Source organism: Lactuca serriola, chromosome 6 (assembly GCF_051521515.1).
Source record: "Lactuca serriola cultivar US96UC23 chromosome 6, Lser_US96UC23_V15, whole genome shotgun sequence".
Lineage (NCBI taxonomy): Eukaryota > Viridiplantae > Streptophyta > Magnoliopsida > Asterales > Asteraceae > Lactuca > Lactuca serriola.
In genome coordinates, this window is record NC_136413.1 from 165,982,988 (window position 1) to 166,055,076 (window position 72,089).

The 72,089-nt window shown below is 36.0% G+C and overlaps 3 protein-coding genes and 1 long non-coding RNA gene across 8 annotated transcripts; 2 read left to right on the top strand and 2 right to left on the bottom strand.

Annotated features, from left to right (window-relative positions):
• Positions 1–5,259: 5,259 nt before the first annotated feature.
• LOC145060380 (uncharacterized) lies at positions 5,260–7,834 on the top strand. The gene is made up of 4 exons (XM_079008061.1): positions 5,260–5,469; positions 5,526–5,688; positions 5,794–6,054; positions 6,156–7,834. Exons 1-4 carry the CDS (start codon positions 5,260–5,262, stop codon positions 7,832–7,834), a joined length of 2,313 nt encoding a protein of 770 aa, XP_078864187.1.
• A 909-nt stretch (positions 7,835–8,743) lies between these two features.
• Positions 8,744–14,713, bottom strand: LOC145057316 (PH, RCC1 and FYVE domains-containing protein 1-like). The gene is made up of 9 exons (XM_079005121.1): positions 14,168–14,713; positions 13,505–13,591; positions 12,996–13,085; positions 12,789–12,875; positions 12,592–12,708; positions 10,431–12,509; positions 10,219–10,365; positions 9,627–10,150; positions 8,744–9,130 (listed from the first exon to the last, which is right to left on the bottom strand). Exons 1-9 carry the CDS (start codon positions 14,213–14,215, stop codon positions 8,965–8,967), a joined length of 3,345 nt encoding a protein of 1,114 aa, XP_078861247.1. The 5' UTR covers positions 14,216–14,713; the 3' UTR covers positions 8,744–8,964.
• A 7,595-nt stretch (positions 14,714–22,308) lies between these two features.
• Positions 22,309–25,598, top strand: LOC145057317 (nuclear speckle RNA-binding protein A-like). Of its 5 annotated transcripts, none has more exons than XM_079005124.1 (7): positions 22,309–22,521; positions 22,623–22,754; positions 23,396–23,541; positions 23,732–24,059; positions 24,809–24,870; positions 25,044–25,128; positions 25,262–25,598. In XM_079005124.1, the coding sequence occupies exons 2-7, from the start codon at positions 22,640–22,642 to the stop codon at positions 25,366–25,368; spliced, it is 843 nt and encodes a 280-aa protein (XP_078861250.1). In that variant the 5' UTR covers positions 22,309–22,521; positions 22,623–22,639; the 3' UTR covers positions 25,369–25,598. The 5 variants fall into 5 exon arrangements, with proteins under 5 accessions (XP_078861250.1, XP_078861249.1, XP_078861248.1 ...); XM_079005123.1 differs by having other exon boundaries at positions 22,635–22,754; XM_079005122.1 differs by having other exon boundaries at positions 22,638–22,754.
• A 6,236-nt stretch (positions 25,599–31,834) lies between these two features.
• On the bottom strand, positions 31,835–33,320 carry LOC145059019 (uncharacterized). Its single transcript, XR_013686598.1, has 3 exons — positions 33,283–33,320; positions 32,539–32,608; positions 31,835–32,062 (listed from the first exon to the last, which is right to left on the bottom strand). It is a non-coding gene; the product is annotated as an uncharacterized LOC145059019 (long non-coding RNA).
• Positions 33,321–72,089: the final 38,769 nt, after the last annotated feature.

The window sequence follows — 72,089 nt, forward strand, 5'->3', positions numbered from 1 at the left end:
CTATACACATGGATACATAACCAAATGTAGTAGGCCGACATTGGTGCCTTCAACCTACGGGTACATTGAGGAAAACTCATTTGAATCGAAGAATCTAGAAACACTGTGATGTTATTCCCTTTCTGTACTGCTTTCTCCTTTAATCCATCTAGCACCAAAATATGGAAGAATCTTAATCAACAGCCCAAATCCTTCAAGTTTGACTCAAATTCAAACTTGTCAAAAAGTCAATGGTCAACAAGTCAATTGTCGCTCACGACGTGACAATCTATTGGTCACATCGTGACCCACTAAAAGACAAATTAGTCACGGTCCTTCGATCCTCACGATGTGACAGGCATAGTCTCGCATCGTGAGAATTGTCTGAATGTCATCTTGATGAATTAAACCCCTTAATCCTCTAAGCCACTAATCCATATCCTCCGGAAGACTTCCTAACATCCCAAAAACCATAAAATCGATGCTTTAAGTTCTTGCATGTCCAATGTAAGATTTAGCTCAAATCAGGTCATTTATGAATAAAATGAGGTCAAAACCTCAAGCATGAGCTCAAACATCACCTAAACTTCAGATTTACCACATATAGTCACCAAGGGACTCTAAGGACCCTTAAACTTATGAACTTTATGGAGTCCCAACACTTTAACACATCTAATCATGAACCATAATGCATAAAACTCTAGATCTAGCAACAAGGTTCCATAAAGCATGAAGCTTGAATACTCACAAGGGTCTAGAGAGGTTACTAGAAGATACCAATGAAGCTTGCAAGCTGGATCTATCCCCCAAAGATGATCCATTCTTATTCAACTCACCAAAACACCCTAAAAAACTCAATAACTCATGGAGGGGGCTAGGGTTTCGTTTGAATGGAGTGGAGGCTGAAGAAGATACCCTAGGTGATGAGATAAGTTCCTTAAATATGGAGAGAACCCTAAAATTCCGTGGGCTTTGGCTACAACTACTCCCACGTTGTGACACCCTATGTGTCACGTCGTGAGCTCAACTGGATCCATTTTTCATTTATTCACTTGTCACAGCGTGACCTCCCTATGGTTATGTCGTGACAGCCGATTTTACCTAACCTTTAACTTCTTGGTGCTCTAAACTGATCCGTTCTGGAAATTGGGTGTTATAATGGAGAATTATAGACACATGCCTAAGGGTCGGTATGGAGCATACTCAGTGGGATAATTTCATGGAGTTGATGCAAGATCTTTAGCTGGAGACTAGGCCAGATAGATTGGGGTGGCTCTATGATGTTATGATACCTTTACTATTTCTTCAGCTTGGTCTTTTCTTGATAATGGTCTGTTGTTCTTAGTGGGAGGCATGGACACTAGAAGAAATAATTGGGCTCCCATTAAACTCAATATTTTCATTTGGAGGTTGGATTTGTAGAGTTTACCCACCAGAGAGCGACTTTCGTATAGAGGTATTGAAGTAGAGTCGATTATGTGTCGTAATTGTCACATTTTCGTAAAGACCATTAATAATATTTTTGTGGGTTGCATCGAGATGCTCGACCTTTGGAGTCGTATTGCTATTTGGTAGGATGTGCCTCTTCCAAATAACATTTCCGTTCACTCCTTACTTTCTTGTGCAAACACAGTTTCGTTGAGGGGAGGTTAAAGAAAGGCTTTTGATGTTGTGGTTTTCACATCTTTTTGGTGTCTTTGGAATTTTCGATATTCCACTCTTTTTGGAACAATTTTATCTAGTAAATCTCTTCTTCTTGATGATGTCAAAGATTGGGCGTATTTATAGATTTCTAGTAGGTGTAGTAAAGCCAAGATTCCTTAGACTACATGGCTTCATAACCCTGTTCTTGCTTCTATACTGTTGTAATGGGTTGGTTCTAGCTTTTGGTTAGTTTTTATAATATATTTTTCATTCCAAAAAAAAATATGTAATGACATAGACATTCACAATAAAATGCTCTAGGTACCATATATCCAAATCATAACTAGAATAAAAGGTCAAATAAATGATATATAACATACATATAATTATTATTATTGTAATTTCAGATATTTGATAATCCTAATATATGAAAATTCGAAAATCCTACCTGAATTCATATCCGAAAAATTGGATATCCGAATATCCAAATTTTAGGATATTTAGTTCGGATTTGGATTCGGGTAATTTTTTTTAACATCCAGTATAATACATGAAAGTAACAAAAGTTTTGGGCATTTGCAAATATGACCAACAATTCCCAAATGTCCCATTTCACACTAAAACAAAATCAAAGCATGTGTTTTCTACAAAGGACCTAAAGTGTTCCATGCTTTAACACTTCACACCATATTTTTAACGATTACATTTAGGATTTACTTTATCTAACATAGATTTGACTTAAACTGCTTGTTATTGAGTTTTTTTAAGGAAAAAAATGAGAGCTAGAGAAAATGGGAGGGAAAAGAAATAAAAGTTTCTTTTCCTTCATTTCCCTTCTTTTCTTTTGCCTCTCATTCATCCCAAAAGTGGGTGGAAAGATTTGATAAAAAATAAATCTTTTCTTTCCCTCTTAGTCCTTCAACTTCATTTTCTCTTCCTCCTTAAATGAAACTCAAGAACACATTTATGTTCCTTTCCTTTCCTTCCCCTTCTTAAAAAAACTCAAGAAGACTCATTTCCTTTCCTTCCCCTCCTTATAATAAACTCAATAAAACACATTTCCTTCCATTTCATTCCATTTCCGTCCTTAACACCCTGTTCCTGAGTTCAACTTGACGAAAGAAAAGAAAGGAAATCGACGAAAGTGAGAAGAAAGTAAAAAATATGAGTGTTCCCGAGTTTCATTAAAGGAAAGAAGTGGAGGGAAATAGAAGGATTACTTTCCCTCCTTTAAAAAAAAAAAGACACATTTCCTCCCATTTCATTCCATTTCTATCCTTAATGTTCCCGAGTTCAAGTTAACTAGAGAAAAGAAAGGAAATAGACGAAAGTGAGAAGAAAATAAAAAATATGAGTGTTCCCGAGTTTCATTAAAGGAAGGAAGTGGAGAGAAATATAATGATTGTTTTGCCTCCTAACTTTCCTTCAGATTTGGAAGAATTTGGAAAGAAAGAATAAAATGTTTAATTTTTCTTTCACTTCTCTCCAACTCGGGAACACAAAAGAAAATTTTACTTTCCTTTCATTTCTCTTCTTTTTCTCTCCTTATTTTATTTTCTTTTCTTTTCACTTCTTTGCTAAGGAGAATTATTTAGTAGACATGTTTATAACGCTTTCCATTGAAAGAAACCTACCCAATCATTCTCCTAGCCAATTGAGTAGGTAAAATAGACTCGCGAGAACCGTGACCTTAATTTTTAATCTCCTACTTAATAAAAGAGTAGAAAATTTGCCACGTATCAATCAATTAGATCTTGAAATTAATTATTTACCACTTGTCGATCTTTGGTTTTTTCTCATTAATTACATTTTCACTAATTCACTTTTCCCTTTTACACAGATGAAACACGTCAGCAAATAATTAATTTATAATATATGTTGCCTAATTTATTACAATAACTCTTACCCAATAAATATAATTTTAAACAATCACGTCACCTTTATGCAATCCCTTCAAATATACTAAACCCCTGCATAACATCTATTCATTTTTATAATGTAATTTTCAAATTTTCAAATAAATCAATGTAAACAACTTTACAATATACTATATATATATATATATATATATATATATATATATATATATATATATATATATATATATATTCACCTCATCTGCAGTGAATATTCACGAATTTATTGTTATTTTTCTTCATTACTTCACAAATAAATATTGTCTGATATATATATATATATATATATATATATATATATATATATATATATATATATATATATATATATCTTCAAAATATATTTCACATTTTCATTTAAAACAACGATTATAATTTTATATAAATACCAAAATATATATCTTAATTAATAATTTATTTACAATAATTGATTAGTAATTATAAGTTTTTTTTTTATAAATATTTAATTTATTTTATAACTGTGTGGTTCTCACGGGTTATAACCTAGTGGTTAAATAAATGTTTGACAATATTGGGTCATTATACATTGGTGATTGTATGCTTCCATAGCATTCATTGTAATATAACTAGTTTATAACCCATGAGAACCGTGATTATAAAATTAATTTAATTTTTATATTAAAAAAATCAAAATTATTAATCAATTATTTTAAATAAATTATTACTTAAGATATATTTTTTTAGTTATTTAAAATTATAATTGTTGATTTAAATGAATATGTGAAGTTATATCACCTTATAATGTGTATTAATTTTATTTTATTTTTTAATCTAATGTTATTAATTTAATATAATTAGAGTAAGAAAATTAAAATTTTGAAATTTAAAATGGAGAATCAATTATTAATTTAATGTAATTAGAGTGGAAAATTTAAATTTTAAAATTTTAAATGAATAATTAATTGGTTGACAAGTGGCCTGATACGTGACATATAATATTAATAAGTAGTTCTAATACTATGACACTTGTTAATAGGAAAATAAACCTATTCTTTTATTAGAATATGAAGATTATCTTTAATATCATCGATTCCATTTACGCATGGTCGATAGCAGAGTGCCGACTTTGACCATGTGCAACATGGGCATTCGAAAAGGGCCCAAAATCTTAAGGGGCCCAATTTTTTTTTGGTAGTATAAGCAATGGGCAACCCATTAATCTAAATTAATTAATAGAACAAGGCAAGGGAGTAGTCACGAACAGAAGCCGCGATTTGCAGCACTTCATGATCATCAATTATTCGTTCGCTCAAAAAAAAGCAATCGGCAAAGACAGCAACTTAGCGGCTCAGCGCCATTCACTCATTCAGCAAGGGTAGACGATCTTTTATGAGAAATTGAGGATTATCAAGGGTCAATTATCTGATTTTATCTCTTGCTAATCAACCAATCAGGTAAGATTTATGAGAATTGACGATTATCAAGTTTATAGTTGTCAATTGCATACTTGAATGATTCACACTTTCATAGATTATGAGTTTAATAGAATATTGAATCATTGAATGAATTTAATATTATTGAATGAATTTAATATTTGATTATCAGTTTATCTACTATAAAAATCAGTTTAATAGTCAATAGAATAGTGAATGAATGAATTAGTTTCTAAGATTCATTGAAACCAGTTTAGTAGTTTAAATTATGAGTTTATGTTTATTGTAAAATTGTTTATCAAATTATGTTTATTGTAATTGCTTGAATGTTGAAAGTTGAAACTTATGAACTTGTAGTGATGAAGTCTAAACAACCATCCGATTATCAAAAATGTAAAAAGAGAAAACTAGATGAAGAAAAGAGAAAGGTTGATGTCGGTGCTCTAGATAAATTTATCCACAGACAACCTGTTGAAAAGCACATTGAAGAACATGTTGAAGAGCATGTTGAAGAGCACATTGAAGAGCAAGAGCATGTAGAAGTAGAAGAGACAGAAGAGCATGAGCCTATTAAAGACCTTGTTGATATATATATGATCCAAGAAGGTGGGAAAAACTTAATTCGGATGAGATTAAAATTTTGGTTGAGAAAGGTCCTAAAAGAGATAGTAGTATTATGTATGGTCCCTACGATAAACTTGGTAGACGATTTTCTGCAGCTTTGTATACAAGAACTTTATCAAATTTGGAGAAGCGTGATAGAGAATGGCTAGAATATTCGAAAGAGCTAGACAGAGTATTTTGTTTCTGTTGTAAAGTGTTTAGAAAAGGGATTTCAAAAGGTAAATTGGATGGTGAAGGTTATGCAGATTGGCACCATGTTACCACTAGGGTTAAAGAACACGAAATTTCATTGGATCATCTTACAAATAGGAATAAGTGGTTTGACATGCGTAAAAGATTGAACTTGAACGAAACAATTGATAAAGTTCAACATGAGCAATTCAAGAAAGAAAGAGATTACTGGAAACAAGTGCTTTTAAGAATTATTGCAGCAGTGAAGTTTCTTGCTAAACATAATTTAGCATTTCGTGGATCCAATGAAAAGTTGTATAAAAAAGGTAACTATAAATTGTATTGTTTGTTCCAGTTCCACCAATTTTTTTTATTTGTTAATTATGATGACTGATTCCACTTCTTATTTGTTTATTGTATTTAACAGGTAATGGAAATTTTTTGGGTGTCATTGAAATGTTGGAAGAGTTTGACCCGGTTATCAAAGAGAATGTGCGACGGATCACAAGTGAAGGGCTTCATGTGCATTATCTTGGCCACCTAATCCAAAACGAACTAATATCTTTGATAGCTGAAGAAATTAAAAAAGAACTTATCAAGAAGATAAAGGAAGCAAAGTACTACTCAATCATACTTGATTGTACTCCCGATTCAAGTCACCAAGAACAAATGACTATAATAGTGAGGTATTTAAAGTTATCATATAATTCTGTTACCATCGAGGAGTCATTTTTAGGTTTTTTGAATGTTGATGATACCTCCGGAAAAGGATTATTTGATATTACACTTGAGGAGTTAAAGTCTCTTGGTCTTCAAATTGATGATATGTGTGGTCAAGGCTATGATAATGGGGCAAACATGAAAGGAAAACACCAAGGAATTCAAAAGAGATTTTTAGATATAAATCCTAGAGCGTTTTACACTCCTTGTGGTTGCCATTCTCTTAATCTAACATTATGTGATATGGCTAACAAGTGTATTAAAGGAAAGAACTTTTTTGGATTCATCCAACGTATTTATACTATCTTTGCAAATTCTACTAAGAGGTGGGAAATTTTGAAAGATAATGTTAAAGCTTGGAGTCTTAAGTCATTGTGTCAAACTTGTTGTGAAAGCCGGGCTGAGAGTGTAAAGGCGATTAAACTTCAACTTGTGGATGTACGGGAATCTTTACTTCAAGTTGGAGAAAAAGATAATGATGTTATAATTGCAAGTGAAGCAACTTCACTACCAGAAAAAGAACTTGGTGACTTTGAATTTTTGGTATCAACTGTTGTTTGGTATGAAGTACTAAACCATGTGAATATTGTGAGTAAGAAGTTACAATCAAAGGATATGCATCTTGATAATGCTATTACAGAAATAAACAAATTGATTGGGTACTTCAAGGATTATAGAGAAACTGGTTTTTCAAAAGCGGTTGTTGAAGCTAAGGAGATTGCTATTGAAATGGGTATTGATCCAATATTTCCACAAAAGCGTTTGATTGAAAGGAAAAAAAGGTTTGATGAGAGTTCAAGTAGCGAAGAAGTTTCATTTACACCTGAAGAGAATTTCAGAGTCAATTATTTCTTATACATTGTTGATCAAACTATTTCTTCTCTTGAGACAAGATTTGAACAATTCAAAGAGTATGATAAAATATTTGGTTTTTTATTTACACAAAATTCGAGGGGAATTGAAGATAAAGATCTTAAGTTATATTGTCATCGTCTTGAAAGAGCACTCAAGTTTGAAGAAAGATCGGATATTGATGCTGAGGAACTTTATACGGAGTTGAAATTATTTGAGACATTGGAAACCAATGAATTTATCAACCCTATAGATGTTTTGAAGTTTTTGAAAGAACTTGATTATTTCCCAAATGCAAGCATTGCATATAGAATATTGTTGACTATTCCAGTAACGGTCGCATCTGCAGAAAGGAGTTTTTCCAAATTGAAATTTGTGAAATCTTACCTACGCTCCACAATGAGCCAAGAAAGACTTAGCGGTTTGACGATGATATCTATCGAGAACGAAATTTTAGAGAGTATAGACTACAAAGAGTTGATCAACCAATTTGCAATCAAGAATGCTAGGAGAGCTTTAAGGATCGTCGATTAGCTGTTAGGATATTTTATTAGTCATTAAAATACTTTGATTTTGTTATGTTTATTGCTATAAGGTTTATCGTCATTTTAATAAAAAATTAGTTTATGTAATTTAATTCGTTAACATGTTACACATTAAGGCCTAAGAGCCTTTTTTTCTCCGTTTCGTCATGGGCATTTGATTCCTAGAACCGGCCATGGTCGATAGATTAATGAAATGTAAAGATAATGATGATCATCAAGGTTTTTACATAATACGATGGAATGTTGATATTCTCAACACAAAGATGGTGGAGATAAATATACAAACATCAACATATAACTATTTTAGCATTGTATGATAAGAATCATAATATCTATTGCATCATGAATTTATGATGAAATCAAGTTTTACTTGTGCTTTGAAGGAGGATATTCAAATGTGTACCTTATAAGGTATACCCTGTCGAGAGTAAAATCTTTAAAGTACATGATTACATGAAATGAAGAATGATGAGAATCTACAATTCTACATGATATTACTCGTATATTTAATAAATGGCAATGCTCTGGTATACCTTGTGCTCATTTGTAATAAATGACAATGCTCTGTACCTTGTGCTCATTGTAATAAATGACAATGCTCTGGTATACCTTGTGCTGATGTGATAGCAAAATCACTAGTGTTTACGTACTTTCACCATTTCGTGAATGTTGTAAAGTTAACCTATGAAATTTTTTTAAAAGTAAACGTTAATTAATTTATTTGTTCTTGTTTTAGGTTGGAATCTTCGGTTACAAATAAAACATAGATATATATAAATTAGTAAGAAAGTCACTTTGTTGCATTGATTTGGTAAAAAAAATATAGATATAAATTCATTGAAATTCTTGAGAGAGAGAGAGAGAGAGAGAGAGAGAGAGAGAGAGAGAACATGGTAGGTTGGTTGTTAAATAGATATAATCATAAAAATAACTACCGAGTTATGTACACTACACCACAATACAAAGGTAACAACCAACTACCCTTGAATTTAATTTAAACCCTCTAAATAAATAAATCACAATAAAAAAGGTAAATCAAAAATTAATATCTGAGTAAAAAAAAAAAGAAAAAAAATTAGGAGCCATGGAAAGGAATCATCTCTGTTGGTAAAGAGCATTTTAGTACTGGCTGGGTGTACCTAGAGATTCCCCTGACCTTCGGGCAGTCTGGGCAGCAGATACTGATGACTTATCTGACCCACCTCGCACATTATATCTCTCATAAACTTTTTCACGGTTTTCCGACCACCATGTCTCCGCTTGGTGCTCCCCAAATCTCCTACGACTGCACATTCATACAACCAATTTTAAGTATGTCACCTTATACTCTGTTTGACATGCATTGGTCTGTGAGACTGATGTCAATACGATAAAAAAAAATGCAAATTTTTGTCACGCCCAAAAAGACTGGACACGAACTTACTGTCGATCTCTCGTCACGCAAAAGACGTAAATGCTCTTCTCGTCTTCATCATGAAAAACAACATTTGAAAAGTTTGTTAGGTCCATCCTGTCCAATCCAATCATGTCCCGTGTAACGGGACATGATGGGAGTAGACTGGGCGGGACAGACCTGACAAACTTTTCAAGAGTTGTTTTTCATGATGAAGGCGAGGAGGGCATTTATGTCTTTTGCGCGACGAGAGATCGAAAGTAAGTTCGTGTCCCACCTTTTTGGGTGGGACAAAATTTTGCATTTTTTTGTCCTATAGACATCAGTCTCCGTCTCAGTCCAATGCATGAGAAACACAGTACAACCTGTTTTATGTAACGGGAAGTACCTGAAGCGGACTCTTTTGAGATCACGGGTCCCATCACGTAGAGCTACAAGTGTTATGTACACTCCAGGCTCATATTGCTCGATCCATTCGGCCTCAACTTGATCAGTGGCATTATAGGTATTATTATTATTGTTGTTGTTGTGGTGGTTGTTATTGTTACTATTGGAAGCTGGATTTCTAGATTTGAAGCCGTTATTTTCTGCTTCTTGAGAAGGAGGTGCATGATCCGGCAAATATTTGTTCCCCATTTCCACAACTGCCCCTGTGGTGCCATTAAGAGATCTGGCATCTGAATCGCCATCATTCCCGTTAGATGTCCGTACAGATTCAGTGAATCCAGCGAATGATTCAGTGGATCCCGATGTTTCATTTATAGAAGATGTCGTGTCCATTGGAGTTATTATTTGATTTTCTTCACTTGTATCAGGATTGTGAAGCATGGAATTCGAGTCCAGACCATTTGGTAACTTAATGCTGTCAAGGTCATAGGATCCAGGTGGCAATCTCTCTGCCATATCTTTAAGCTGCAATATATAATAACAAATTTAATCATAAAAACTATTTTTTTTGTTAATTAACTGTAAGAAAATACCTGTGATGTAAGAGACTTTATCACGTCTTTAGCAGCATTACATTTAGCAGATTCCTCAGCAGCCAATACCATTGCTTCCTGAGATTGTTTTCTTGACTTTTGAAGTTCTGCCTCTTGAATTTCACATTGATGTCTGAGGCTATCAACCTAAACAAGATTCATAAAAATTAAAAAACAAAACATTGTAATTTAACAAAACTTTAAGAATCTACCTGCCCACGTAATTTAAGAACTTCTTGATTCAACAAATCATTAGTCCTCTTCAAACTATCCGCCACATTTTTCGAGAAAGAAAGTCCCGATGTTGTAGGAACCGGTGTCGCCGATCTCGGAGGACTCGATTTCCTCGAGAACGGTGAAACCGCCCTCGAATTAACACCCGACTGAGTCACAATCGGCCTCGGAACCGCGTACCGGAAATCCCCACCACCACCACCACCACCCGCCTGAGAAGACCGCCCTACCGGAAACGCATCCGCCTTTCTCCCTTGGCGGGCCGCTTTATTATCCAACAACTTAATCAAATCATGATTCGAAGGCAACCCCGACTTTGCTAATCTCATATCCGATTTATCCAATCTATCTTTGTTATCCCCCGACAACCGTGGCATCACATTTCGTCTACTCCCTACGCCCGCTTCCGCCATTTTACTCAATTTAACAAAACACGAATCGCACACGCGATGCGGTTTACTCGGGTTCGGCGCTAAAGCGGCACGTAATGCTTTTCTTGAGCTACACGAATGGCAATGAACAAGCCCGCAGTTATAGCAATTATGTCGCTTTCTAGTAAACCCAAACGCTTGTCTACACGATGAACACTGCGACTGCTCGGTCCCCGAAACCCATTTGTGTAGACAAATGGAAGCAGTGTAATTCGACCCGCAAGATATAAACTTCACATGTCGGTCTTTTAACGATTCGACTAAAGTCGGGGTTTTTCGGTCTTCGATGTCTCCGTGCCCTAACCGTCCGTTCGCCCCTTTTCCCCATGTGTAGACTTCATTTCGGGAAGTTAAAACCGCAACATGGTAGGCCCCACATGCGATTTCGTCAACGGGCTCACCGGATAGTTTGTCTTCTACCAAACACGGGAGCTTTCCGTCACATTGAGGGTTCCCGAGTTGCCCGTAGACTGTGCTCCCCATTGTGAAAACGTGTCGGGAGGTGGTCAACCCTACAGTCAAACTATGTCCACACGCGACTTTGTGGAAATTGTAATCGATTAACGACGGGACACATGTCGGTTTGAGACGCGGCTCTCGGTCGCCATGACCTAACCGGTTTTTATCCCCGTCACCCCATGTGAAGAGTTTCCCGGAGGAAACTCCGGTGCTCGACCGTGTCACGATTACTTCGACTACCGCGGCGGTGTGCCATACGCCACACGCAACCGCGATAGTTCGTAACCCTAATAATGATTCGACCTCTCTCGGGCAGGGGACGTGTTCTCGGTCACCGTGACCGAGAACACCGAATGTCCCATCACCGAAGGTGAACAGCTGCCCGGTGGAGGTAATCAAAGCGGTATGCCACGGCCCGCAGGTGACCGACGCGATTTTAAGCCCTTCGAGAGGGTGACCGATTCGTTTCGGGATCCAATGGCTCACGTTTGTCCCGTGCCCAAGTAGCCCGGCGTTGTGGGTCCCGTCTCCCCATGTGTAAAGCTCGCCCGACATTGTAACCGCGCACGTGTGGAACTCGCCGCACGCGACAAAATCGATGTTGGAAACGGATAATGATTCGAGTAAACGCGGTTGTGTCACGTCTTTTTGGAACCCGTGCCCGAGCCGCCCGCCCGATTCTTCGCCCCATGTGAAAACTTCACCTTGGCGGGTGACCAGGGCAGCGTGGCGGACCCCACACGATATATGGTTTACATCTAGGACTAGGTTGGATTCTAAGGGTCGAGGTAAGAGGACATCTGCTCGAGTGGTTGAAGAATTAGGGTTTTTATCGGGGCCTAATTTGATGATGTTATTATTATCGCATATTACTTCACCCCAAATGTACACGTCACCTAAAGCATCATAGTCATCTTGGGCTGACCCGTGACTGGATGTGCTTGGAGCACTTGAGACACTGACCCGAAAAGCATCTGACCCGAATCCTTTGACTTGGATGTTTGTTTGGTCAAACATTGTAGTTGACTTTTCAAAAGTAGAAGAATTTTGATAATTCATGGGAGAAGTGTTGGAATTTGAGCCGAATGATGCGTCTGGGGAGCTTAAATCTGGTGGAGCACTGATGGAATTGTCACTTGCACTGTTTGATGTTGAATCTTTATTTTCCTGTTTGTTTAAGATTAAGTTAGTATAAAATAGAAAAAAAAAATAATAATAATCACAATTAATAATTAAAAAGAAAAATTACTTCAATGTTGAGACCTCCTTCACTCCATCCATCAATTTTGGAACGACCTCCTTGTCCAGAAATCAATGCTTTGAGGCCAGCTATCCACACTTCAGCTTCAACTTTATCCTTACAAATCTAAAAAAACAAATAATTTTTTTAAAGAATGATGAAAATGTAATTGTATTAAAAGTTTAGATTTTAGAATTATTACTTACCAAATCAAGAGATCGTTTTCCGTTGTTGTATATGAGAGAGAATGAAAGATAGTCTTTTTCGGGGCGTAGGTAACGTCTGAAAACAGCCTAGTGGCATATTTGTAAAAAGAAGCATTATGTGAAATATTTTAGATAATGAGATAAATATTTGCAAGACATATAGAGGGGCATATATGTAAATAATGATACATGATTATAGATACTTACAGTTCGTTGTCCAGGGACAATTCTTGAGACTAAAGATAATTTCAGATTCCTTTCACCACTTGTGGAAATCCAAATTAAAGATGATTCATCCTGTGTGTATTTTTAGATATAAAGACATCAGCAATCATATATTCTCAAAAAGAACTAAGGGCTTGTTTTGTCTTTTTCAAATTTAGTGTTTGTTTGTATGGATTAAGTGTTGAACAGGAAAATGATGTTTGTCTGGAGTGTATGGAGTAAGTGTTGTATACACAAAGTCTGTTTCTTTTGAATAAATGGCCATTTTATCCTTCCGTTTGGAAAATACACACATATGAGTGAAATGACAATACTACCCTGATACAAATGCATCCACAGAAACAGATTTTGAACCATCACAAACTTTCTTTACATTGTTATGTCATGCAATTTTTGTTCATATGATGTAATGTTGCAAGAAGTAAAACAAAAACAGTAATCAGGAAGTTTTCAAGACAGATTCAATGTAAGGATCAAGTTTGATAACTCACATGAGAAAGTCTAAAAGGACAAAATTTGGGCTTCCCTTTACGACCATATTTAAGTAACTGAGCGCCCTTCTTCAGAGCAATTAATGTCTGCAAAAGGGAAGAGAGCATTTAAGAACAACGGAAATACTAGTTGCAATATCATGTAAACATATAAACCATCGATCAAGCTACATCATTAGTTAAATTGTTCACATAATTCGTGATGATCTATTTATATATATGGTATGTTTTGTAACTAAGACATATGCATAAGTTATATGGTAGCTTATTAATACGATATATAATTTCATGGCCATTACTGGTATATCAATTAGAGCCCAACATGATATACATATGACAGTTTCATGAGTGAGAACCCTAGTTTTTTCCTTCCATTGTCCTAAGGCTAACAGATAGCTATGATCCAATGCCATTGAGTGATCTCCCTAAAATTCAATTATTCTACCAGGAAATGTACAAAACCAAACACCCTAAGAGAAGACATCCAATTCCTCAACTGTAGCAATTGATAAGGAAAACGCATATTTTGCTTAAATTACTCTTCATATATATAGACAGATTCATGGAGAAGAGTGATAATATATTTGGTCATGTCAAACCTAACAAGATCTCATATTTTCCGATGGTAGGGCAGGCTATATATCATAGGGGAATCAAAAATACCTGCTCGGTGTCACGGTCTGCGTTACCGTAGCTAACAAGATCTGCCATTCCATGTGACAGATTCACCGGCCCACCACCAGACGTCACTGTAATCTCCGGTCATCATCAATGGCGAGCAGGCTTGGTCTTTCGTACACTACCATCAACCTTTCACTTCACATCTAAGTTCAAACCCTCAAAGCATACGAATTTCCCTTCACGTCGCTGTCAGAGAAACGAAAATCGTCCTTTCAAACCCTAGAAATCACCAACTCCGCCCACCAGATCTACAAACCGCGCCAATAATCCGTTTGAGCTGAACACCTTTGAGTTGTCTTGGAAGATTTCAACAGCCGTTTGACCTTGAACTATAAATGGGGGAAAGGATGATGCTTGACGCTTATCTGTTTTCAACCGGTGAAGAAAGGTATGATACTGACGCTGATTAGTGGCGGTTCCCGGCCGTCAAATTGGTAGATTGACGACGGAAGGCGACGAAATCGGAATGTGGTCCCGTCGGAGTAAGCGGAGTCAAAGAGAGAATTTCTGGCTGTTTGGCGGAGTAAATGTAAGAACGCAATTCTGTTTTCCAATTTATACTACATGCTAATTATTCTGTCACTGTTATAATTTCCGATATATTAGTATAATTTAAAGCCAATCTTATTAAATAGTAACATAACTTCATAACTATTTTATTTTCTTTAAGTAATCAAGAATTAATTTTGTTTTGATATTGTACAAGTTTTGATAATTGCTCCATCTAAACTATTTAAATTACATTTTTACTTAACTTGTAGTATTGTCAAGTGTCATTTTCTTTTTAAGAAGAATTGATATAATCAGTTTGTAAATAAGTTGAGAAGATTATTTGACCATGCTTAGTTTTGAAAATAGTTCAAACAAAAAGCTTTCTTTAGTTAGATATTTTGACTAAATTACATAAATTGTCTTTATAATCCGGTTAGAATTTGTTAGAATAGTAAGGTGTTGTTTGTTTTTTCTAAAAACATTTTCTAACCACTTATTATTGTGTCGCGCAGCTCGGCCGTAATATTTGACCCTTCACAACTGTTTGTTTTTCAAAAGATTCTAACTTAAAAATTGTTGCGCATGTGCTGCGTGGTGCAACATTTTGACCATCTACTTCAAACATCTTTACATTTTACTTTAACTTATTGCAGCAATCTGCAGATGTTAAAAAGACAAATTTTTTATTACATGTTGCAGCCGTTTAATCTATCTCTTCTGCTACAGAGGGTTGCAGAGGTGATCCGCAGACAAAACAAACGACACCTAAGTTTCGTCTAATTTTTGAAAAGTTGATATATTGTATTTATATATTTTCACAAAATTCAAAGTTGGTTCCTCTTAGCTAACACCGTCCATGACCAACCATTAAATCGGTGAAAAATGACCAAATTTTTTCTGTGTTTATGTTTTATTACAAATATAAAAGACACCCATCCCACCCTACCACCACCATTTTGAAAATCAATTGGATAAATTGAAAAATGTGTCCATTAATGTAAACATTTTTTTCTTCCATACCTCCTTTAATTACACTTCAAAGACGCCTTACAAAACCCTACCAATCCATATCAAGAGTATGGGTTCAAAAGCTCCATTTAAATACACTTCAAAGACACCATATAAAACCCTACTAAACCATATCAAGAATATGGGTTCAAAAGCTCCAATCACATACATGACAAAATGTGCAACCAAACCTCCAAAATACATATTTTAAACACCATTTACACTTAAACATGATGAGACAATCTTAATCTACACACGAAAAATGAAAATTATAGTGTCAAATCAAATTTATTTCTTTAAAAATTTGCTTGAAGATTGTAACCAAATTAAAATTTATAACTATGATGTTTTTTTTTTATTATTTTTAATTTTGCATTTTGAAGTTTTTAAACATGATGAAGGAGATGAGAGAAAAAAGGGGTTTCAAAGGAGGAACTTGAAAGAGATTATACGATAAGAAGGGACATGAATCGACTATGATAGGAAGAGAATGAGAAAAAGACGGTGAGGAGAATGGGAGGGAGATGGTGAGGATAATGAGAATGACAAGGTAATGATGGGTCTAAGATGGTGGTTCCGGGGATGTGGTGGTGGTTGATGATGGATGCAGATGGTGGTGGTGGTGGCTACTCTTGACATGGAGAGGGGATGTCATGTTTCAGAGTTTTAAGGTAGATATGCGAATAATGTACAAATTTGGGCTAAATTTACGATTTTGACGAAATTATATGGACCATTTTTGTGATTTGCGTTAGATTTTATTTTTTTTTCAAAATTGTATGTGATATCTTAAGTTTCACTAGACATATTGAATTATTTAAAAGTAACTATGAAACTATCTCAAATAATTAAGTATAGTAAAAGAAGTTATTAACATCATTCACATCAAAATATTATGAAAAATATATAAATGCTCCAATTTTATTTATGTACTTAAAATATAAACAGAAATTTATTCAATCAAATTCAAACTCAAATTATTTCATAAAACAGTTTTATAACATATTAAACAGGAAGATTTTAAGAGGCTATAATTAAAGCATGATTTTTTTTTAAATGTTAATTATATATACTCACTAACGTTCATACTCGAATTATTTGCTAATAATATATTATCAAAACATATTCAACGTGAAGTTTTTTTGAAAGCCTAATGCTATATAATCAAATAAAACAAGTTTATATTATTGAAAAATTATTATGTTTATTATTTGGTCACACTACTATCAATCGTTTAGATTGTACTAAATGATATTTGAAGTTTTGGGTGTAAAACCCCTTCATTTAATAACTCTTTAATCATATTTAATTCTAAAATATTTATCATTTTCTGATCATTCAATTTGTTTTATTTTTATTTTAATTTTAATTTTAATATTAAATATTGAACTTATAATAATTATAGAGTATTTATATTTATATTTTTTAACTATGCATGCAATAATTTATTACTTTTTATATTTTCAAACAAATAACCAGGTATTTATTTTTCTAACTTTCTGTATTGTACTATATTTGTTTCATTAAATATTACTATCAAGTATTATTCCTTTTTTAAAACATATTAGACAATTTAAAAAATAATAATAGAAACAACCAGTGATTGGAAAATGTTTTTGATAACATGTTAACAAAATAGTTAATGAAAACTGATATACCAACACAAAGAAATAATAGTGGTTACGCATTCCCTAATTACTATAATATTATTGTCTTAGAATTAGAAAAGATTTTATTTACAATAAAAAAAAAGGTATTATAATATCATATTTGAATCATTAAAACTTTGATTAACTAAGTAATAATCAATGAAGGGTAACGAGGATTATTAAGTACGGCGATCTTTCCTCGAAGCATGCGTGACAAAAAGAAAAGTGAAAAAAAGCGTTCTCGTCATCGGTAATCGGCTCAGAATTTTGGGATGACGAGCTACGAAGATTGTGTAGGTGAGCGACCAAGGTATTGGTATGAATGATGCATATGCGGGGCCCTTTTGTAATAAAATAAACTAAGTGGGGTGTATGTGTAAACTTGGAAGGGGAAGCTCACCAAACACTGTTCAATTTCAATCACTCTCAATGCTTTTTCTTTTTTAATTATACTTGTTAAATTAAAATTAAAAATTAACATTAGGGCTCGGTTCAATGTTAGCATAAAAGTGAAACCAAGCCATAATGCATTGGTCGGAGTTTTACAAAACTGTGTTTTGAGTTTTGGTTGTTTTAGATCTGTTAGTTTAGTTATTTTTCTGCTTGTGTATGCTTTTAGTAAAATAAACATGTATTTTGTTAAATATTAATTGAAAATTATTAAGCAGTATAACTAGACAGCATAGTTTAATGTATATTTGTGTTTGTTTAAAATCCGACTGAATATTTTGATTTCTTTTTAAACAAATTTAGAATACTGATTTTCAAAATTGTTTTACCTTTTAGTTATTTTCGATTTAGGACTGGTTTTTTGGTGCTATGCACATTCCTTAGTTTTTTTTTTAAATAAGACAATCATGGTTGGTCATAAGGAATCAAATATCATCAAATGCCTAGGACGAGTCAGAAAAAATGAGTAATTATCATTATTATAAGGTTTTTATTTTTAAATAAAAATATATAATAAAAAAATCGGGTCTTATGATGCTGCCCATTTTGCTCCCCTCAACACCCCTACGAAGACAAAGACAAGGGTTGAAAACTGAAGCATCAAGGATTGATCTAATGGATTTAGTGATCACCCAGCTATTACTAAGTGCCACATGAAACAAAAACCTAAAAGTTTCTAATAGTTGGACGAAATTAAAATACTCAAGCTATTCAACTTGGTATCTCCTTCTTTTCCAATTCCATGACCAATGAATGGACAAGTCTTCCTTGATCAATACCCTGTGAGAAACAATGCACTTTTTCTCGGCTTCAATAAGGTATAAACGACCAAATCTGTCTTTAAGAGGTGTATTTTCAGCCTACTTATCCTTCCAAAACCTTAGTCCATATCCATTTCTTACATTCATTTTGAATAAATAGGCAAAGGCCAATCACGATGTATGAAATGGTCCTCGTTAATTTAGCAATAACAAGTCACGTCTCGAGAATATATCATTTAACTAAAGGCTCACCCTTTTGACAAAAATACTTGTTTATATTACGAATTACAAGAGCCCAAAGAGAATTTTCATAAGTTTTGATGTGTCACTGCCATTGCGCTAGCAACACAAGGTTAGATGTGCAAACACTCCCACAAGTCGGCTAAGAATTTATGACATTACCATATTCGAGATAAAATTGTGTATAATAGTAACATACTACAAATATGGATAATATATTTTTAGTTTTTACTTATAATAACAATGCATTTAGTTTATTTTACGCATAAAATTGTGTAGAATAATAGTGTACTTTGCACTTGCAACCAATATGGACAATGTACTTTAGTTTTAACCGTAATGCATTTTATTTTTATCCATGATAACTTTGTAATTGAACTTTATTTATAACACCAACATACTTATATTTTGAATGTGTTTTATTTTTTACAAATTGCCATTATTAGTAAATAAATATAAGTTTGTTATGTCCAAGGAGTTGTAAACATGTTGCTATTATTATGTAAACAGTGTAAGTTTTCAAAGTTTCAACAAAACAAGATCAAAAAATGTGAAAAAAAAAAAAATACATTACTATTGCACAAAGAAGTTTAGTTTAACGGTTGTGTTTTCGCCTTGTACTTGATCCATAAAAATATAGATACATTAATATTGTGAATATTGTAACACGAGTTCATTAACGCTTGATAAAATACATTGCATTCTTATTTTGTCTGGATTTTTAACAAAACTTTTAACCTTTCAATCTGTGGAATAGACTGTTTGATTTTATTATGGAAGCAACTTGGGTTAAAACAAGAATTATTATTGTTAAATAATTAAATCTTCCCATGCCTTTGTTTGGAATGATTATTAGGTTTCTCTTGCACTCATGGCAGGTGTGATTAGTGGGACTCCATTATACATATATAATTATTTCTAAATGTGCTTTGCGGCGTTGTTAGTATAATTAATTTAGATTCATAAACAAAACCATTCTTTTATATGTATTGGATGCATTTTAAGCCTTGTCAACAATAAGCATGATCTGAAAAAGTTAATAGCACTTACGACATATGAATAGATCCTCCTATTTTAAATACACTTGCCCTAGTATACAATTATGCATATTTTAACATGTTTTCCTTGTCCTTTTGCATTGCATTTCACACATTCACATGATGCATTTCATTGCTTTATGGGACTTTTGTGTACTTGTGTGGAGTTGGTTTATTGTCGTGGGACATGGTTTGGAACATTTGAGGATCCGTTGGGACTATTTTCAGGTGCCAAAAGCCAGAAACGAAAAAATAGAAATCACAAGATGGTGATCCAACAACATATAGACACAAACATATAGACATAAACATATAGATACATGCCTTAAAATCCACACAATCGTGTGAAAGGAAGGGCACAAAGGACATTTACACAACCATGTAGACCCAAGGAAAAAAAAGCACACAATCATATTGGATGATTTCATTACGGTAATTTTTGTGTTTGTTTACGAGAGAAAAGAAGCATTTTTCCAATTAAAGACACAGAGATGAAGAAGCAAGAAGTATCAAAGGAGATTTCATGATTAACATTTGAAGGAAGTGTAATTACCGGATTAATTATTGGTTTAACTCCTACTTTGTTTGTAATAAGCTTTTAACCAACATGATTGTATATAAAAAAAACCCTTTAACTATTCAACTTTATATATTAAATTACTATTGATTTTCACATCCAAAGGAATATATCATATTAGAATCTTCTATGGTAGACACGTAGAAGCCTATGGATGCCTATGCATAGAGATCACCTTCTCCAAGCAATCAACCGTAGCCGAAAGTTGTCAATTTCACCATCTTGATGGGACTTTCGATACGTTTTGTTTAATCAATGTCTTCTTGTCTTAAGAAACACCACTTAGGGTTAATCTATATACCAGTTAACTCTCTGACGGGAATATAATATTTATTCCGAACGAAACATTCATAAGTTTCATTGAATCCACACAATCGTGTGAAAGGAAGGGCAGAAAGGACATTTACACAACCATATAGACATAAACATATAGATACATGCCTTAAAATCCACACAATCGTGTGAAAGGAAGCGCACAAAGGACATTTATACAACCATGTAGACCCAAGGAAAAAAAACACACAATCATATTGGATGATTTCATTGCGACTACGGTAATTTTTGTGTTTGTTTACAAGAGAAAAGAAGCATTTTTCCAATTAAAGACACAGAGATGAAGAAGCAAGAAGTATCAAAGGAGATTTCATGATTAACATTTAAAGGAAGTGTAATTACCGGATTAATTAGTGGTTTAACTCCTACTTTGTTTGTAATAAGTTTTTAACCAACATGATTGTATATATAAAAAAAACCCTTTAACTATTCGACTTTATATATTAAATTACTATTGATTTTCACATCCAAAGGAATATATCATATTAGAATCTTCTATGGTAGAACCGTAGAAGCCTATGGATGCCTACGTACAGAGATCACCTTCTCCAAGTAATCAACCGTAACCGAAAGTTGTCAGTTTCACCATCCCGATGGGACTTTCGATACGTTTGTTTAATCAATGTCTTCTTGTCTTAAGAAACACCACTTAGGGTTGATCTATATATCAATTAACCGTCTGACAGGAATATAATATTTATTCGGAACGAAACATTCATAAGTTTCATTGATCTCTTATGCAATTACAAACACTGAAAGTGCGATCTCTTTTTTAGAAACGGATGCCAACTAGTTTCCCGACTTAGGAAAAAACACGAGCCCATCTCGTTAGAGGATACACAATCATTGATCAAAAGGAGACAAAAAGCAAGTCAATCGACCGTATTTAGGGAGATGCATTAATAAATCATTTATTTCTTGTGAGATTTGTTTGTTTCCTAAATTTGTATTAGATTTTAGATAATTTCCAATCCTTAACACTAGCTTTTATACTAAACTTATAATTATAATTATAGTATAAAAAAATAATACAACAACTAAATTCTTTCTTAAATTATACTTAACACCGAACAAATTATTGTAGGTATATTATATTTTATCCAACTTTTATAGTGTAAAAAGATAGTGTTGATGAATAATATAACATTATATTCAATGTTACAATATGCACCAACACTATATATAATAATATATTTAGTGTATAGTTTGATATTTTAACATAAAAACGATCTTAGTATAAATTATATAGAGGTTTGAGATACAATGTCTATTTCATATTATTTTAAAACCATGTCAAATTGCATCGAGTGAACTGGCCGTTATATTTTATATAGAATTATCGTTTTTTTTTTTTTTTTGTACTATTTTATTGTGTTTCTCAATGAATTCATATTCATAATTTCTTTTTTATAAACCTATTCTTAAGTAATTTTACAAACATAATATATTACAAATATAATAAATAATAGTTTTATAATAAATTTTCAAAAAAAAAAAAATAATCAATTAATGATATTTATTGATTATCCCCTAATTTTTTTGTAACGAAAAGAACCTACCACCAACACGTTTGGAGTCACCACAATTATGCAACCCTAGGGGCCAATAGCGTAACAAATCCACGTCTACGGAGTGGACGTGCGTCGTTGCCACTTGACTTCTCTTGAGTCGCTTCAAACTGCATCCGCAATCCAAATTCCTAACGAGAGAAGCCTTCAATTTTGATTCTGTTTGCCCTTTAACGACAGGGCACATCACGCAAACCCTAGGGTTCTATACCCTGTGCCAGGTACTTAACTCGGATTCTCGCTAATTACCCTTCAATTATCGCATTTCTTCACGGATTTTCAGTTTCGTCTTTCGTTTGATTCGATACTTTACTTGCACAAGCTGAATTTACAGCAGAAATGGCAGATGGCTATTGGAGTAGACAACGAGAGCAGCAGCAGCAACAACAACAGCACGAACAACAGCAACTATATTCTTCAGCCTCACTGCTTAAACGACCTCGTTCTGATTATGGTAGATACCAATTGATCTCTATTAGCTTTTTTGTTTGATTATTGGTAGTGCTTTGTTATATAGGTATGCAAGATTGATGCTTTGAATCACACATGTAAAATCGCATAGCTAATTAACTTTGATGTAATCATGGTGCAATACACATGTCTATTTCCTGGAATCTGGATCCGTTCCAGTAGTCTAGGGTGACTTCGAAATATCCTGAATCAATTGTCTAAAAGTACTTGAATCCACCCAAGATCTTTGTGATCCATATCCCACTACTTTCAATCTCAATGCTTCTTCTATGTAACAACATTCAACCAGGCCTGATCTTGATTTTCTAGAATTTAACATTCTAAATTTTTAGTTGACAAAATATCAGTTCTTTAACATTTGAGCATAAAGAAGGGTTTATGTCAAGATTTAGCAACAAACGATTCCGTATGTGCTCATTTAATGATTTAGGTATTTAGCAACCAATTATATTGTATATGTGCTCATTTAGTCATTATTCTCATTTTAATGTCTAGAAGGTAACCAATTATAATCAATTAATGGTTGTTTAAAATATACCATTATAACCTGTTATAGCAAGTGGCATATAACTGTAATAATACTTAATAAGTGGCTAATTTATAACCTGTTATGGATAAATGCAGACCTCCCACCTGCTGGATTACCATTCTCTTATGAAATGCCTAATAATTATTTGCCACAAAATGATGATCTTGGAGGGGCCCACAGTCATGCTATAAAGGACACAAAGACAATTGGATCTGCATATGATCACTACCTCCAAACTGCAGTAATCCCTTTTCTTTTCTTTTTTTTTTTTTTTTCTTTTTAAGTCCACCTTGTATGAAGTGTTGTCTGGATAAATAATCTTAAAAAATCTTATTTTCTTGACTTTTTTTATTAAGTCAAAAAGAAAGAGCACATGAATGTTGTGTTATTTGATTAGTTTGCTTACATGTTCTTGTTTATGACTAATTTAGAAGCTTTCATCGGGGGAAGGTAGTGGCTATGGTGTTGTGTCAGGGGTAGGAAGGGAAATTGGTGGTGGAATGCATTCTTTTCCTTTATCGGATCCGATTTCAATGACCCGTGTTGGGCCCATGGGCCTTGATCATGGACCTAATGGTCGAGCCCTTCAAATGGATCATCATAATCATAATCATAATCATCATCATCATCATCATTCACCTGTTGATATGAATATGATGGGTAGAGGTGTACGTGAAACTTTGCCTCTTCCTGCTGATGCATCAAGTACCCTTTACATTGAGGGACTCCCACCAAATTGCACAAAGAGAGAAGTGGCTCGTATCCTTTGTTATGTAGGACAGGGGCAAAATGGTCATTTTTTTACTTGTGTTGGACTAGGACTGAGACTGATGGTAATGGGACAAAAGTTGAAAGTTTTTGTCACGTTCAAAAAGTTTTAACGAGGAGAGAGGTGGCTTGCATCCTTTTGAGTCCCACGGGACAGGGACAAAATGGTCATTTTACGTGCATTGGACTAGGACTTAGACTGATGCTGATAGCAAAAAATTGAAATTTTTTGTCCCATTGAAAAAGGTGGGACAGAGACGGACGGGTTACTGAACCCTTGACCTCTCATATGTGCAAAAGACATGACTGCCCTCCTAATCTTCATCATCATAAATATCCTTTGGGACCCGTTTGCTATGCAGGACTTGGGCAAAATGGTCATTATACATGCATTGGACTAGGACTGAACTGATGGTGGGACATAGACTCTCTCTTGACTTCTTGATCTCTCGCCTGTGCAAAAAGACGTGAATGCCCTCCTCCTTCATCATTTGAAATATCCTTTTTGCCTGTTTGTTATGCGGGAGAGGGGCAATATGGTCATTTTACATGCATTGGACTAAGACTGAGGCTGATATTAATGTGACAAAAATTGCAAGTTTTTGTCCCATTCAAAAAGGCGGGACAAAGACTTGCTCTTGATCTCTCAACCTCTCCTGTGTGCAAAAGACGTAAATGCCCCTCGTGTCTTTTGTACAATATTAAATGAAATACTCACATTCTTTTACTTTGGTACCAAGATATATTTCGTCCTTTTGTTGGGTATAAAGAAGTGCGACTTGTAAGCAAGGAATCAAAACATGTAAGCCAAAATTCACAACACCAAATTTGATTTTATTTGTTTTCTACTTTGCTACTTATATTTTTATATTGGTTAAATGCAAGAAATAGCATCATACTTCCATTAATATGTTTATATAAATATCCTACTTTTATTTAATACAAATTAAATTTGTATTATTTTTCTCTTTGTAGCAGCGAAATGGAGATCCTGTTATCATTAGCTTTGTGGATTTTAGTACTCCCGCTTGTGCAGCAACTGCAATGAGTGCTTTACAAGGTAATGATTTTTAAGGCTAAATGCAAGAGATAGCAATTTACTTCATTTTATTTGTGTATTATAGAATCTTACTTTCATTTCTTTCTATTACATCATTTTATTTATTTATTTATTTGATTATTTTGGTGAATAGGTTATAAGATGGATGAACATGATCCTGATTCTGCATATCTGAGGCTACAGTTCTCCAAGTATCCGGGTCCACGGTCGGGACCCACGCGCCGGGGTGGTAGGCGATGAGCTGGCATGCAGAGGAAGATTTTTTTTTTTTTTTTTTTTTTTTTTTTTAATTATTATTATTTTTAATTTAGTCTTGTAATGGTCTGGTGTTTTATTATTTTGTATTGTTAAAGTCTTTCTAATGATTATTCATTCGCCCTCCATACAACAACTAAATATAGTAACTAGAAAATACAACACTTTAGATTATTTAAAGAAAATTTGGGTTTTAGATTGTTTACTCTTTGAAATTCTTTTGGAGTTTGTATTTGTATTTTTTGAATTTAATAAAATCAATTAAGATAATTAGTCAATGTAGTACGAGTTGACGTGATACAAGGTTAATTATTAGAAGCCAATAACCATTTTTACTTGGTTTTTTTTGCAAATGGCAACGGGATTTGAAAATTTATAATTTTTGAACTATTTTTTCTGACAAAACATGAATTTAAAAAACTTTTTTTTTTTTCAGGAGGTTCGAAAATTCATATAGTATGCAAAAATTCTCAAATCCTATGCATGATTTTCAAAATTCTTCTTTGTGTTTTTGGGTTAAGTTCTGAACGTGTTTATGGTTAATTCGTAAGTTTCAAACTAGCTATTCGTGTTAAATATATACATTAAAATTATATAATAGAGATGATGGAAAGGGACAAAAACCAATCTTTGTTAAAAAATGAAGATTTTGTAATAAAGATGATGGAGAAAAAGATGTGATCGAAAAAAAAAGTAATTTGAAAATAAAAAAATAGTTTAAACCTCCAAAGTCTTAGGTTATGTTTGGTGTATTAACCAAAAAGCTAACTATTAGTTTATAAGCTAGTTGATAAAAAATAAGGTTTAATAAAAAAAAACTAGGTGATATGCTAGCTAAAATATATAAAATGATATAAAATATAATTTAGAAAAATAATGTTTATAATTAATTAAGAGTGTATTTAGAAAATTAAAATAAAAAAAAATTCTGAAAAACTAGTCCAAGTAATTTTTTAAAAAGTTAGCTTATAAAAACATGAAAATTTAAAAAAACTGAAAAAATAAGTTAGTTTTAGAGTGCCAAACATAATTAATAGTGTTGCTTTGCAAAATTTTCTACAAGAATATGTTATTGAACCATTAAAATTTTGATTTTTTTTATAAAACTAGTATTTTGCCAGAAAAATAGTTTTCCGGTTGCTTTTTGCAATTCATTACCGAAAAAAACTCACCAAGCCAAAACAAATATTTCAAAAAAAAAAAAAAAAAATCAAAGTAGATTGGTTTTTATGGAATTTGACAATTGAAATGAAAATGATAAAATTGATAGAATTATGTGTGAGTACAAGTATATAACCGTGGATCTTTATTTAGTGTATGTTAATGAAAAAGGTTTAGTATATGGTCATCATAATTCTTTCTTTACAATTAAAATTAAAGATATAAAAATCAAAATACCTTGTTTTCAAATGTATCAATAAGAAAATATCACCTCCCTTCTTAGAACTTATTTATGGATTTTCACTTATTCTTTATTATTTAGACAAGTCTGCATGTGCAAAAGAAAAAAGAAATTAAGACTTTTCTAACGAACAACTAATGCTTCCATATTCTATTTTTTCTAGAAAGCAAAATATTTAATAATAAACTCGCCATCTTACTATTCATTAATTTTGTTTTGGTAGTGTGTATAATACAAATCGGGTACATAATTAATGTAATTTTAAATGTTGATTATATATTTCGATATTTTATGTTAGAGAAATCAAATATCCTACTATCTTTTTCTTTCTATATATCTTACTATCAATATGAAATGATGACAAATATTATATTTTGATAAAAATTAATTATATTTTTGGATACTTCTCATCATTTTAAATTGATAACAAGATAATTAGAAAAAAAATATATTTAATTTCTCTTTATGTTAAATTCATATTTAAATTATTAACTTCACTAGATTTTAAGAAACAACCTCCTCCCTTAATGATCTTTCTTCCTTCCCATTTGTGTTTTGTTGTCGATAGGTCTCAAAATGTTTAGATGTGATCTCTGTTTGTAGTTTTAGAAGTATTGTTTTTAGTTTGATAATATATATATATATATATATATATATATATATATATATATATATATATGTTTAAATGTGTATTGACATCTATTGTGTGAATGTGTGGACAGTGCTATTCTGTGAGAATATCAAAGAAAATATATTGTTTGATAAAGTGAATACGTTCATTCTTACATAACTATTGTCATTATCATCAATCTCACTAATTAGATCATCTATAAAGTTATTATAGACTTTTTTTTTATTATTATTCGACAAAATTGCAAAAATAGTCTCTGTGGTATGCAAATTTTTAGGGTTTTAGTTCAAACCACGAGTTTTTTGGTTGATCAAAAATCAAAAAGGGGGAGGCGCCTTCGTTTTCATCAGATTGAGAAAAGAATAGACGAAGCAGCAAGAGAGGTTGTCTGGTGATGGATCAAAAATTGCGAGGAGGGAGAAGGGTGTCCGACTGAAAAAGCAAAAGAGAAAAGGGCCAAGGCGGATTAGCGACTTAAGAGAGGGTGTTTGGCTTTAAAGTCAATCGGTAAGGTGGAGGGTGAGATTGAAACTGATCTCCAACGATCCGACCTTCAATTGGGGTGTAGAGATTGAGAAGGATAGTAACGGTCGCATGGGGATTGATCTTTCTTTTCTAATCCAACAATTATGCGAGGAAGGAGGTGTTCGGGGTTGTGTTTTCTAGACAATCACACCTATTTTCTATTGTCGAGCTGATTTCATATCCACCTCCAGTAATAATCAATTTAAACTTCTGATTCTGGTTTATATATGTGGTTAATAATCGGTTTAGGCTTCTGATGTCTAGTTGTGGTTAGATAGCTTTTGATTTCATCTGTTCTTTTTCTTTATTGGTTAGTCATGGTTTCTTGCATGATGTTGATGTGGGAAGATGAGTTTTGCAGAGGTTACAGGAGATTTGTGATGGAGTTGGTGTCGTCTCCTCCGGCTCCAAAGAATGCTCCAGTGAGTAGTGAGTAGAGATTGAAGGTGGGTTTCAAGTTCAAGACATTGTGGTGGATTTGGGATAGGAGGATTGTCGTGGATTTGTGTATTTGTCAAGGTTGTAAAAATCGCTTGACGGTAGCTCGACGGTCGACTGGTGTTAAGAGATTAATCGGTCTTGGCGAGGATTAATCGATGATTAATCGGAGACCATAGATTATTAATAAAAAATTAAATTTAATTAAATATTAATATATCTTAAGAAAAACAAGTACTTCAAAATTAGAAAATAAGAAAAATTGTAATTTGGAAATTTGGAAATTGGAAACTATGAACATTTTGGTATAATATCTGAAATTTTGAAAATTTGAAAATTTTGGAGTAAAAAAAGAAAGTTGGTTTTTTGAATTTTTTTTTTTAAATTTTGACCTTTTTTTGACTTTTTTCGACTTTTTCTGACTTTTGTTGACCGATTAATCCCGCCAAACCCGATTAATCCTAAATTTGCCAAACGATTAATCGTCGATTAATCCTAATTTCTGCAACCATGGTATTTGTGTTAACACAGTAAACACACTCAAATGAGAGAGAGAGAGAGAGAGAGAGAGAGAGAGAAATAAATAAATATTTTTTTTTAAAAGAGGGATATATATTTTTTAGTGCAAAAATGGTCCTTTAGAAGTGAAAAGACAAATATACCCTCATGTGAGAGACACATGAGGGAGTTAACAACAACAAGTTAACGGAAGTTAAGTCCGGGGACCAATTCCACATACAAACCATTATAAAAAGACCATAAATCCAAAAAACTTGGGGCTTGGACTAAAACCTCAAAAATTTGCTTACCATAGGGACCATTTTTGCAATTTTGTCTTATTATTCTCATCCTGTCAGAATGTTTATTGAGTCATATTTTATAAAAATAAAAATGAGTGAAAAACGATGTGTGAGAACAAAAATAAATAAGAATTAATGAGAATGCTTGAAAATGACAATAGTTGTATGAGGTTGAACGTAATCACATTACTAAACAACCTATTATCTTAATAATTCTTATAGAATAACACTGTCCACACGTCCACACAATAATTGTCCATCTACATTATAACCTATATATATATATATATATATATATATATATATATACACACACACACACACACTAGCCGTTTACCCGCGCCATGCGACGGGTGTGTATAGTTTTTTCATAAATCCGTATTGAAAGAGAAATTTACAGAAAAGTCTCAAACTTTTAGGAAAAGTTTCAATAAAGTCCAATTTTTTTTTGAACGGAATAGTCTCATTATTTTTAGAAAAACATATAATTTGTTATTTGTTGTACAAATATAAAAAAAGAACTTTTTCGTTAATTTGGACAAAATGTTAAAAAATCGGGACTTTTCTGTTAAAAAAAACTTTTAGGACTTTATTGAAACTTTTCCCAAAAATTTGGGACTTTTCTGTAGATTTCCCTCTAAAGGTGATTAGTTCTTTTGCGCAAATACTTTACAACATCCAAAAAATTATGAATAAGAGTCTTGCTTACAAATACGAATCAGTAAGAATAAACAATGAAGAGTTAGGATTGTTTAAAAATATGAACGAACAGATGATTGGTTGTACATTATTAATCATGCAACACTTCTTTATACACGACATTTGATGTGTATACCTCACTGCATTTGAATTGTTCGTTAGGTTTCACTAATACTTTTGTAGTAACACCCAATCGTTTCCTTTTGATGAAGAGTTTTTTTGGGCGTTTATTTCTTTTTGGCGATTAATTTCCGTTCGGAAACATGTCATATTATAAAGAACATGTAATGGTTTGAGAAATATTATTACTATAAAACGACACACACATTGTTATATAAGTGGAGGAGGATAATTTTGTTTCATAAACATGTTATATTCCAAATTGATAATGTACAATACAAATTTGATCACAAATGACAGAGTTTTATGGTTGCAAAGTTTTGATAAACATGTTATATTCCGGTAGGTTTTTCGGCTTAAAAATACAAGTATTTTGTTAGATTTAAAATATAATAAGTGGGTTATCCCTTATATAATTCCTTTTAATTAATAATGGTATGTTTATTTCTAATTGATTTTAGCAAAACAATAATGGTTTATTTCAAATTAATATATGATTTTATGATATTATCATAGAATAATAGTTTGTTAATTTATAATAATCTTATATTATGAAAAATATATAATTATATTTTTCTTACAATATAAATCACTAATTCTAGCTTTTTGATTTGACAATTTTATTAAGTCAATGCATTAGTTTGAAAATTGATGCTAAAAATATTAAATATATTCTTGTTTTTTTTTTTTTAATTTTTTCTAATATCGAGTATGCTTTTGTTGCTTTTGTGAGAATCATGAGTCCTCAAGATCAAGTTGTTTTTTATACAATACCTATATTTGATGACATGCAACTATCCTTACACGTTGAGTTCAGAAAGCAAATCAAAAAGGAAAAAAAACATAAAATAAAAAAATAGAGACTTTCTTAAAAGAGGATTATGTTACTATTGCCTTGTTTATAAACAAAGCTTTATAAATCAATATGTTCAAAGACAAAGCTTCATGTATCAAAAACTGGAAGAACGTAAATTGAAATAAATTTATATATGGATCAACATACACACCCATGAAATCTACACACTGTATAATAGATTGATTATTTCAGTCTACCATCAATAATTGTTTATTGAATGTAAGTGTCACCTGTGGATTTGATTCCATATTTAAACCCCCCACTAAATTGATTCCATCCATATGAATTAAAAAAAATAGTCATCCAACAATCTAAAAAGAGTCAACCAATAGCAAAGAGATTTGAGCAACATCAAAGCAATAAGGGCAAAACCATCCAAAATTTGATCAAATATAAAAAGAAAGAGCTAAGCAACAAAATGAGATATGAACCACTCTAAGCCAGCAAAGGGCATAACTGTCCACGTTTGACAAAATGTTAAATAGGCCAACATTTAGACTTTTTTTTCCCTTTTAGCTTATAAATGACACCAAATCATGCCAACACCACCATGCAAGGACCATCAAGAACAGCTTCCATAAGGGCTAAAACAACACCTTTATGCAAGAGCTAGTTAAGGTAGGTCCATTTGCCTTTATTATCAACTCGGAATCCTCAAGGAGTCGCTTTAGTTCAGATTTTGCTGCACATTTATGGTCACATATACACAGTCAAATACACATAGTCACATACATTCACACACATCCATTTAGCAATAAAAATTATATTTACATTAGAAAGACTTACCATTTTATCAACTTCACATACCTTTCTTTTAATGTGCTATTTATAAATAATAAGACAACCGATAAATAAACCAACTTACCCACCCCGAAATAAGAACTACCCCTTGATCAACATCAACTACCCACACCAAAAATAATCTGACAAGGTACTGAAATCAAATTCAAAAGATACTAATACTATATAATATTTTCAGGTCTGTAATGTAGTGGATTCCAAAAGACAATGTAGAAATCAAATTAATCTACCCACCCAAGAAAAAAATCATAGTAAACAAAGTACAATATGGTAATAAGAAAAAAAGTATAATGCTATAATAACGAAAAATAAGGAAGTACATTGTTGTTTCTTAAAGGCGAACAAAAAACTTCACTGTATTTTACCCATCCACATCTTTTTGAAGAACCTCATAGCCATCCTGATCACTGAAAACCAACATTAAAGTAAGATAAATGTCTTATAAATATAAAATATGATAGATACTATGCATAAATGAACAAAATCAAGAAAAAAAAGTTATTGATGCAAGTTCATACCAAATATTGATTTTACATATAATGATGCTTAAATGATTATGTATATAAAGCTTTGGAAGCAAACATGGTTTTCTACATGTCCAAGTTAAAAACATTGATTTTTATCGGTTAGAACAAAAAGTATTCGCTAAAAACTTTTGTTCAAAAGCGCTGCATGATAAATATTTTTAGAAGATTTGCTTCTTCAAGATCTGTATCTGGACCTAATTGCACAATTCATTAATCTAAGCAACAACATCAGGCATATTCCATAACTAAGTAGCAACAAAACCATTCACCCAAGGTACAAGTGCAGTAGCAACAAAACAAACTTCATAACCGTGGAAAAAATAAATTAAAAAAATAAGGATGATAGAATGATAGACCTGATGCTCTTAATAGAAAACTAATCATTCATTTTTCTTGACATTTGTAGGGTTGGGGAAGAAGCAACACCTGCAAATAACCCATATCATCTCCAAATTATAAGATCTGCCACTATGAACTTTTGAATAAGGCCTTTTTTTTTTTTTAAATCGCATTCAATTGTTCTTGAAGTCCATTAAATTGAGTGTATGTAGGGACCAACCTCTCATACCTGCCTAACCATCGATTATTTTTATGTTGCATAATTGAACTCTAATTATTTGATTGATTGACGGGAATAAAAACAAATACATAGAGGCGAAGCGTAAATCCAAATCTTAAATGGAAATAGAAAAAACACCATCAATTGATGAAGATTTAAACAGGGGGTTCAAGCCTTTACCTGAATCGATGAAGCAAGAGAGAGAAAAGAAGCAATTGAACAAAATCAGATGAAAGAATAAGAGAGGGAGAGATACGAAAAGACTAAGGTACAGGTGTAATATAGGTGAAGGTGGATGTTCGGTGGTGGTTACTAATATGTCGAAGACAGCGTGTGACGGCGGTAAAGGTCATTGTGGGCGGTGAACCTGATGGCGATGGTCGATGGAAAGGGGAGCGGTTATAATTGTCGGTGGTCGTTGGAGTGCTAGTGACGTGGTTTGCAATGATTCACCTAGTGAAGAAAAGGGTGGTGGTATAGCAATGAAATACCTTACAACAAAGCAATAAAGAAAATAAAATTTCCAATGGAAGAAGACTACCTTGAAACAGGAGGCAGTCGAAGGAGCGGACGAATTTCTAGTGCCTATACAATGGTGAATAGGAGATGCTATATAGAGTTTATATAGTAGAGCGATTCAATTTGCTGAATATGAGGAAATACTAAGTCAACATTGACCAAATTAGTTTCATAATTTTTTGTAATATTATTAATGCATAAATTAGTTGTAAATATTGCAATACTGTTTGTACGACTTAAAATTCAGCATTTAACCAAAGATGCTTTATAAGGTAATATATATATATATATATATATATATATATATATATATATATATATATATATATATATATATATATATATATATATGTTCCTCTTAATGATAAATTCTATGATTGTTTCGAAATTGGCTAATGATTTATTTATGCGATTAAGCTATTTTTTCCTCATTTTACACAACAAAGTGAAGATGTTACTAGTTGGGTTGTGGTTACTCATGTTTAAATCCTAACATCATTCAATTCTTGTGGTGTTGGAGGTTCTCTCATAGTGGGCATTAGTTTGTGTACCAATAAACTAGCTTGAAAATACTTGTTAGAGAAATTTCTTTTTAAAAAAAAAAAGAACAAATGGATATACCGTTGAATATTACGAAACTACTTTGTTGAATATTTTTTATGACAAAATGTAATCTTGCTCAATAAAAAACATTAGTCTTTTCTAAAAAATAAAGAATGACTATAAAACTATAAAAGTCATGATGTTGATCTTGCTTTTTCCAAAATTAAACGTATATAAAATATATTTAATGAAAGCTTATTTTAGAAGTTAATACAATTTGAAATAACCGACAAAAAGATTATTAACATTAAAACATATATGATATAACTTTATTTTTTTTCTAACTATCCCTATAGATGAGCTTGGCCAATATATGTCGTTGGTGGAGTATCGTACCATCTTCAGATATCGACTTATGATTCCAATATTCCCGGCCGATGGGATATGTCCGGTGTGCCACAAGGCATGTTTGGACTCTTTCGGCGAGCATGCAGTTCATTGCAAAGAACTCCAGGGGTTCAAATACAGACACAATATGGTTAAGGATGTTTTGGTCGACATATGTAAGTGTGCCGGGGTTTCCGTCAAGAAAGAGGCTCCTGTGAATTTCCTGACAGACCCGATAGAAGGAAGGACAACCCTTAGACCGGCTGACATTTTGATTTTTGGATGGGTTGGAGGGAAACACGCATATGTGGACCTTACAGGGGTATCCCCTCTCGTAAGTTTTAGGGTCGGGGGTTTCACAGCGGGACAAACTGCATTAAAAGCTGCTACATGCAAGGTCACCAAACATGAGAAACCGTACATGGAAAATCAACACGCGTTCATACCATTTGCATTTGATACGTTTGGTTTCCATGCGCCGGATGTGGTGGAGCTTCTTAGTAGACTACAACGGATCATGCATAGTCATGTTATATCCCCTAGATCTATGGATGTGGTCTTCAAAACAATTGGTTTACCATACAAAAGGGCTTAGCGGAGCAACTTGTTGCCCGTTTGCCTTCTCATTCGTTGTATGATGATAACTAAAACCTATGTGATTATAGTTTTAAATGAAGATATTTATGCCATATATATATATATATATATATATATATATATATATATATATATAGATAGATAGATAGAGAGAGAGAGAGAAAGAGAGTTAGGTTCAAATGTTTCTGCTATCTATTGTGTGCAGATAAGATTGATTTTGGATCAATCATTTTAGTTATTTTAAGAAAGTAATTAATACATATTAAATGTTGAAGATTTAATTAATACTCATTATATCTTCAACATATAATATTCATTAATTACTTTCTTAAAATAACTAAAATGATTGGTCTACAATCAATCCACATGCACATAATGGATAGTTAGAATACAATAACCTAACCCTATATATATATATATATATATATATATATATATATATATATAAAGAAAGAGAGAGAGAGAGAAAGAAAGAAAGAGAGATAGAGAGAGCGATGATCATTTGAGAACTTATAGATTCATGAGAACTCGAGAACCAAACGAGAGCCGTTAGATCAAAGATATAGATGGTTAAAATGTTTTGTGGTATTTTTGTAAATATTTGAAAAGATTAAACGTGGGGGTATGTTACATAAATTAATCGAAGGGCATTTTTGTACTAAAATCGGATCATCACCCCCAAATCAATCGATGCCTTCTTTCTCTTCCAAATCCCTCGCTCATCTCAACATCCCTCTCATTCTCGATCGTTCTCCAATCCAGAACCAACGTCCAAAATCCCTAGTCTCCTCCGTCAATTGTCTCCCGTATTCATTGAATCGAGGAAGGTGAATGTCAAAGATCTGTCTCCCCCCCTCTCTCTCTCCAAAACCAACATCGCACCTCCATATTATCAAATATCTCTTCTTTTTCTCCCTCTATAATGCCTTCTAATCACGACGAAATTTCGGCAGTGTCGGGGAACAAGATGATGCTTCCGAGACAGTCATGTGTTCAGAGATCTATAATTTAAGGACAACAATGGTCCAATCTGTTGCATGTATTCCTAGTCCTAGTTTTTATAGTTGAGATCAGTTTTCATCAACTCGATTTGATTAAGAATTCGGATATCCTGAATTCTTCAATGGAATCATTCTACTGGTTTACGGAATCACGTCGTCATAAAAAATGGTCAAATATGTTGCCTGCGTGGTTCTTTGATTTACAAGGGAGGAGTCGATGGTTGAAGCTCGTGAAGCTGGAATGTGGTTTGAGACCGTTGAAAGCTATCCGCTTTTGCGTAAGTTGTTGAAATATGTATACATTTGTTTTATGATTTTGCTCCGTTTTTTGTGCCTCATTGTTAGTAGTAGTTATAGGTTTTAGGTGATTTTTACACCGATATATCATAATCATTCATGGAAATGTTCAATGGTTTTTTATAAGTATCATTTGCTGAAGATTCTCATTGTTTATGATATTGATCGTTTTGTTACACCGGTAAATAGGGAAAATAGTGTCGCACCTAATCTGAGTTGAATTTATTGAAATTTTTTGCAGTTAAATGTATTCGCTCTCTGATGTTTGACTTTTGAGGTTACTCATAGATTATTTAGGTCCAAAATTGATTAATTTAGAGGAAAATATCGGTGGTTACATGTAACTTTATGATATTCCTACTCTTGGAAACTAGTTTTAGGTTAAATTTGGTAGATCATTCAGGTTAATTTCAAATGTGAAAGTGTAAGGTTTGACCTAAAAAGTATATATTCATTCTTCTGCAATGACATTTGAAAAGTAATTTAAGAGGGATACACCTTCTGGTTTTGTAATCTGATCTTGGAAATTTGTGTAGTGTTTGCTAGTTTGGTGTAGACTAAACCGTTGTCTCATGCATTGGTCAAGCTGAAGAATTTAGCTAGTAATGCATTTTTCTATTAGTATTTTTCTATTTCTTTGATTGTTCTATAACCCTAAACCCTAAGGTAGTGTTTGGAATGAGCATTCCTTGAGATGAAGGATTGGAATGCTTTGCTATATTTATAAATTACAGTTTTCATAGTCTCCAATAACATCGATGTTTATAAAAAAAATTAGAACTTTAATTTTTTATTCACCAAGAATAACTAAAAATATACTTTTATTATATTTCTTTTCTAAGACAAGAAATATGTATTTTAAACAACGTGAAATATGTGTATATGCAATTATGTATATCCACTTAATCACTTTCAATTGCTTAAACCTCTCCTTTTTATAGGTGCTGATTAAAGGCATATCAAATCAGCTCATGTTGCTGTTTTCCTCATCAACTTGCTGTTTTCCCTCATCAACTTGCCAATGATCTCACTTTTCAAGGTTTGAATATATAAATTAGAACAAAAAATTAGTGATTTAAAAAATTAAAAAAACAATAACCTTGGTTAAATAAATTTTAATTTTTTATATAGATATTGGAATTATTTGAGGAAACTAACATTTGTGTTGGAGTCATACAATTTAAAATTTTTAAAGCTATTTATCAGTTTGTAACAAGCACTGAATGTTTAATTAGCAAATAAATCCATAAAACTACTTGATGCTTATAGCCAATTGCAACAAGGAAGATGGCGAGTAAGCAAAAAAAAGACGTCGAGAGGTTAAGAAGATGATCATGTTAAGAGTTCATCGTAGCAGCTAAAGGCATAAGTTCAATTTAGTTCATGAGATTTAGAAGGTAAGGGAAATCTGGTTCATTTAGGTTTTTTTTTATTTAATTATTTAAAAACAGAAAAAATGATTATAACATGTCTAAAGAAAATAGTAAAAGAACATCTCTAGCCATTTTTGACAAGACTTACATGTATCAAAATGGTTTTAATTTTTTCATTCGGTGAATAAGAGAATATTTTGCTAGTCTTTTGTTGCTTTACATGAGTGAAGAAGATGCATTTTGGCTAGTGGTGACATTATTCAAAGGAGCTGCCCATGCTCCTATGGAAGGATTATATTCTGTAACTTCATTTCTACATGTTCTTAATTTAGTACATATATGTAATCAATATACATGGTAATATGAAGATGGCTTCTTATTTTGGATTGGGTGAACAAAAAAAAGGTATAAAGATCTTTTATATATATATATATATATAATGTTTAAATTCAAAATATGAATTAATTGAAGAATAAATTGTTAATGAATGAAAGTGGTTTATTTGAATAAACAGAAGTCTTGATGATGCTTAAATGAATATTCACATGTGAATAATACCAATTTTCATTCATTAACCGCTTATTCTTCAATCATATTTGTATATCCATATGTGAATATGTGATGTAATATTCATATGTGAATTTTATATGATATATAATTCACATGTGAATGCATATTACATGTTCTACTCACATATGGATATGCCTTGTAATAATCATGTTTCCGACTTTTAAAAAGGTAAGGGTATAACACCAAACCACCACATGTTTAACATTTATCACAATATTTTGGAATTTGCTATTTCTGACATAATATTTATATGATTTATTTTACCTTTTTAATATTTTTTGCGAAAATTGAGGACTTAAAAAGATTCACGAAAAAAGGTTTTATCTAAGTTTTTTTGGTTATCTCTCTATAAATAAACATTTGGACTTAACTTTTTTGAAAATCTAATGATGGCAGGAGGTTACATTGCACACTTAATGGATATTTTGCTATTAAAGAAAGATACTTAAGATGTCCCTTCCAACTATTTCCCGTATACCACATATATATATATATATATATATATATATATATATATATATATATATATATATATATTTAACACACAATTTTTTTTGTTATCTTTGCTTGTTCTACTCTAGGAGTTTGGAAACAACTTGGGATAAATAGTTATCAATTTGGTTACGTAAAGCACAAGTGAATCATATATGAATTACATGTGATTCACATGTAAATTGTTAACTTGAATTGTTTTTGTTCACAACATAACAACTTTTGAGCATTTAAATTATATGTGATTGACATGTAAATCACAAGTGAATCACATATGAATTGCACGTGATTCATATGTAAATCACAAGTGAATCATATATGAATTACACATGATTCACAAGTGGCTCACATATGAATTACACTTGATTCACATGTAAATAACATATGAATTACACGTGATTCACATTTAATCACAAGTGAATCACATATGAATTACACGTGATTCACATGTAAATCATAAGTGAATCACGTATGAATTACACATGATTCACATGTAAATAACAAGTGAATCACGTATGAATTTTATGCGATTCACATGTAAAAAACAAGTGAATCAAATATAAATTACACGTGATTTACATGTAAATCACAAAGTGAATTACATGCGATTCACATGTAAATCAAAGTAGATCACATATGAATTACACGTGATTTACATGTAAATGACAAGTGAATCACATATGAATTACATCTGATTCACATTTAAATCACAAGTGAATTTCATGTGATTCACATGTAAATTATAAGTGAATTACATATGAATTACACGTGATTCACATGTAAATTTCAAGTGAATTACATATGAATTACGTCTATATGCACACATACATTTTGAGTTAGTGTTCTTCGATATTTTTTTAAAAATTTTTCTTGTGAATTTCACATTTGAATTTTAAAAGATACAATCAAATGTGAAAATCAAATTTTATAATCACATTGTTAATGATCCACATATGAATTACATGTAAATCACATATGAATTGCATGTGATTCACATGTAAATCACATATGTATTTTTGTGAGTGTTTTTCCATCAATTACTTTTTTTATAATTTTCTTGTAGAATTGGAAGAAATTGTGGTGAATATTCAAGAGGTGGAAAATTATAAATTGAAGAAAATATGGACATATTGACACGAAGACATGAAAACTCTTTCAAATTTTGTAGTATTTTTTTTTGTTTTTTTTTTCATATTTTATATTGTATCGAATAAAATACTTATTGTATTGTGTTTAAAGATTAGTAAATAAAATGAGTTTTCTTATTATTTCCATACAAATATTATAGTATATGAAATATGCATATATGCATTTGTAAAAATATGCATAAATGTACCAAAAATGTTGATTTTTTGGTTAAAAAATTATAATATTTTTTAAATATTCTAGTTTTTTTAATTTTATTGATTTTTAAATTCTTTAAAAAAAATTGCAGTTTTATTTTTAAAGTATTCCTTTCAAATTTTTTTTTTCAAAATTCATGTTTTCTATAAAAAATTAAAAAATCTACACTTTTTATAAAAAAAATCTGAAAAACACTATTTTAAAAAAAAAAAATCCAAAAATATGATTTATAATGCAATTTTTTAGACATTTCTATTAATATTTACAATAACACAAAAAATTAAACATTAAATGAGATTGATAAGATTACGATCATGTCCATAATGAATTAGTTTTGATCTAACGCTCTACTTTTTGTTCTCGGGTTCTTGGGAAACTATGAGTTCTCAACCGATCTCACCTCTCTCTCTCTCTCTCTCTCTCTCTCTCTATATATATATATATATATATATATATATATATATATATATATATATATATATATATATATATAACTAGTTGTATGACCCGTATCTTATACCGGTTAGATAATACAAAAAGAATTAAGTATAAATGTTTAAACAAAAATTTATTTAAAATAGAAATTTTAGATTTGAAATGTAAATTTTAAAATCTGAATTTAAAAAGAAGCATATTAAATACTGTATGAGTGATATTGTAATTATTAGTTGTTTTCAATTAATGCAATTATTAATTGATGTGTAAATATGATGTGTTAATTAAGAAAAAAAATGAGTAAATAACAAATGGAAAAACATTTATTCAAAAATACCAAAAAATGACATGTGTCCAAGTTAATAAGAGAGTGACATGTGACAAAATTATTTTTATTTATTAGGAATGATTTATGTTTTATATAACTATATAATACAAACCTTTTAATATTTATAAACTCTTTGTCTTTTTTTATTTCTTAAAGTTTTGTGTCTGTACATCTAAATCATTTCATTTTAATTATATTTAGTTTTTAATTGATTTTTATCTTTAAATTAGTTATGAAACGACCCAAAAATACAACCCAAAAATTTCGTTTTTCAACATAACCAAAAACCATAATTTGAGTGTCATATCATGAAACCATACATAATGCATCTCAAAATAATAATAAACCACGGTACGGAGAACTGTATCATATCCATGACATATAAAAATCAGGAACTAAATCAACTCCCAGGATGAAAGCTGAAGCTGTGGTGTATGCAATGCCATCAACCCGAGCTCCTCCCTCTGCTAGCGGAAGTACCTGAAACCAAAACTGAAACTGTAAGCACGAAGCTTAGTGAGCTCCCCCAAATTACCACATACCATACAATAATATATATATCAAGCACATACTGGGGCCTTGCCCCCTCCATCGGACCGAAGTCCGAAGCTGACTGACCGGGACCTTGTCCCCTACATCGGACCGCAATCCGAAGCTCACATTAGACCGAGTCCGAAGCTGACTGGGACCTTGTCCCCTACATCGAACCTGAGTCCGAAGCTGACATCGAACCGGAGTCCGAAGCTGACCGGGACCTTGTCCCCTACACCGAACCTGAGTCCGAAGCTGACATCGAACCGGAGTCCGAAGCTGACCGGGACCTTGTCCCCTACATCGAACCTGAGTCCGAAGCTGACATCGAACCGGAGTCCGAAGCTAACTGATCATAACATAACGTATCACTTAGCATGAACACACATAATCCTGTCTGAGCCACGAAGGCTTCAAACATGCTAACTACTGCGTCGGATAAAGATCTGGATACCACTGCTAGCTAAACGGGCCGGCATTGTGGCCTTAGACCCGCTCCTACTGAAAAGGAACTCACCTCGTGAATTGGCTGCTGAGTGAATAGCTCTGAGGGCTAACTGCTGCTGCTCCGGTATCTCCCCGGCTACAAGTCCATAAACATACTCAATCAAATACTAAACACTGCACTGGGTAAAATGACTCTTTTACCCCAGGTCAAAGTCAACTCTCGGTCAAAGTCAACCCATAGTTGACCTGACTCGCCGAGTTGGGCCGCCAACTCGCCGAGTCCCTATTCTTACTCCTCGACTCAACTCGCTGCTACTCGTCGAGTATGGCATCGACTCGACGAGTACTTTCCCGATCCAAGAAATCAGACAATCTTCACCCGACTCGCCGAGTCCTATGAACAACTCGACGAGTTGTTCTTGAGCTTAAGAAGATTGCCTTGGACTCGCCGAGTTGTATGAACAACTCGCCGAGTCACTCCATCACTGAGTCTACTCTCAACCCGCTGAGTCCACTCTCTAACTCACTGGATCTACTCGATACTGATAAAAATGAAGGAATCGGGGACTCGCGACCCAACTCGCCGAGTCGTTCTTCCCGACTCGCCGAGTTGCCGCCATGCAACTGATTTTTACTCGATTTTGTTTGAATCCAACACATACAATTGATAGATCTGAGTCCAATAAGCTGATTTACCACGTAAAGTTTCCAACTTTACGTGTACAACCTCATGAATAAGGGAAATAAGGCTAAAAGATGCACAAAATGGGTAGATCTATGGTTATTATGCAAAGTAACTCCAAAAAGGTAGTAGATCTGGGCTCTACAACACCTAATCATTCAGATCTAAAGATATCTCGACTTATTAAGGCATTCATGCAAACATAAGGCTTGGAACAAGCATCAACTAGATCCTAGGAGGGCTCTAATGGAGGTTTAAAGCATATAACAAGAGGGGAAATCCGAAAATACCTCAAATAACTCAGATTTGCCCTTGGATCTTTGCACTACACCTCTTCTCCTTGCTCCTTGCTTCTTCTCCTTCTTCAAACCTTCACAAAATGGCACAAAACACTTAGCTCACACAAGGGTGGATTAGGGTTCTTTCTCACAGTGTTCTCAGGGTGAGGGAGGCGAGAATGGGGCTATAAGGTGTCTTAAATAGTTGGCAACCCGGGGATTTTGGGTTTCACCCAGACGGATGGACTCGCCGAGTCAGGGATATGGACTCGCCGAGTCCCCGGCTCACACGTGCTCGAAGTCGCGACCCTACTCGGCGAGTCAGGCTATGAACTCGCCGAGTCCCTCTTGCAAAACTACAAAATAAATACCAAGGAATTACCATACCGGACACGGGTCGTTACAATTCTCCCCCACTTATCTCAGACTTCGTCCTCGAAGTCTGCTACGGCTGAATCTGCAAATAGCTCTGGGTAGTGCTCCCTCATCTCCTCTTCAGCCTCCCACGTCCACTCAGACCCCTTCCGGTGTTGCCACTGCACCTTTACTAACTGAATTTCCTTGTTCCTCAAGGTCTTGGTCTTCCGGTCCAGAATCGCGACCGGTCTCTCAATATAATTCAGGCTACTATCAACCTGAATATCCTCCAGGGGAACGACTGCTGATTCATCCACCAAACACTTCCTCAACTGAGACACATGGAAAGTGTTGTGGATCTGACTAAGCTCCTCAGGAAGGTCTAACCGATAAGCAACCCGACCCACCCGGGCCAAAACCCTGAAAGGACCAATAAATCTGGGGCCCAGCTTGCCCCTCTTCCGGAACCTGATGACACCCTTCCAAGGTGAGACTTTCAGAAGGACCATATCCCCCACCTGGAACTCCAAGTCCGAACGCCTCCTATCGACGTAGCTCTTCTGCCGACTCTGAGCAGTCTGCAGTCTACTACGGACCTGCTGGATCAACTCAGTCGTCTTGAGCACCACCTCCGTGCTCCCGATGACCCGCTGACCGACCTCGCCCCAACAAATCGGGGTCCTACACTTCCTCCCATACAACATCTCAAAGGGAGGTCGGTCAATGCTCGCATGATAACTGTTGTTATACGAGAATTCCGATAACGGAAGGTACGTATCCCAACTACCACCGAAATCTAGGACACATGCCCTAAGCATATCCTCGAGAGTCTGAATCGTCCTCTCGCTCTGCCCGTCTGTCTGAGGGTGGAAAGCGGTGCTGAAATGGAGACGAGTACCCATCTCGTCGTGGAACCGCTTCCAGAACCTGGATGTGAAACGGACATCACGGTCTGACACCACCGATACCGGCACTCCATGACGTGCCACAATCTCACGCACATAGATATCGGCTAACTTCTCCGCCGATATACTCTCCTGGATCGGGATAAAATGGGCACTTTTCGTCAACCGATCCACTACTACCCATATCGAATCCACTCCACGTGCGGTCCGGGGAAGTTTGGTGACAAAATCCATGGTAATGTCCTCCCATTTCCATACGGGAATGACTAACGGCTGCATCCTGCCGTGAGGCCTCTGGTGCTCCGCCTTGACCTTCCGGCAGGTCAGGCATCTCTCGACGTACCAGGCGACGTCCCGCTTCATGCAGGGCCACCAATAATCAGGTCGAAGATCTCGATACATCTTCGTCGCTCCTGGGTGGATAGAAAATCGAGACTTATGAGCCTCGTCCATCAATACCTGCCGTACCCCACCCCAGTACGGTACCCATACTCTACCATGAAGCGTCAACAAACCCCGACTGTCGTAATCAAATGAAGCTACTCGGCCCACGATCCTCTCACACTTCTGTCTCTCCTCCTTGAGACCCTCTACCTGAGCCTCCTTGATCCGCTCCAACAACGGAGTGATCACTGTCATCCTCAAACATAGATCCCTGATAGGGGCCGCCGACACCTTGCGGCTCAGGGCATTGGCCACCACATTGGCCTTCCCTGGATGGTATAGGATCTCACAGTCGTAATCCTTTAGCACATCCAACCACCTCCTCTGCCTCATATTCAGACTCGGCTGATCCATAAGATACCTCAAACTCTTGTGATCCGTGTAAATAGTACAACGGACCCCATAAAGGTAATGCCTCCAAATCTTGAGGGCAAACACAACTGCCCCCAGCTCCAAATCATGGGTAGGATAATTAGCCTCGTGAGGCTTCAACTGTCTCGAGGCATAAGCTATCACATGGCCTCGCTGCATCAGAACTGCTCCCAAACCTGTGATCGAGGCATCACAATAGACTACAAAGTCCTCTACTCCCTCTGGCAAGGTAAGGATCGGAGCCTCGCCCAATCTCTGCCTGAGGGTCTCGAATGCTGTCTGCTGCTCCGGACCCCAACGAAATACCACTGACTTCTTGGTCAGTCGGGTGAGCGGCACTGCTATCTTGGAGAAATCCTGAATAAATCTCCGATAATACCCTGCCAACCCTAGGAAGCTCCGAATCTCAGATGGAGACTTCGGGACCTCCCACTGCATCACGGCATCTATCTTGGCCGGATCTACCAGAATACCCTTCTGGTTGACGAGGTGACCAAGGAACTGCACCTCGCGCAACCAGAACTCACATTTGGAGAACTTTGCGAAAAGTCTCTCCCTCCTCAAAACCTCCAGCACCTCCCGCAGGTGCTAGTCGTGCTGCTCCTGCGTCTTGGAATATACCAAGATGTCATCTATGAACACTATCACTGACCGATCCAACATCGGCCTACACACGCGGTTCATGAGATCCATGAACGCGGCTGGAGCATTGGTGAGCCCAAACGGCATCACCACAAACTCGTAATGACCATACCTGGTCCTGAAAGCAGTCTTCGGTACATCCTCATCTCTAACCCGCATCTGATGATATCCGGAGCGTAGATCGATCTTGGAGAACCAAGACGCTCCCTGAAGCTGATCAAACAAATCATCTATCCTCGGGAGTGGGTAACGGTTCTTCACCGTTACCTTATTCAACTCCCGGTAATCTATACACATACGATGCGACCCATCCTTCTTCCTCACAAACAGGATCGGCGCTCCCCAAGGCGAACTGCTCGGCCGAATGAAACCCTTGTCTAACAGCTCCTGCAGCTGTGTAGACAACTCCTGCATTCAGGGGGAGCTAGTCGATACGGTGCCTTGGCTATCGGAGCCGCACCAGGGATAAGGTCGATCCTGAACTCAACCTGTCTCTCAGGAGGTATCCCCGGCAAATCCTCAGGAAACACGTCCGGGTAGTCTCGAACAATAGGAACATCGTCAACTGTCGACTTGCCCTTCCCCCGGGCATCCAAAACGTAAGCTACAAAACCGGCGCAACCCTGCTGAACATAGCGCCTCGCCCTTGCGGCGGAACAAAAGGTCGGTCCTCGCTGTGGCCTCTCGCCCTGGATCACCAACTCTCCCCCACTGGGAGTGCGAACCCTCACTAGCTGAAGCTCACAATCAATCACCGCCCCATTGGGGCTTAGCCAATCCATACCCACAATAACCTTATTCCCTTGCAGGGGAATAGGTACCAGATCCACTGAAAACTGCTCATCAAATAACTGAAGAGAACACCCTCTATGCACTATGCCGACCCTCACGGTCCTATCATCCGCTATCTCAACCTCTAATGGACAATCCAGCTCCCCTGGAGCTCTACTGAATCTCTTGCTAAGCGCAAGTGATACGAATGATCGGGTAGCCCCCGAATCGAATAATACCATAGCAGAGATGCCGTTCACCGAGAACGACCCTAAATAAAACATACAATCATAAGCAATATTCAATCAATAATAATAAAGAGATAAAGGGAAGATACATACCCGTCACCACATCAGGAGTCGCTCGCGCCTCCTCTGCTGTCATCTGAAACGCCCTACTCTTCGCCACTGGCGCATCAGCTCGGCCCTACCGGCCATCGGTAATCCTCAAAGTAGCAGGGGCAGGTGCAGCCACCTTCCCTGCTGCAGCTAAACCCGGACACTGGGACCTTTTATGTCCCCTCTGATTACACTGGAAGCAAATCAGATCTGATGCTGCAACGGCAGTAGCAGGAGCTGTACAATCCCTACTCAAATGTCCAATCCGACCGCACTTGAAGCAGCCGGAACTCCATGCCTTGCACGCTCCTTCGTGCATCTTCCCACACCTACCACATCGACCGTGGCTCGGCTGTCCCCTGGACCTGTGATCTGAAACCCTGGGCTTTTTGCCCGAACCGCCTGAACCTGAAACCGCCTCCGGTTTCCTCTTCTTCTCCATCTCAAGATCAATCTCCCTCTCCCGAGCTCTAGCAATCATATCTTCCAGCGTTTTACAGCTGGACCGGCTCACAAACTGGCGGATATCGCTCCGCAACATCTCATGATAACGGGCCTTCTTCATTTCCTCATCAGCTACATACTGAGGAACGAGAAGAGCCCTCTCCCTGAACTTGGCGGTGATCACCGCCACTGTCTCTGTAGTCTGGGTGAGGTCCTGAAACTCCCTAGCTAGCTGTTGCACCTCAATGACCGGTGCAAACTCCGCCCTGAACCTGGTAGAGAAATCAGCCCAGGTCATGGCGTCCAATGCTGCATCATCCCCAATGGCATGCCCGACCTCCTCCCACCAATCTCGTGCCCTGTCCTTCAAAAGACAGGACGCCAATCTGACCTTGTCCCCCTCGGGACATCTGCTAGTGCGGAAAGCGTTGGCCACATCCGCCAACCATCTGCTGCTCGCTATGGGGTCTCGCGCCCCATGATAGTCCGGAGCTCCACATGCCCTGAACTCCCTGAAAGTAAGGGTGCGCGACCCCATCATGGCCGCCACCTCGGCACGGAAGGTGCCCAATCTCTCATCCATCAGCTCTAGAATCCCCTCCTTGATCGAACCGAAGATCACAGGAGTCTGCTCTATAATGATGCGCGTAATCTCCGAAGAAAGAAACTCTCGGGTCTGCTCATCCATGCGCTCATCCCCCGAACCTGAACCTGATCCCTCCCCGGCACCTCCGCTGCCGGCTGCTGGTCTCGAACGCAGAACCACCATTCTGAAACACATCACAACTACATCAGAAAACAGAAATATCTTGAGGGATCATTGATACTACAACTAGCTTCCTGGTCTTGTCTCAGCCTTTCTTGATTCGAGTACGGATCCTCTGCTTCCAGTAGTACGGGCCCATACTACCTTCCACATCTATCCGTACTTTCTTCAAGAACTGCCCTGACTCCACCAAGTCACTTCTACTACTACTGATCTCTGCTACTCTCATCCTAGGCTCGCCCCAGGGAAACCTCAAACTCAACTCAACTAGTCCTCAGCTGCTGCAGGTCTCCTTATAATGCTAATTAACCATCACCTGAACACCATCACATGTGACGAAGATCAGATAATCCTTCAAGTAAAAGACCCGTCCCTATAACGGTTGGACTCAAACAAGAGCTGCGTAATAGGGCCAGTTCCAGCACTCTGGGATTATTCAACCCTGATCACATGTGGTGTAACGTGTTCACCTAATGGCTAACTTCCATCACTCAGAACTCCCACAAAGCACGAAGCAAGCAGCATTCGGAATAAGGAAACATACTCAGGCAAAACTATTCTCAAAACGAGAAACTGATCTAGCATACAGTGCTAAGCTCATACTATCAGGCATAACCTAAACAGGCTATCCTACTGCTGTCTACTCATTACTAGCATGCAATACTCATAAAGATGTAACACATAAAGCAGGCACATAAGGCATCCTCCTAGATCCTTAGTCCTATACTAGCATGTTGTTCTATTGAACTGAAACTGAACAAATAACTTGTATGGGTAATTTGGGAGTACTTACTTGAGCTCGGCTGATCGCATGCACCACACCCTTATTTTGTTTAAAATTTTCTTTCTTTCTAAGTGCTTTCAAAATTCTTTTAGAAAACATTTTCTTTTTAAAAATCTTTTTATTTCCCCTTAGTTTGAGTTCAGATACACCCGGAAGTGTATTCGAATCCCTCAAACCAGGGCTCTGATACCAACTTGAAACGACCCAAAAATACAACCCAAAAATTTCGTTTTTCAACATAACCAAAAACCATAATTTGAGTGTCATATCATGAAACCATACATAATGCATCTCAAAATAATAATAAACCACGGTACGGAGAACTGTATCATATCCATGACATATAAAAATCAGGAACTAAATCAACTCCCAGGATGAAAGCTGAAGCTGTGGTGTATGCAATGCCATCAACCCGAGCTCCTCCCTCTGCTAGCGGAAGTACCTGAAACCAAAACTGAAACTGTAAGCACGAAGCTTAGTGAGCTCCCCCAAATTACCACATACCATACAATAATATATATATCAAGCACATACTGGGGCCTTGCCCCCTCCATCGGACCGAAGTCCGAAGCTGACTGACCGGGACCTTGTCCCCTACATCGGACCGCAATCCGAAGCTCACATTAGACCGAGTCCGAAGCTGACTGGGACCTTGTCCCCTACATCGAACCTGAATCCGAAGCTGACATCGAACCGGAGTCCGAAGCTGACCGGGACCTTGTCCCCTACATCGAACCTGAGTCCGAAGCTGACATCGAACCGGAGTCCGAAGCTGACCGGGACCTTGTCCCCTACATCGAACCTAAGTCCGAAGCTGACATCGAACCGGAGTCCGAAGCTAACTGATCATAACATAACGTATCACTTAGCATGAACACACATAATCCTGTCTGAGCCACGAAGGCTTCAAACATGCTAACTACTGCGTCGGATAAAGATCTGGATACCACTGCTAGCTAAACGGGCCGGCATTGTGGCCTTAGACCCGCTCCTACTGAAAAGGAACTCACCTCGTGAATTGGCTGCTGAGTGAATAGCTCTGAGGGCTAACTGCTGCTGCTCCGGTATCTCCCCGGCTACAAGTCCATAAACATACTCAATCAAATACTAAACACTGCACTGGGTAAAATGACTCTTTTACCCCAGGTCAAAGTCAACTCTCGGTCAAAGTCAACCCATAGTTGACCTGACTCGCCGAGTTGGGCCGCCAACTCGCCGAGTCCCTATTCTTACTCCTCGACTCAACTCGCTGCTACTCGTCGAGTATGGCATCGACTCGACGAGTACTTTCCCGATCCAAGAAATCAGACAATCTTCACCCGACTCGCCGAGTCCTATGAACAACTCGACGAGTTGTTCTTGAGCTTAAGAAGATTGCCTTGGACTCGCCGAGTTGTATGAACAACTCGCCGAGTCACTCCATCACTGAGTCTACTCTCAACCCGCTGAGTCCACTCTCTAACTCACTGGATCTACTCGATACTGATAAAAATGAAGGAATCGGGGACTCGCGACCCAACTCGCCGAGTCGTTCTTCCCGACTCGCCGAGTTGCCGCCATGCAACTGATTTTTACTCGATTTTGTTTGAATCCAACACATACAATTGATAGATCTGAGTCCAATAAGCTGATTTACCACGTAAAGTTTCCAACTTTACGTGTACAACCTCATGAATAAGGGAAATAAGGCTAAAAGATGCACAAAATGGGTAGATCTATGGTTATTATGCAAAGTAACTCCAAAAAGGTAGTAGATCTGGGCTCTACAACACCTAATCATTCAGATCTAAAGATATCTCGACTTATTAAGGCATTCATGCAAACATAAGGCTTGGAACAAGCATCAACTAGATCCTAGGAGGGCTCTAATGGAGGTTTAAAGCATATAACAAGAGGGGAAATCCGAAAATACCTCAAATAACTCAGATTTGCCCTTGGATCTTTGCACTACACCTCTTCTCCTTGCTCCTTGCTTCTTCTCCTTCTTCAAACCTTCACAAAATGGCACAAAACACTTAGCTCACGCAAGGGTGGATTAGGGTTCTTTCTCACAGTGTTCTCAGGGTGAGGGAGGCGAGAATGGGGCTATAAGGTGTCTTAAATAGTGGGCAACCCGGGGATTTAGGGTTTCACCCAGACGGATGGACTCGCCGAGTCAGGGATATGGACTCGCCGAGTCCCCAGCTCACACGTGCTCGAAGTCGCGACCCTACTCGGCGAGTCAGGCTATGAACTCGCCGAGTCCCTCTTGCAAAACTACAAAATAAATACCAAGGAATTACCATACCGGACACGGGTCGTTACAAGTTAATTCATTTTCTTAATTATTTGTTCGATAATATATCTCATATTATAACATATTTAATTATTTAAATGTTAATGTCTAATAATACCTTTTTAATGTAAATATATACTAGCATGGCAAATGAGGCATGGGAGACTCCCAACAATGGCTAATCTATCAAAAATAGGCATCACAACATCTACCCTATGCAAAATCTATAGTGAAGCTCCAGAGACCGAGAACCATCTCTTTATTGAATGTGGGATAGCAAAAGAACTATGGCAAAGAATATCCTACTGGCGGCGACTGATGGACCCAAATATCCAATCGATTGGGGATCTTCTAAATTGTAAAAAACTGCTGAAGGGCCACAAGAGGCTGTCAAACATCCACGAAGGGATTATGCTAATATTTTTATGGGTGGTTTGGAGTTTCCGGAATTTGAAGGCACACTCCTCAGGTGTTAAACCTCTCTCAGTGTTGGTCTATGAGGTACAATCTAAGTCTACGTTCTGGTTCAATGCGAGGAAAAGAAAGGATGAACCCCTTAGATTGGCTGACTGGTGTTGTGATCCTGTTCTCGAATGTTACACTAGATTGTAGTCAATTTCCCGTATGTATTGTTTTGTTTTGTTTCTTTTTCTTGTCTGTTTCTTTCCTTTCAAAGTTTGTACATTCTAGCCTCTGGCTAGTTTTTGTTTTAATGTCAACTTGCCGTTCGAAAAAAAAAATTAAATTATTTAATAAATAAAAAGTTGTTCTTGAAAATTAGAATTTAGTTTAATCTTAATTGTAGGAAGATTGTAATGGTTTTTCAAGGGTTGAATTGGTACATATCCATTCTCACATGAATGTCCATTTATGAGTAATAATTAATAAATTTATGGACTTTTGAGAATTTCTTTGGACCTTGGAGCATAACCCTATACGGCTATAGTAGTATGGTATAGTTGGTATTTTTGGACTTTTACTAATAGGGACCCACCAACATTTGTCAACTTTTGCATATATCCGTGGGGAAAAAGGGAACGTGTACGGGTTTTCAGAATATTGGGTTCCACTTACATGTGTTTTTTCTTTGGAGTGTATTTTAATTTTGTTTCTTTAGAATTATAAATATTTTACGTTTAACTGAATTAAACATAGATTTCTTTTTAAATTTGTTGATTTGACTGCTGTATTTTTTCTTATAGATATAAAAAGATTATGCACAAGTCAAGGTAATACTTTTATAACGCCTCTAATACAGTAATACTTTTATACGCTAAAATAAAACATTATAATTTATATTCTAGAGAAAGTTTCCTAAAAGATTTATTCTAAACGTGTGATGGCTTCAACTTTAGTTATCCGAATGTTTGAAAATAATGGTTTTGTCATAAAAGTTTCTTTTTTAAGTCATTGTGATGAAAACGACATATTTGTTTGTTCAAAAGATTTTCTGGCTAATTTTTACAGCTAATATGATGCATGCAAACATACAAACACTTCATTTTCAAACAAGTTGTACCAACTCTAAAGCCAAATTTTACAGCTAAAACTACATATTTGTTTGGTCAAACTCTCTTCCACACTCCCAGCACCACGTACATAACCTCTTATTATATATATATATATATATATATATATATATATATATATATATATATATATATATATATATATATATATATATATATATATATATCGGGCTAGGTTATAATATGCACGGACAACTATTGTGTGGACGTGCAGATAATGCTATTTTATGAAAATTACTAAGAGAATATGTTGTTTAGTATTGTGAATATGTTCAATCTCATAAAACTATTGTTATTTTAATGGATTCTCACCGATTCTAATCCATTTTTGTTCTCATTCATCGTTTTTTTTATTTATTTTAATTATTACAGAATACGATTCAATAAACATCCTGATAACATTCTGACAGAATGAGAATAATTAAAAAAAGTGTACAATAACCTTATTCAAGATTTAATTAGTAAAAATGCTTAATAATTAAAATAATTATATAAGATTGAACATAATCATATTATCAAACAATATATTTTCTTTGTAATTCTCACATAATAGTATTATCTACACGTCCACATAATAGATGTCAATCCATATTTGAACCTAGATCTCTCTCTCTCTCTCTCTCTCTCTCTCTCTCCCTCCCTCCCTCTCTCTCTCTATCTATCTATATATATATATATATATATATATATATATATATATATATATATATATATATATGTGGAAAAGTGAATATACCCTAGAGGGTATATAACATTAGGTACCCTATATCCAAAACGGTTTCGTTTGCTTACTGATTTTATGTGAAAAACTTTTACGTGAATAATCCTTAAAATAAACTACCGTATCCTTCCTAAATATTTTCGTTTGTTGATTTTTGTTAACTCCTAATTGATTAACCCTTATAAGAATTGCTTCTAGTATTTGATTTGGATGTTCGATCAAGAATTCTGATTTCATATGGAATGTGTGTATATCATCTATCACTAGCTTAATTTCCTATCATAGTTCGTTGGTTGCACTCTTGTATTCGAATCCTTTTGTGATCATCACCGTATTTGAAAAAAAAATAGCCATATGTATTCTTCTTGGTCACGATTTCGAATTAGAACACATAAAATCGGATTTTTCAAGTGAATTCTGATTTCACATAATTCACTAAATTCCAATTAAGCATGGAGATTAATTTTATAAGATTCAAGAATTCTGATATCACTTAAATCAATAAAAAAAGTTCAAGAAGATGAAGTTTTATGTAGATGTTGTTTGTGTATTTTTAGATCCAGGTGAAAAGATTTTAGATACAAATAACAATGTGTGTGTATGGGATCAATAAAAAGGTTTTGTTAAATTTCCCCTGTTACCGTCATCTTGTTATAGAAAATAAAATCAAGATGGTGATGTTTGAGATTGATCCCAACAAAGTTTATGATTATTGTGTGGGGTTGATAATGAAATATCATGAAGATGATTATAGTATGAATCAACTGATATAAATGAGGATGAGAATGCAACTTCAAAAGAAGAAGATTTGGAAGATGAAAACCGGTCTTGATGTGGGAATAAAAATTTGGTTAATTTTTTTGTGATAAGAGATTAAAGATGTATGAAGGATTCGATGTAGTTTTGATTGGTGGCTATAAAGGCCCTCTCCAAAAATGAAGGTCTACATGGGGTTATTCGGGTCAGACGGACTGCATCAAATTATGAGATGATGCCGAACATCAACAGTAAAGGTGTATTTCATTATACTATTATGGGTGAAAATATGTGTCATTATACTACTGCAATCAAATAAGGTTATAAGGTAAAATGTTTTTTTTGTTTAGGAACAAAGTCAGTAGTCATGCTTTGTGGGTAACCTCATGGACCGATGGTTTCTTAAAATATGCCAACATTGCATGAAGATTATGCTGCAAAATGTGTAGTAATTTCATGGGTCTTTGGTAAAAAAAGGAAAAAGTTGCAACAAAAGGCAAAAGAGTACATGGCCGCCTTAATTCAAAACAAGGGTATTATGGTCTTTTGAACAAAAAGCATGGTTGGTAATTTTCTAAGCTGAAATGAAGCAATCGTAAAGGACTATAATGGTGAAAAGATTACTCTCATCAAAAGTACATGGTGATATATCCTTTTATAAGATGCATGTGTCGTGGTTTGCCAAGGTGATGATGACTTTTTTTCTTGAAAAGAGCTTAATTTGAGGAAGTTATATAGGTTGAGAAGTTAGTGATATCCAAAATGAGTTTAATGAAGATGATATTATTACAATAAATAGTAAATCACATAGGTTTTCTTGTTGATTTATCTAGTTGGATTGTATGTAATGAAATTAGAAAGGAGTGGAATCAATAAAGGTAATAGAACTAGTCAATACACCAACATCCAAATTTTTATATAAGTAGACTTTGGTTAAAACTTCAAACTGATACAACTGATAATTCATAAAGAACATGGTTATTAATTGCTCAATTAGATGATAAATGTCACATTTCACTCACCATTCAGATGAGCAATAGACAAAAGACATGAACAAGCTAAAAAAGAAACAAGTGCCAAGTTTATATTATGATATGAAATAATAATCATATCTATGCATAAGCAGCAACACCCAAAGAAAAAAGTGTTTGTAGGTCTTCACATGTAAGAGTTTCAAGAGGTATGCCAGGTGTTGTAGAGCCTACATGATGATGTGGTGGTCCCAGAAATGCACCTTGCTGACTAGGACTAAACAGGCCCAACGGAGATGCCCGCTAAAATTTACTTGGTGGTCAGAATAAGTAGTTGGACTACCCCACATCTCAGGTGATGTGAATTATGAACTTTGAAATGGCATGCAGAATTAAAGAACACAAAATGAACACGGTGATTTCGGTGTTTAAGAGATGCATTCGATTATGTATGGTGTTACAAAAAGGGATCTAGATCTAAATCTACATAAATAACACACACTTACACACTCAAATTTACATCTCTCAAGCACACCTCTACATGTGGAATAAACCCACCTTATATAGAGGTGTTTACATGTCTTTCTCTCACAAGGCTAAAGCACCACATGCAAGAGGGTCTACAAAAGTCAAACCATTTACAAAGTCATATATGGATAACTTTGTACCCCAACATTCTCCCCCTCAAAGTTAGGAATGGATGACCCACTTCAAATCTTCCAAAATCGAGCAACTATGTGATCCGAGCCTCAAGCGTGACACATGTTGAGATGAACTTCATATCTTCAATTCTTCCATGATTCTTCAATTTAGGTTCTAGGATGTGAGACCATACAAACCGAACATCAATGAATGATCACGAGCTTCTCAAACTCCAAATAATCACCCTAAAGTTGAGCATAAAACACACCCCGAAAATCTTCAATAAATTCAAACCCATCTTGAACAAAAATCACTTCCGAATCTCCAATTGCATTATTTCATAAACTTCAAAAATTCAAGGTAACTTCAGACTTCAAGTTCGTGTAATATGAAAAATTCAACCTCGATGTTCCATATAAATTTCTCCCCCTTTTTATAATCGAAATTTGATTATAAAACCATCAAGGAAAGAGAACGTGCTTTATTCAAAAATTTTCGTGTCAAAACTCCCCCTTAACATGTGACATAAACTTTGTGCTTCAATCTGGAAAATCCAAAAAATCTTCAATTTTTAGCTTCGTTTATGGACCGCTTTTGGCAAAATTTCTCAAATTTGGGTAGAAATTGTCAATTTCAAAATTCTACGGTGACCCGGTGCGCCCAATACAACCAAAAATGCAAAACTCTCCTCCTTTTTGAATCTGGGTAGAAAACGTCAATTTGCATAAGCTACAGGGTCCTGAAATGCATATTCTTCAATTTCTCAGCTAAGTCAGTCCATTTTCGAATTTGGGTATGAACAACCAAATTTTCAAAAATTCAGGGACTAAGTTGAAATTTCTGCCTTTTTTCCTCCAAACATTCGAAAATCACCCCAAATGTCGAATTTGGGTAAAAACTGACAAACATTCAAAAGTGTATGTGCAACTTTCGAAATTCCTGCCACTTGCTTCAAATTTTCGAAAATGACCACATATTGCCAAATTTTCGAAACCACTGTTGGATTAATGTCTAAATCCATAACTATATTTAGTATGTACTTGACCCGACCCGACATGGTCCATTTGGGTTGCACTTCACCGACACAATTTATATGGATAATCTTTTGAGAATAGTATATTAATATATTATAAGTTCTAATATATTAATACGGAATCATATTATTTAATTAGTATTGATCAAGACTTAATTTAGAATTAATTAAGTGATCAAAATGAACTAATTAAATATGGACTCTTATATATATATATATATATATATATATATATATATATATATACACACATATATGGAATGGGCTAAGTTCAATTTAGGTTGGGCTAAGCTTTCATGGATAGTCCATGGAGTGTTTAACCCATGGATCATATGAAATGAAAGGTCATAGGTTTAACCGTAGTCTCCACACTATATAAAGATGTCCTTGGTTGGTGAAATTGGCACTAGTGTGGGTACACTAAGAGGGCTAGCCGATTTCACTAGAGAGAACCAAAGTATTCTTATTCTCAAAGTCTTCCAAGGTATTTTGGTGATTTGTGATTCCACTTGAGGCTTCCACACTATTGGGGCTAAGCTCTTAAAGCTTGAAGACATCAAGCTACACCAAAAGGTATGTCATCTAACTAGTCTTTGTAGTATAGTTGCCTCATAGTATGCTAGTTAGGATTAAAAGCCTTGGAAAGTTCTTATTTGCATGTATAATAGAGAAAACATAGATCCAAGTTTTATAGGGTTGCATGTACACCATAGGAGTGTTAGAATGCTCATAACCCAACAGTGGTATCAAAGCCTAGGCTTGTTTTCTTGTTATACTTGCAAAAACTGCTTAAAAATTGAAGTTTTTTGCTATCTGGACAACGGACTCGGCGAGTCCATCAGGGGACTCGACGAGTCCATGCCTTAAAAATGTTCAAAATGGTCCTACTCGCTGAGTTGGTTCATGCACTCGACGATTTGGACCCCCAGACAACATATATTCGACTGTTTTGGCTGGAATTGGACTAGGAACATTACCCTAAGATGTTTTTGGAATTATAAACTTATTTTTGATGTGGTAATGTTCATACTAATCCAATTTCAAAGGTAATTGTCAATAGATTCATGTTTTGTATTAGTTTAAGTGTTATGCTAATTACATAAAAAAGTTTGATTCCAATTATCTTGTTCATATGAGTTGCTTAGATTAATAGAAAAGGTTGAATGATTATGTGTCTTTGATCCATTTTAATCTAAGAATTGATTCTAAAATGTGTTTGTGTAACTTGTCCTCAAGTTACATGAAAAGTCACATTAAAGTTTCTTAAAACTCATAAAAGTTGGCAATGGTTACAAAATGAAGAGTCTTGTCCTCATTAAATGGTTTTATGACTCCATAACTTGTCCTCAAGTTATAGAGGTTCAAGAGTCACTTCATTAAATCATTAAAATGTGTAACCTTAATTAGTTCCATAAGTTCCAAAGAAGAAGAGTTACATTCTTTAATAGTTTAAAGTCTTCCATAACTTGTCCTCAAATTATGGAACTTGAAGAGTTTTTTTTAATTAAAACTACTTTAAACACATAAGTTATGGAATTAATTAGTTTTGAATATTTTCAAAAACTTACCCTCAAGTTTTGGAATTTATAAAGTTTTCTCTTGAATACTTTAGTTCCAAGTTAATCCCTTAGAATTTTAAAAGTTAAAATTCAACCCTTATACTTTATAATATTATAAGTTAATATATATATATATATATATATATATATATATATATATATATATATATATATATATATATATGTATAAGAGCAAGTCTTCTTACCATTAGTAGGCCTCATTCACGAAGCCGGTCTATAAGGGGGGGGGGTATAAGGTTACTGCCTATAAAATGGCAGTTTAATGGGTGTCCACTCTCACCCACCGCTTCCTTGACCGGTGGAGGGTCGTTAGCCGAATGGGTAGGACAAGGACTATAATTCTCCCTTCATTAAAAGTATTAATGATAATTACTAAGTAACTAAACCTTTTATAAATACCCAATCTTAGTTACTTAGGAAAATGTGAATAAGGTGCTAACCCATGAAATTACACTTTGCACTTTGTTTAAGTTAGTTAATGGAGCGTGTGTGGTTAACCGACACACTAACTCGTATTTAACAAGGTAGGCAAAGGGTAACTTAATGTTTATCATAGTATCGATGGAGCGTGTGTGGTTAACCGGCACATCGATTGAGGTGTAAACATTTAAGGGTACCAAGTAATTTGCATGGTTACTTCACACCTTGTTTTGTGATCCTCGGCATCCTAGTCACAAAACCTGAAGGGCACACTCGAGATTGAAACATGCCATTGAAAAGTTCAATGAATCTCAAAAGAACTAGGAGTTTCAAAACCAATTAAAACCTAATAATAAATTTCGTTTATCTTGGTGGAAATCGGTGAATCGTCATTCAACTACCTTCAAATATTTTATAGCTTGGATTACGGCATCCCTCTTCTAAGTTATAAAATAGTTTGTTGGGTCCTAGCCTTAATATTTCATATTGGGTGTTATATTAAGGACTTTAAATCAACTATCTTGAATATCTCCCAAAAAATGTCTAGTGCAGACATCTATGATCTTCCTAAATCTCATGGAACTTCACTTCCTCCACCTCCTCCAATTATTCTCCCTAACCCACAAGTTCAAGGTCACTCAAGCCCTATTGGCAAGGCAAGGTCTAGGTGTGATCACATATTGGAGATGAAGTCACATAATGACAAGCCGGGAGAGTTGGGTGTCAAAGTCTTGAGAAAGTTAGTGGTTCAATCACTTTCTAAATCACATAGTGAGTTCCTTTGGGACTCCTATGAAACAGACTATGACAAGACCCTTAATAATCTTATCTATTTGCTTGGTGCTGCTGAATCAACATTGATTTGGAAGGCTAGTAAAGCACATTTGATTAGAAGATCGATTTCCCAAAACTTTGTGGACATTGAAAATGGTGACACTGGAAATCCAGAAAAAGCATTCTCTTCCCAATGGAAAGGGATCGACCATAGTCAACTCAGTTGACCAAATGGTAAAGAGAAAGGCTAAGTCTGAGATTATCCCATGTACCATTCCCAAAGGATCCATATGGTTCTATTGCCAAAAAGGAAAGGGCATTGGTTGCAAAGCTGCCAAATTTACCTGAAAGATCATAAGGCTGGTAAAGTCAATAAGTTTGACTCTACTTCAGGTAAAGTCTACTATCAAACTCTATTAAGTTTCTATTATGATATTCTTATTACATGATGTGACTGGGTCACATGTTGATGTTTTAAGAATCAAAGGAAAAATGAAGGAAACTTACACTACTAGAAAAATACCCTTTAATGACGCGCAAACCATGACACGGGCTATTTTACGATACACAAAAGTGTGTGCCCTAAAAATAATGTCAGATCTCCTAAAATGTGAAGGATTTAGGACGCGCATTTTTTTGTGCCCTAAAATTAGTGTTACAAAAAAAAAAAAAACACGGAGGGCACCTTTCATAAAAGGAGCGTTGTGAAATCATGTCGTTTTATATTTTTTTAATGAAACGCGCACATCTTCATCTTTAGTAGCGGGAAAAGGAATTCCCCAAAAATTAGAAAAGTTGAAAACCCGCCATGGCGATTTAGGTCTGGTTCCGTCTCCATATTTCCTTCAATTCCATCTCCACTCTCTCTTCCATCTACAATCTCTCTTCCATCACCCACCTCGCCGGCGATGAAGGATTCTTGTTATTATGCCCCAATTGTTAATCCATCCAAGTGAGTCCAACTTAGGGTAGGATGCGTCAATCCATCCCTCTCCAGTGTCTTCACGTGTACATAGGCCCGTCACTCACGTATAATTATAAAGATATGCGAACAGAAGAGAGAGAGAGAGTGGACGAAGGTGGTGGTGTGGCTCACAAAGGTCTCCGGACCGAGGAGGTGAGCGATGACCGGTCCGGCGAACAACAGAGAAGATAGGCCGAGCGTACATAGGTGAGCAGCAAGGGGGAGATGAGAGAGAGAGAGAGAGCAGGGAAGTTGTCGGTGGTTCGACATATCATGAGTTGAAAGAAAGCCCTAAAACATGTATGCAAGACGAAATGTCACCAAACGAGGGCTTATTAGTTATCAACTTTGCTTTATTTATATGGAATCAAGCTCTGTTTCAGCGATCGTAAGTCATAACATGTTTTGTTATGATTATCGATTCCAGGAAAAAAGTTATAGATATTTGGCAATCAAGAAGATGGAGTGTTTGAGGCGATATTCGATTCGCACTGCTTGATCATCGCATTTCTGTTCCCAATCCAATGTTTGTGATATCATTGACCCTGATTCATACCTTAATTTAGATTTCAAATCCCTGTTTTGCTTGAAAATTATTGTTTCTTTTGTAGGATCTGCTTCGAGTTTAGCTTGAATGCTTGATAAGCTAACCAGATGAAATGAATATGAGAAATTTATGCTAATGTCTTGTTATTTAAGAAGCGTTTCTTTCCAATAAAGTGGGGTAAACAAATGAGCTGGCTCCTGCAAACTGAAGATCCACGAATAAGTATAGGAATACAGTATCAAACGAGTGAAAGCTTCATGGATTTTCTCGAAGGATTTACCTATGAGCATGTCAATTTCATATTATCTGGTACTACATATCCTCAGGTAAATCATAAAGTCTTTATCAGTAATTAGTTCAGTATGATTTAGAAACTTTAAGGAACATATATCTTACACCTTTATTTATTTGTTCATGTAGGAGATCACAAACTCTACAATCAACACATATGCATATAAATTTGGGTATTCAGAAGCTGGGACATTCTCATACTATGATTATTGTGATGATTATCCAATCTATAAATAGGGAAAAATGAATATACTAGGCAATTGGATGTTAATCAGAGGGCTACAACACAACAAGATGAATGATAAGTTATTAATTAACTTGATGATCGATTAGATCTATGTAACAGGTAAGCGATGAATATATAAACAGTAAATAACCCAAGTATGAATCAAGATGTGTCGAATGATTAGATTACTCAATCCTCAGCAGAGCTCGACTAAGAACTTCCGCTGTAGAGGATTCTAGGGTTACAAAAGATAAGAACTTGTACGCTATCAAATCACTATCAATCTTACGTTAAGAATGCATGCAAGCATCTATATATAATAAACCCTAAACAAAACTCACGGATGGATAGGCCTATACCGGATATATATATTAGACTAACTAACGAGCCCAATAGACGCAACACAAAATGCGACCCAACAATCTCCCCCTTTGTGTCAAATTGGAGCGAGACTACTTCTTCTTCTTGCTTGGGCCAGCAGTGGGAGCCTTCTTTACAGTATCAAACAGACGTGTGATAAGAGCAAGGATAGTCTATCTGAACCGAATGTACCATTGAATCATATCATCAAAGTACTTGATATCATCCGCTGTGTTCTGCTTACATCGATGGATGATCCCTAAAACGTGTTCTAAACATGCAGTGGTATAGAGATGTTTGTTTGCCAAGGCAAAAAGGCATTTCTGTCCTTCGTTCCTGGTAAACATGACAGAGTTTCTCTTCGGGTCAATCTTCCCCATCTGCATCGTGTTGAGATGACTGACAGAGCCAACAGGAGATATGGTAGGCTTCTTCTTAAATACGCTCGCAATCTCCTGATCCATCAAAGCAACTTCCATGATGTAGCATACAAGCATCCTCTTAAAATGGTCGATGATCGGACCATATTCAGCTTCGTTTGTCAGAAGGATGTTGTGCAAGATAATCCAATCATGGGGATTAAGGTTGGGAAGATCTACAAGTGAGATGGCATGTTCGGTCTTGACAGATCCCTGAAGTACCTTGAAGCGAACATTGGTGAAGTTACCTTCCCTGTACGGCTTCAGGACCCGAACATAACGATTTTCTGAGCGCTCCAAGTCTGGTATTGGGGTTGAGCAGCCTTCAGATAAAAATCGATTAAGTCCCGATCAACCTGTGGATGAGGATGAGGGAACTCTGCAATGTTGTCAAAGGCATGAAAAACAAACGCCTTTCGGGTCAGTGGCATGTCGAACTGTGAGTCGACAGTATTGGAACGATCTAAAGAGATCACAGGTTCCGGCCACAAGATACTTGGTGTGTCAATGGCTTCCTTAATCAGCCTCTCAAGAGTCCACGGAGGAAAAAGAGTTTTCCTGCTCTCAAGAAGGTCGTGGGCTTCTTTCTGTTTCCTTTCGGCTTCTTCAGCCTCTCTAGCCACATGAGCACTAATGTTAGCCTCGTTGTTTCGACTTTGCCGCTTCAGAATGTCGGCAATTGTCTCTTTATCATCATCTTCACTCTCCTCAGCAATGTTTTTGCCTTTGTCTTTCACACCTGAACCGGAGGCTTGGCCTACTGGAGGAGGTTCGGTTGTGTGAGTTGCTGAAGTAGGAGGTGGTTGAGACACTTGTTCTTTTTCTCCCCCTTGTTTCGGAATGGACACAAAATCAAGTAGCCCCTCAATTTTGCTGAGTAGAGAAAGGGCGGGAGCGAGATTCTCTGCAAGGGTACGGCGTACTGAATAATTGATGATGGGGTCATGTGCTTCAAGGATGTTGGAGATAGCAGAGTGGACATCCGAAACACACGATTTAACCACCTCTCTTTCAGATCGAAGATAGTTAATCTCCTGTTGACAATTGGAGAGTTGAGTACTCTTGACCTTCAGAGCGGTAGTCTTCCTTGCGAGAGCATCCATGAGAGAGTTCTCGGCAGCTAAGTCTTCTTGAAGCTTGGAGAGACGCTCCTCAATGGTGGTTCTGAAAGCTGAGTTATCATTCGAAATAGACTGTCTGAGAGAGGCGAACGACTTCAGCTCAGAAGCGACTGATGTAGCCAACTGGTTGATGATGGGTTTCAGCGTAGTCTTGGTGGCTTCAACACTTTCCTGTAAAGATTTCAACAGGGAAGAGGCATCAGTAAATAGTTTATCGACTTTTTCGGTCGCAGCCTGACAGGCTTTGGTTGAGGCATCGATGGCGGCAGTGGCGGAATCAAGGGAAACTTGATGAGCTTTGGAAAAAGCCTCAACAATTTTCTAAATTGCAGCTTCAGATATGGATGACTGAGAAGTAGAAAAGGAGGCGATGAGCGAGTCGATTTTGTCATGTAGCTCCTTGAGATGCCTTCGGGTGACAGGAGCGTCGTCATCGTCATCACTCTGTACTTGAAACGGACTATAATAGTCCTAGTCAAAAGTCATATTTTCCCTGCCAAGGAGTGGTTCTTCATCCTCTGATGCGTGAGCAGGAGAAGATGGTGGTTCGGTGGTAAAGGTAGGTTTGGGTTGGGTGGTGTGTTCGGTATTTGGTGCGGGTTCGGGTGCTGGGGTAGATTTTGGTGCGTCAGTATGAACCCCCGTATCAGATACGTTGGTTCTAACATCTGCAGTGGTGGTGGTTGTTGCTTCGGTAAAGATTGGTGGTGGTATTGGGATAGAAGTAGGTGGTATTTGAGTGGTGAAAGTTATGGAGGGAATAGAAAAAGGTATTGTGACCGGTGGAGAGGAGACAGGAGAAGGAGAAACATGAACTTCAGGGGTTGGAGATCATGGTGGAGTGTTGCCACGTTGAGATCCATCCGAATTAGAACCCTCGTCCTCAGATTCGCTTGAGGATGAAGCGATAATCAACTTTCGTTGCGGTTGGGTTTTTCTCCTCTTCCGCGGTGGAGATTGAGCAACTCTGGTAGTTTTCCTCTTCTTGGGAGATGGGCCTTTTGCCCCCTTTGCCACCTGTTTTCCCTTGTCAGCCTTCTTGCCTCTAGCAACAGGCTTGTCAGCATCATGGATTGATTTCAGCATCTCTGGAGTAAGATCCCTCAGACCAGAACGTCTGAACTCCTTATACGTTTGAATGATCCTGCTGTCAGCCGGAACATCACCATACATCGTTTCCGGGATAGACCCATTGAATGGAAACTTAGAAGCATCCGACACAATGATCTTCGTGGTATGGAAAGTACCAATCGAAGACATTGGAGCACCAGCGACAATGGGGACGTGGTACTTGTCCATCACCCATTTCGTGACAATAGTCCAGAACCGGGCATATGAGATCTCTGAGTGCCGGGAGGTCGAAGAGAGACTCTGGATAAGTTGTTGCCACAGGACTGACCCGTAGTCCATGTTGATGCCATTGTAGATCCCGTACATGATGGAGAGAAATAAACGACTTGCCCCATCGGATCCAGCACTTCGTTCAGATAAGCCCTTGAAAAGAACAGTGAACATTCCATTCCATTGTGGAGGTTGGCACGACTTCTTGAATTTCGTCACCGTAGTAAGCACTTCAGTGTACCCCATGTTGTAGAACATGTTGAACAGATGACCCATGGGAATGGTTTCCGGATTAACCCTCGAAGAATCAGCGTCAAACCCTAACAACGAGCAAAACCTCTGCTTTGAAATCGACGCCTTGTGCTCAAAGACATCGAAGAAAATCCTGTCAACGACCTTGTCGTAGTGTGCTGTGGCAAAGATTTGAGACAGGGTCTCCATTGGAACAGCTTCAGCCCTGGTAAGAGCAGGAGCGACGGATGAGTACTTCAAGCATTCGATGATAGGAAACATGAACGCATCGTACACCTGAGGAGTGAGATCGATGATCAAACTCTGCTGTGGGCGAAGGGGCAGGATGTGAGACGTTGCGTGAACTGAGGAAGAATCTGCCATTGCTGTGAAGAAAGTGGGAGAGATGATGAACAGTGAAGGTTGAAGGATTTCTTGCTCTCTGGAAATATAGGCACAATAAAGAGGTAAATGGAGGATCACGTTGCCTTTTATACTGTGGGTAAAGGAGAGAGAAAAATCTTCCCAAATCTTCGATTGAAAAACGAAGGGTTTTTCGGAGGTGACTGACGCGTGACAGTTGGCGTAGCCGATGATCACGCATGTGAGAGAATGTCAGGCCCTAATTACACGCCTTCCCATCAGACGCCGTTTGGATATGAAACGGTTCCTATTCGCACGCGGTTCCCTGTTGCACCGTTTGAAATCAAATCGATTGGACTCCCGCCGTTTGAAATCATTTTGTCATCTTATCCCTTTAGAATGAAACAACATCTTTAAAATTAAATCGCCACGTGGATCAATATTAACCACAACTTTTGATAACAGCCAACCCAATTAAAATTCCTTAGAATTAATGAAACCAGAATTTTGGAAAATCAAAAAGATTTTCGTGCTGAGTGTGTAAAAGAAAAAGAAATAAAGCAACACTTTTGAGGGATTATATGATGTCAATAAAGGCACGAAGCAGTGGATCCCGGGCACGAATCTCTTCCTTCAAAGTCAAGAGAGACTTTAAAGTGTTTGTGTGGTTTCCCGTTGAATAACGATCAGACACTTATGAAGAAGTGTTGAAAGGCTTCTTTTAATTAGGCTTATGAGGGTGGCTTTCGCTTCAATTCAGAATTCCTAAGCTTGATATAAGATAGAGATCGAACGAAGTACTTGTGAGACCAATGTAGTCTGTTGAACAAGTAGGTTGGAGATAATTTAATTGGCAAGGTAAACTATTGTACGTGAAATCTCAAAAAAAATTAAAACTGGATCCCAAGGGAAGAAATGTTATTGGACTTAACAATTTCATAGGAATCACTCAAAAGAAAAAAAATAGAGATTTCATGTTGTACCCCCATGTAGAAGTTCGTCAATTCATTAGTGAAAGCTAGAGCAAATTAATTGTTCACCGTCAATGCATAATGGGTATTGAATTTTGGGTTTCACTTAGCACGTAGTGACATGAAGCTAAGATCATGAACACAGAAATTATGCAACCATAAACCTCAGTGGTAATGTCTGAGAGTCTCAAGGGTTACGTTTGTGAAACGAGTGAGATGGAGAAAAATGATGTAGATGGTATAAAGAAACCAAAGTACCTCTGCTATAAAAATAGGGACCAAGCAGACAGCTCTTATCTCATGTGAGAAGAGAGTTAAGTAGCTCATGATTAGAATAATTATGAGAGCCTAATTAGGAAGACAATGTTTGATTGTACCAAGTCAGTAAGGCTATTATTCAGAATCAGATGAGGCTTTGGACACATACAACAGCATGCTTCTAGGGACACTTAGCTAGTGAAATAATTTACCCAAAACGAGACATAAAAAATAAAATAAAAAATAAGTGCCAATAAAAAATTGTTTTGGAGTTTTTGAATTTATATAAAAAAAATTGAATTAAAAAAATGGTTTTTGGAATTTTTGATAAAATAAAAAAATAAGACATAAAAAAAATTATACAAAAAAATGTTGGAACCGAACCCGAGCGTTCGGTTTATTTCGGTTGAGAAAACTTTGGAACCGAACCCGAGCGTTCGGTCTATTTCGGGTGAGAAAAATTTTGGAACCGAACCCGAGCGTTCGGTCTATTTCGGGTGAGAAAAATTTTGTAACCGAACCCGAGCGTTCGGTCTATTTCGGTTGCCAAAAAAAAATTAGATTGAAAAGGAGAAGAATTTTAACAATAAGATAAATGAATTAAGAAAAATGATACAAAAGATTTACAACCATAGAAACTACCTTTGAGTGATAGGAGAAAATCAGTTGATACAACCGAACCCAAGCGTTCGGTTTATTTTGGCACACCAGATCAAGACCTGAACCCGAACGTTCGGTCTATTTCGCTTCTTACTTTTGATCTTGAGAGGTAATTTTTGGTACTGACTCCGATTCCATCATTCCAAGCCCTTGTAGAATTTTGTTAAAAGATGCTTCAGGAAGAGCTTTGGTGAAGATGTCAGCCAGTTGATCAGTGGTTCGAACAAAATGAATTTCGACGTTCCCATCTTCCACATGATCCTTAATGAAGTGATACCTCAGTGCGATGTGCTTAGTCTTGGAATGTTGCACTGGGTTATGACAAATCCTAATTGCACTTTCAGAGTCGCAATATAGTGGGATCTTTTTCATATTGAGTCCATAGTCCTGGAGTTGGCTTTGGATCCAAATCACTTGAGATGTACAGGAGGCAGCTGCGATGTATTCTGCTTTAGCGGTAGACAAAGATACACAGGTCTGTTTCTTTGATTGCCAGCTAACCAACTTCCCGTCAAGGAATTGGTAGCCTCTAGTGGTGCTTTTCCTGTCTAGTCCACAACCTCCAAGGTCTGCATCTGAGTAGGCTTGAACGAAAAAACCTGAGTTTGATGGATACCATAAACCGAGAGAGGTAGTTCGTTTGAGATACCGGAGTATGTTCTTCACTGCAAGCATATGAGGTTCATGAGGATTCGCCTGAAATCTAGCACAATAACAAATAGAAAACATTATATCAGGCCTGCTAGCAGTAAGGTACATTAGAGAACCGATCATCTGGCGATATAGCGTAATATCGACTGCTGGCTTATCCAAGGATGGAGTGAGCTTGGTGCCGAATGCCATTGGAACTTTAACCTTTGAGTCTCCCATCATGCCGAATTTAGAAAGGAGAGTCTTGGTGTAAGCTTCCTGGTTAATAAAGATGCCTTCGGGTCCCTGTCTGATATTTAAACCAAGGAAAAAGTTAATCGGACCCATTGAGCTCATTTCGAATTTAGTCTGCATCAGCTTTCTGAATTCAGCTGTTAAGCTAGGATTCGTTGAGCCAAAGATGATATCATCGACATAGATTTGAACAATCATAAGGTGGTTACCTTCCTTCTTACGAAAGAAGGTTGGGTCAACCGAACCTTGTTTGAATTTGGACATCTTTAAAAACTTGGTTAGCGTTTCATACCAGGCCCTAGGTGCTTGTTTCAGTCCATAAACTGCTTTGTCCAGAATATAGCAGTGATTGGGATATTTTTCATTGACAAATCCTGGAGGTTGCTCCACGTACATCGTTTCTTTAAGTTCTCCATTTAGAAATGCGCACTTTACGTCCATTTGGTAGACCTCAAAGTTCTTGTGTGCAGCGTAGGCAAGAAATATTTGAATAGATTCCAGCCTAGCTACAGGTGCAAAAGTTTCCTCATAGTCGATTCCTTCCTCCTGGCAGTATCCTTTCACCACTAGTTGAGCTTTGTTCCTTATCACATTGCCTTCCTTGTCCATTTTGTTCCTAAAGACCCATTTGAGACCAACAACCGATGCATCTTGAGGAGTTGGAATGAGGCGCCAAACTTTATTTCTTTCGAACTCATTAAGTTCGTCTTGCATAGCTTGAACCCAATCGGAGTGATCAAGAGCAGTGTTAACTGTCTTTGGTTCAACTTTTGAGACGAAAGAATTAAACATGCAAAACTCTACTTTTGAGAATAGAGAAGCTTGCTTTGCCTTCAGTTGAGATCGGGTCAGGACCTTTTCAGAGACATTACCCACAACCTGTGAAACAAGATGATCTCTAGTCCATTTGACAAGAGGAGGGTAATTTGGATCATATGATGGATCTAACTCAGCATTTACCATCTCTTCTAGTTCGGATTGACTGTCATCATCATAAAACATGTCGGCATTCTCCCCCTCGACTGATGAGCTTTCAGGTAAATCTTGACTTTACGGAGCTACATGAGTTTCAGGTGGTGTCGAGCTTTCGGGTGTTGCAGTACCTTCGGGTGCAGTAGAGCTTTCGGGAGCTACAGTATCTTCGGGTGCAGTAGAGCTTTCGGGTGCAGCTGGAGAAGAGTTCTCCCCCTCAACTTGTGAACTTGGCTGTTTTGAAGAAGATGGATTCTCCCCCTCAACTGAAGCACCTTGCTGAGAAGGTTCAGTTGGAACTGATCCTCCTTCACCCAGTCGTTTGGCAGCGTCATCGACGATTTGCTTCAGATGATCAACTTTGTTGTCCGCTGCATTAGCTTCTGAGAGAGTATCCTTCTCCGGTTCATCGAACAACTCCATAAACTGCTCAAACAAATTTGCAATCGAGGCTGTGACTTGGCCTGTTTGAGAGAAGATTTCTCCAATTATTTCTTCCGTGGCCTTCAGCTTCTTGACATAGCTTTCATCGAAAGTCACATAATACGTTTCTTCAATCTTCCTCGAACGCTTGTTTAAAACCCTGTATGCTTTCGAAGTGAGAGAATATCCTAGAAAAATCCCTTCATCGGCTTTTACGTCGAACTTGTTACGATGTTCTTTAGAATTAAAGATAAAGCATCATGAGCCGAATACGTGGAAGAATTTGACATTTGGCTTTTTGTTGTTGATGATCTCATAAGGAGTAAGAGTGAAACGCTTATTGAGATAGGACCTGTTCTGCGTAAAACATGCTGCAGCAATAGCATTAGCCCAGAAATATAGAGGTAGAGAAGCGAAACTTAGCATAGTTCGTGCTGCCTTACACAAAGATCGGTTTCGTCTTTCGACAATCCCGTTTTGTTGAGGGGTGTAAGGAGCTGAGAAGTTGTGACTGGTCCCTTTTTCTGCTAAAAAGTCTTCAAATTCTTTATTCTTGAACTCCAGCCCATTGTCGCTTCTGATGTTGCGAACGACTTTCCTCAGCTGCACTTCAACCTGCTTGATGAACATCTTTAGCTTGAGAGTTGCTTCAGATTTGTGCTTCAGAAAGAACTGTTGGATAAGGTGTCTAAGTCCATAACTTATTTGGTATATGCTTGACCCGACCAGGCATGGTCCATTTGGGTTGCATCTCATCCAAACTATTTATGGATAATTTTATGAGAGCTATACACATATGTTTATTAATATATTATAAGTTATAATATATTAATATGAAGTTATGTTATTTAATTAGTATTAGTCTTAAATTAATTATGAATTAATTTAGAGATTAAAAGGAAGACTAATTAGATTATGGGCTATTGGTTTTATATGGTGTGGGCTAACACTCATTTGTTAATGGGCTAGGCTTATATGGAAGTCCATGGATGATCCATAGAGCTTTTAACCCATGGATCCTTGGAAAGGAAAAGACATGGGTTATTAGGGTTTCACCCTAATCATGTACACTATATAAGCATGCTTATGTTGCATGAAATGCCCCCCAAAAAAGGTAACTAGTGAACTAGTGTGTGTGTGCTTGTGTGTGGCCGAAAATTACAAGTGTGTGTACTCTCTCAAAGTTTTCCAAGTGTTTGTGGTGATTTGTGATTCCATTTGAGGCATTCACACTATTGGTGCTTGGCCCTCAAACTCCTTAGGAATTGAACTCATCATCAAAAGGTATGTAATCTCATCTAATTCTTTTATGTTTAAAAGTACCCCATGCCATGTTAGATAGGTTATGAACCTTGGAAAATTATTATTTTTCATGTATTTAGACAAACATAGATCCAAGGTTTATTAGGGTTGCATGCACACTTAGGAAGTGTTAGATTGCTCAAAACCCAACAGTGGTATCAGAGCCTAGGCTTGCTTGTTTGATACTTGATGCAAAATAGTGAAAAAAGTTGAAATTGTTGCTGTCTGGCTGATGGACTCGCCGAGTCCATGGGGGGACTCGCCGAGTTCAAGGCAAAATTCATCCTACTCGGCGAGTAGAATGATCAGAATGCAGATTTTTGACTTTTGCTGCTGGAAATGGACTAGAAACATTACCCTAAACTGTTTTGGTGTTTTAAAAGTTGTTTTAGTTGGTGTAATGGTTGTTCTAATCCATTTACAATAGCATATATCAAAATTCCATGATTTTATGTGTTCATATAATTCTTGAAATTTTGATGATCATGTTCATGTTCTTATGAATTTAGAAGATGATAGGAATTATTTGCTGAATTGTTTAGAATTAATTCTTGATCATTTATGTGTTTTAATGGAGTCCATAATTTGTCCTCAAGTTATGGATATCCAAAGGTCACTTTTCTTTAACACACATTTAAACACATAAGTTACATGAAAATGAAGAGTCTTCATTTTTATGAACCTTTAATTCATAAGTTATGAAATGAAAAGTTTTGGATAGTTACAAAACTTTCCCTCATGTTTTGGAATTTGTAAAGTTTCACACACTTTAATAAACTTTAATTCCAACCCTTAGAAGTTTTAAACGTTAAAATTCTACCCTTATACTATTATAACATTAATGGTTAATTATTATATATATGTATAAGAACAAGTCGTTTTACCGTTAGTAGGCCTCATTCACGAAGCCGGTCTATAAGGTGGGTATAAGGTTGTTGCCTATAAAATGGCGACTTAATGGGTGTCCACTGTCACCCACCGCTTGCTTGATCGGTGGAGGGTCGTTAGCCGAACGGGTAGGACAATGACTTTAAATTCTCATTAAAAGTATGATGAATATTATAAACTAATTAAATTTTTTATTTAATTCCCAATCTTAGTTACTTTAGGAAAAATGTGAATTTGGTGCTAGCCCATGGAATTCACACTTTGTACCTTACCAAGTTGTTGGTGGAGCGTGTGTGGTTAACCGGCACACTAACTTGGACTAGTAAGGATCACGAAGGGTGACTTAATGTTTGTCATAGATCAATGGAGCGTGTGTGGTTTACCGGCACATTGATTAGGTGATAATATTAAGGGTACCAAGTGAATTGGTATGGTTATTCACACCTTGTTTTGTGATCCTCGGCATCCCAGTCACAAAATTTGAGAGGGCACACTCGAGATTGAAGCATGCCATTGAAAAGTTCAATGAATCTCAAAAGATCTAGGAATTTCAAATCCAATTAAAACCTAATAAATTATTTCGTTTTTCATGGTGGAAATTGGTGAATCATCATTCGCCTACCTTCAAATATTTTATAGCTTGGATTATGGCATCCCTCTTCCAAATTATAAAATATTGTGTTGGGTCCTAGCCTTAATATTTTATATTGGGTGTTATATTAAGGACTTTGAATCAACTAACTTGATTTTCTCCCATTATAGATGTCTGGTTCAGACA

Excerpts from the sequence above, each read along its gene's own strand:
- LOC145060380 (XM_079008061.1), top strand. The coding sequence starts at position 5,260 with ATGTTGAAAGTTGAAACTTATGAACTTGTAGTGATGAAGTCTAAACAA. Across the intron at positions 5,470-5,525 it reads ACATTGAAGAGCAAGAGCAT|TATGATCCAAGAAGGTGGGA; the intron begins GTAGAAGTAGAA and ends TGTTGATATATA. Across the intron at positions 5,689-5,793 it reads TTTATCAAATTTGGAGAAGC|GTTATGCAGATTGGCACCAT; the intron begins GTGATAGAGAAT and ends TGGATGGTGAAG.
- LOC145057317 (XM_079005124.1), top strand. The coding sequence starts at position 22,640 with ATGGCAGATGGCTATTGGAGTAGACAACGAGAGCAGCAGCAGCAACAA. Across the intron at positions 24,060-24,808 it reads CACAAAGAGAGAAGTGGCTC|ATATATTTCGTCCTTTTGTT; the intron begins GTATCCTTTGTT and ends TTTGGTACCAAG. Across the intron at positions 24,871-25,043 it reads TAAGCAAGGAATCAAAACAT|CAGCGAAATGGAGATCCTGT; the intron begins GTAAGCCAAAAT and ends TTCTCTTTGTAG.
- LOC145057316 (XM_079005121.1), bottom strand. The coding sequence starts at position 14,215 with ATGGCAGATCTTGTTAGCTACGGTAACGCAGACCGTGACACCGAGCAG. Across the intron at positions 12,709-12,788 it reads GAAAACGATCTCTTGATTTG|ATTTGTAAGGATAAAGTTGA; the intron begins GTAAGTAATAAT and ends TTGTTTTTTTAG. Across the intron at positions 10,151-10,218 it reads TAAAGTCTCTTACATCACAG|CTTAAAGATATGGCAGAGAG; the intron begins GTATTTTCTTAC and ends TATATATTGCAG.